Source organism: Marmota marmota, unplaced genomic scaffold (assembly GCF_001458135.2).
Source record: "Marmota marmota marmota unplaced genomic scaffold, marMar, whole genome shotgun sequence".
NCBI lineage: Eukaryota > Metazoa > Chordata > Mammalia > Rodentia > Sciuridae > Marmota > Marmota marmota.
In genome coordinates this window covers 28,523-100,611 of record NW_026000061.1, presented here as the reverse complement: position 1 = coordinate 100,611, position 72,089 = coordinate 28,523, and the positions used below count along the sequence as shown (strand labels likewise).

Here is a 72,089-nt window from a genome sequence, read left to right as displayed (position 1 = left end):
CATGCCTAGTTTGGTCATGGGACTAGTTTTGTCCCATCTTACAGCTCTAAAACAGGTGGCAGGAGGCCCTGGCTTTGTTCAGTCATGGGACCATATGCCTCCCATTTTAGAGCACTAATACAGATGGTACAAGAGGCTCTGGTTTATTTTGGTAATGGGAACAGGCTTGTGCCATCTTACTGCTCTCAAGCAGGTGGCACAAGAGGCCCTGGCCTTATTTGGTCATGGGACCAAGTTTGTCCCAACTTATAGCTCTGAAACAGTTGGCACAGGATGTCCTGGCCAAGATGGGTTATGTGACTAGATTTGTCTTAAGTTAGAGCTCTAAAACAGGTGGCACAGAAGGCCCTGGCCTGATTCATTTATGGGACCAGGTGTCTAAAACTTACAGCTCTAATACAGGTGGTACACAAGATTCTGGTCTATTTCGGTTATGGGTCCAGGCCTGTCCCATCTTATATCTCTAAAACAGTTGGCACAGTAGGTCTTGGTCTAGTTTGGTCATGGGACCAGACTTCTTCACTCTTACAGCTCTAAAACAGGTGGAACAGGAGGCCCTGGTCTGGTTTGTTCATGAGACCAGGTTTGTACCATTTTACATCTGTAAAACTGGTGTCAAAGAATGTCCTGACCTTGTTTGATCATGGAACCAGGTTTGTCTCATTTTACAGCTATAGGAGGCTCTGGCCTGGTTCAGTCATGAGACCAGGCTTGTCCCATCTTACAGCTCTAATACATGTAGCACAGTTGGCCCTGGTCTCGTTTGCTCATGGGACCATGTTTGTCCCATCTTACAGCTCTGAAACTGGTGGTATAGGAGGACCTGGTCTGGTTTGGTCTTTGGACTAGGTTTGTCCCATCTTACAACTCTAATACAGGTGGTATAGGAGGCCCTGGTCTGATTCGGTGATGATACCAGGCTTGTCCCCTCTTATAGCTCTAAAACAGGTGGTACAGTAGGCCATGGTCTGGTTTGGTCATGTTACAGGACTTTAGCATATCACAGCGCTAAATCAGGAAGGCCCTGTTCTGGTTTGGTCATGGCACCAGGCTTGTCTCATCCTACATCTCTAACACAAGTCATATAAGAAGTCCTGGTCTGGATTGGTCATGGTACCAGACTTGTCACAACTTACAGCTCTAAATCATGTGGCATGAAAAGACCCTGATCTGGTTTGGTCATGCAACCAGTTTTGTCTCATCTTACAGCTCTAAAACATGGGTACAGGAAGCCTTCATCTCCTGTGGTCATGGGAGGAGGCTTGTCACTTTCTATAGCTCTAAAATAGGTGGCACAGGAGGCCCTGGTCTGGTTCAGTCATAGGAACAGGCAAGTCTCAGTTTACACTTCTAAAGTGGTGTGACAGGACACCTTGGCCTGGTTTGGTCATGGGACAGGTTTGTTTCATTTTACAGCACTAAAACAGCAGGTACAGAAGGTTGTAGTCTGGTTTGGTGATGGGACCAGGTGTTTTCCCATCGTGCAGCTCTAAAGCAGGTGGTACAGCAGGCCCTGACCTGGTTTGGTCATGGGACAAGGCTTGTCCAAACTTACAGCTCTAAAACAGGTGGCCCAGAAGCTGCTGCTTTTTTGGCATTTGACCAGGCTTGTTCCATCTTACAGTGCTAAACAGGTTGCACAGGAGGCCCTGGACTTGTTCAGTCATGGAATCAGGGTTGTCACAACTTACAGCTCTAAATCAGGTGGCACAGAAGGCCCTAGTCTGGTTTGGTTATGGCACTGGGTTTTTCACATTATGCAGCTCTAAAACAGATGGCACAAAATGTCCATGCCTGGTTCAATCATGGGATCAGGTTTGTTCTATATGACAGCTCTAAAATGGTACAGGAGGCACTGGCCTGGTTCAGTCATGGGACCAGGCATGTCCTATAATACAGCTCTAAAACAAATGGCATAGGTGGTCCTAAACTGGTTTGGTCATGGGACAAGTTTTGTCCCATCTGATAGCTCTAAAACAGGTGGCACAAGAGGCCCTGACCTGGTTCTGTCATGAGACCAGGCTTGTCCCATCTTCAAGGTATAAAACAGGTGTCACAGAAGGCCCTGGTCTGGTTCAATCATGGGACCAAGCTTGTCCCATCTTACCACTCTAAAATAGGTAGCACAGATGTGCCTGCTCTTGTTTGTCATGGGAACAGACATATTCCATCTAGAATGTGTTCCTAGTTGCTTCTTGATCCATGGTCACTCGGCTACCTTGTCGTGGGAGTAGAGACGTGGAATCAACACACAGACTCCGGGTAAGAGAACTGGCTGGAGACCTGCTAGTAGTAGCTGCTAGCTGAGACTGAAACTTATTCCAACATTTCCTCCTTTTTTATTAAATTTGTGGCCAAAGGAAAACCATGATGAGAGAAGAAAGGAAAAGGAAAAGCATAGAAAAAGAGGGGAGAAGCAAGAAAGAGAAAAGAGAAAACATCCAGACACGGCCCTTTCCTGTAGCTGCAGTTGTTTCCTGCTGTTCTGAGAGGACAGCCACTGTTGACTAGATCTCTGTCATTTGGGTCCCAATCTGAGCTGGGCATAGGGAGCAAAGCAGACATGGGGGCAGGAGACCTCTCTCAGAAGGGGTGAAGATTTAGGCCTTTGCACAAGTGGGGGGGTTGAGGTTCTTTGCCTCACCTCTTTTGGTGCCCAAGCTTTCTCCTGATGGCCCCTCTGCAACTGTGCCTGTCTTAGGTGTTCCTCCCTTGAGGAATATTTCCTGTCATTTGACTAACCAGTCATCCTCTGGGGCTAAACAGGGTGATGTGGAGTGTGCAAGGCATTACTCCTGAGAGGACTGCTGCAAAAAAGGCCCTGGTTTGCTTAGGTCATGAGACCAGTCTTGTTCCATCTTACAGCACTAAAACATGAGGCCCTGGTCTGATTCAGTCATGGGACCAGGCTTGTCCCATATTACAGCTCTTTAATCCTTAAGATGTAAGAAAACTATAACTCAGGTAAGCTGCAATTCAAATGGTTTTCTGATAAGATTCATAAGCATCCATCACATACAACAGATGCACTTATCTTATGTACAGTTCAAAGAGATAATGCATCTGGGAGGTAAAGCATCTCTCAAGTCTTTCATGGAAGCATTACTCTCTGAAATTCTCCCCAGAGTGAAGAACCATTAAGAGTGCAGATTTGTGGCTGTCAGTCGATGCATGGTGTTTTCATTTGTGTATATTCTATGTGGTGCTAGTGTGACCACTATTCTAGTCTGTGACTCTTTCCCTACTCATGACTCTCTCATTTCCCTTTGCAGAGCATTATACTGCATGTAGGATCTAAGCTGATTGGAGAGGTGGACCACCAACCAGAGAAGCTGTCCTCTCTCAAAGCATTTGTATGTCCTTGAGATCTTTCCACTGAGATACAGTTGTCTATATTGGGGTCCATCCTCTGTTGTAGCCATGAACTGTGAACTATAATAAGAATGTTAAATATCCTGCTATAGTTTTCAGAGGCTTTGGGGATAGTGTTTAGCTTTTCTTCTCTACTTTATATAAAGGTTCATTGAATACCAAGCAGAAAACTGCCTTGTGTATAGACTTCAACTTAATTTTGTCAGTTGTGTTCTACTAAATAACACATTTCTGTTTTTTAAAAATTTTTCATTTTCTTTTTTTTACTTTATTTGTCACTAGTAGTTTTTTAACAGCTGCTGACAAGAATAATCAGTTTTCGTTTTACATGCATATTCAGGCAAATTCCCTCAGGGATACAGCAACTGAAGCTCTCAACATCCAAGTAGAAGAAAACTACATGTCCACAATGGGGCTAAGGCAAGATGACCACAGCATCCCTCTAAGTAGCCACCCACATAGGGAGAAATTATAATATACACTAGAGAGTCCCTAGAAAGCCAATATCAGAGCATTGATATAGTATTGATAGTGGAATATCACATAGTAATAAAGGGAAAAATACAAGATCACCCAATAATATGGAAGAATTTCAACAGCATTATGTTCAGTAGAAAGTGCAGGTGAAAAGTTACATACTATCTGATTTCACATGTAAGTAGTTTCAAGGCAATGGAAAAGTATGCATGGCATCCATCAAGTACCTGGAATGTGTGATGGTTTCAAGGCTCCAGTGAGGTGGCCTGCATGGTAGGGAGATTGACTACAAGAGGATTGCAGAAATTAGTATTGGTGAGCTAGTTTTCTTCCATTTGGAAAAAAATACATAAATAAGCAAAGGCAGAACCTGTATAAACCCTATGGATTGGGCTAGAAGTGAAGGTATCATTTAGTTTTACTATACAGAGATCTATTTAGTATATATAGATGTGATAATTAGTTGTCCATTGCTGAAAGAAAAGACCTGATAAAAACAACATCAAGGGGAAGGACTTAAACTGGCTCAGTCTCTAAGGTTTCAGTCCACAGTGATTTGGCTCTCGTGCTCTGGGCCTGTGGTGGGGCAAAACAGCTTGGTGGGAGGGCAATGCGGAGCTGGGCTGCCCACCTCATGAGGAGGGGAAAGGAGAGAGAGAGAAAGGGAAAGGGCTAGGTCTAGGGACAAGATGCTCTCTTTCAGGGCACTTACCCTGGGACAAACTTTCTCCAACTAGTCACACCTCCTACAGATTTCTCAAACACCTAGCAATTCCTTTAGGTATGACCCCATCAAGTTGTTAAGCCACTGATGTGGTCAGAACCTTACACCCATTCCTAAAGCCCCACCTCTAGCTATGGCTGCACATGGCACCAGCCTGCAACACCTGAGCTTTGGGAAGCATCCCAGATCCAATGATGGCCGTTGGTAAATGGGCAGAATGAGAAAGTGTATACATGTGGGTGTGGGGACAAGCACCAAGTGTCCCTAGACCTCTGTACATGGGTAGGGGAAGGAGACTAGCATGAATCCTCCCTGATCACATGCACGTGGGAAGGGGATGAGCACACATTATGCCTAAATTACAGATTCTAATTTTTATTCTCCAATGAAAGAAGCCAGTGTTCTTTGGAGAAGTAGCCATTTAAGGCACATATAACTGTGCTGAGATTGAGGAAACATTTATAGAACAAATGGGAGAAGATAAAAGGTTATAGGAGCCTGCTTGAAGGGAGTTTGTTGGCAAGTGAGGAAAACTGGAGTATCAGAAACAAAGACAGTAATCACTTATAAGCAACTGAAGGAAATGAGGACCCATGATTCCATACTGCTTTAAATTTGTGAACACAGAAGTTGGCTTTTGCCTTTGTGTTAAATGCCATATACAGAGAATGGCAACATTAAAAAACAAACAAACAAAACAAAAACACTAGTTCAAAGCCATCATTGTAGTGTTATAGTTAAAGCTTCTTCCTGGGTTTTCCTAAACTGACTTGCAGACCACTCACGTATAATCGAATCAAGCCTTTATTGAAGCACACTAGTGGCGACTGACTGACCTGATCATCCCGGAACAATTGAAAGGGCGCTCCTTATAAGCCTGAAAACTGCAAAAGGGATGTTCCGGGGTCTAGCCAATGCAAGCAAGCCAGGTTACAGAAGCCGGAGAGTGCAGTCAAGCGGAAGGAAGCCTAACCAATCACAGCCAAATCACCCCAGTTACAGAAACAGAGCCCTGTTACCCTAGTTACAGAAACAATGCCCCATTAGGTAGTTCTGTGTTCTTAAAGGTTTCTATAGCAAAAGGAAAAGAACATCATTCCCCAGTCATGACCCTTCTACTTGGCATGGTTGTTTTACAGGATGAAGTCATAAAACAAAATGGAGTCACATTTGCTTCTACTATTGCAGTAGTAATGGACCCAGATAAGAGAAAATAGAGGCTGCAACTAGGGGTGAAATTTGAACAAGATAAAGAGTGTCTACATAATTTCAAAGGAACTCTACAGATTCTACTTAGTTAATAAATGAAAAATACTTATGAGTTAATTTTAGACTGAAAAAAACTTATCAGACTCTTTATAAACCAATCATAAAAGACAAAAATCTCTAAAAATGAGACACACTGACATCAGTTGTTTCTACATATAAATATTAGAATATAACAGAATTTGTGTGGCATTCCTACCATTATTAGTTGGGGTTCTCTAGAGGAACAGATCCAACAGGAGGTATAATTATACAAAGGGGATTTTTTAGGTTGGCTTACAGGTCCAGAAGTTGGATCCTCCACAATAGCCATCTGCATGCTGGAGAGTTGCAGGAGCCAGGAGCTGCAACGACCAAGATGCTGAAGCCTCAGAACAAAAGGGATCAGTGACGCTACCCCAGTCTGAAACCAAGGGCTTCTGGAAACTTCCTGGAGAATACTTGGCAGAGTCTGCTTTGGAAGAGTGAGGATCTGATGTACTCAAATGATTGCAGCAGCAATCAAGAACCCATTCAAAATGAATTGAATCTTGCATCTGCACCTGCTGCTTTTTTATTGTTCCAATTTTTATTCCATCTAAGCCACCATCCTATTGGATGGTAATGCCCACTTTTAGGAAGGGTCTTGACTCAACACACATGCCAATCATTTCTAGGCACTCCCTCACTGACACACTCAGAAGCCTCTAAATATTTGACATCTCTTAATCAAATCATTTTGACAATTCAAATTAACTGTTATACAGCCTGAAATAAATAATGATTTAAAAATGTCCCAAAGTCCCATGTTGAGAGACCATGTGCTAAATGAGTGGCCTGTGTCTTAAAGAAGGTTGCATGATGGAAGGCAAGAAAAACTGAAGTGCTGCTCAGACACAGACAGATGAGAGACACTTGACCAGTGCAGGCAGCACAGCTCTGGACTGGACTTGATGGAAAGGGTGATTGAAAAGGGCATTATCAGGGACACTGACAGAATTTGTAATGGTTTGGATGTGAGGTATCCCCCAAAAGCTCAAGTGGTGTGAGATAATGAAAAAAGATTCAGGGGAGAAAAGAGTGGATTGAGAGTCCTAACCCAATTAGTGAGTTTATCCCCTAATATGGATTAATAAAATGTTACCTGAAGTGGAAATTTGTGGTTGCAGGATGTGGGCATTAGGGGCATGTATTGGAGTATTTATTTTTATCTGGTAAATGGAGACCTCTCGCTATGTTTCCTGATCATCATGTGAGCTGGTACCCTCCCCCCACACTACTCTCCAATGATGTTCTGCCTCAACTGGAGCCCCAAGGAATGGAACTGGCCTTCTATGGACTGAGGCATCTAAAACCATTAGCCCTCTAATAATCTATTTCTCCCCTACAATTGTTCTATTTGAGTCTTTTTGGTCACAGCAGGAAAAAAAACTGATTAAAACAAAATTCAAAACATTGTATAGCTGGGATGGTATTTTGGCATCAAGATTACTTTTCAACAGAAAAGGTTACAGTGTAAACATTCTTGTCCTTTGAAGAAGTTTGCTGGGATTGGGCATCATGTCCACATTTACAGATGCTTCAAAACTCCACAGATGCTCATGTTTGTGTAGGCATGTGTGCACACAAACAGTGGACATGCACAACACAGTATGTGGGGCACTGTAGTAAAGGCTTTGTTTGTTTGGTTTTTTTGTTTGTTTGTTGTGGGATTCAGTGAGAAAATCAGTTTATATTGCCCTTTTTTGGAGCAATTGCCTCACTTTCTTGGACCTTTGGAAGATTCCCTCTCCCCTGTACTAGTGCTAAGATTTAATTGTGCTAAGAGTTAGCCAGAGTTGGGAATGTTCTTCATCACCTCCACCTCTGGCAAAAGAAGCTGTGTCTCCAACGTCTCAAGCTATGACAGTATTCGTCTTACAGAAAACACTGCTCTCTCTTGACATTGCTATCACAAAATTTGGTTCTAGAAGTCAATACAATTTTCCTTTAAAAAATAAGTTGCTCAGAAAATATCATTCAAAATACGCTATTCCAGAATTTCTTGCCAAGTAAAAGAAGAGCTACACTAATGATTTCTGAAAAATCTTTTTTTTCTGAAAAAAAATATTTCTGAAAAATGAGTTTTAGCAGTAGTGAAGGAGGCACCTGGATCTTTTGGTGGCTGTGTAAAAGAAAAAATAAACAGAGTGGAATTTCCACATGATGCCCAATTTCCTAACACATTCTACTTAAAACTGCCTGCACCTCAGTTTCTACATCTGTGGAATGGAGACAGTGAGTGAGTCATCATTCTTCAGGTCACCTGGAAGGACTGAGTGACAATCTTCTCAAAGGACCCAGCATTAAGCTCCTGGCCATTCAGAGAAAGCTAAGATTTTCTCTCTTTCCAGGACCTGGGAAAGTGGGCAACACTTGGTAATTTCTAAGTTTAAGAAACTGAATTGGTTTCTACTTGTACATACTTGGTCACCCTGCAAAACAAATATTCATCTTTATATTTTCTTGCTTGGTTTTAATGTATGGTTTTGTTCAATGAAATTGCAACCTGTTTGAAAATATTATTAAAAAATTTTCACATGTGATACAATTTTTTCTTATCACCATTCCTGCTCTTACTGCTAATTTTCCCTCCAGAAGAAGCCTAAGTACATGTAAGAAGACAAGAAGGATGTGACTGTACTATGTGAACAAGCATAGATATAAAAAATAGTGCTCTATATGTGTAATATGGATTCTAATGTATTCTATTTTCATATGTAACAAATCAAAATATAAATTAATAAACAAATATAAGAAGAAGTCAATGATATACATTTTTAAAATATTTACATGTACCAAAAGCATTTTCTTTCTATGCCAGATTTGCTAAATCTCCCATTTGCCTCCCACCTCCTGCACTTCCTTACTGGGAAGAAATTGCTTCTGCCTTTTTCCAGGACATTCTCCTTAATTATCTAAATAGTGGTTTTTATTATTATTATTATTATTATTAAGAATAAAACTTGTATTTTCCCTAATATTCTTATATAGACATATAGAGAAAATAATATTTAGTATTCTTTATATCATTATTTTATAAAATTGGAACCATTTAATACATATATTTCTGCTTCTTCAGAAAAATAACAAATATTTTTTCTGTATTAGAACCGATTTTGTTCATTCAGCAAATTCTCAGGAAAATACCTGCAAGCCTGTTAAAACAATGTTTTTTTTTTCATTTTAGAAAGATGCATACTATTTCATTCACAGAGTATACAAATTATTTAGTAAATTTTTTACCATCAGACCATCTCTGGCCATTAATATATTTCTATCATGAATATTGCTTTCCCTTTGTTCTTCGTCATGGGATAGATTTCTAGGAATGAGAGTACTAGGCTGAAAGTATAAAACATTTTTATAGAAAATATTATCATATGTCTATCTAGGAAACCTGTAATGTTCCAAAATATGCTATTCATGGAGGGAGGTGCTTTTTCCTTCATTTTAATCAGCAAACACTTCAACTCTCATCTTGAAAATTGAGAGTCTGAAGCTTTCCCATCAATACTTTAACGTGTCTTATTTCTATTTGATAACTCAATCATATCTTCTCATCTCTAACAGTCATTTGGATTTGCCATTCTGTAGCTTTCTTGAATTATATAAGTTGTCACTTTTCTATTGGGATATTTCTGGGCTCTTTTTCTTTTTTCTAAAGTTTATAAAACTTGTTTTTTCTATTTAATGAAAAACATTTTTTTTCCAAATTTATCTATTTGGAAAATAAATTGAAATGAACCCTCATACTATCCAGTATAAAAATATATATTGTATTCTGGTTGAATTAAATATTATAAATAAATATTAAGATAATTGGAGACTCCTTCTGTTGTAGAAATCAAAGGCTTCCAGCCTCACCTCAGATGACACCTGAGAAAGTGAACCTGTGAAACAAAGAATTCCTTCCTCATGGAAGGAAGCAGCTACAGAGAACTCAATGAAGAGTTTACAAATCCCAATCCATATCACAACTACGGATTGGGTTTTTTGTTTGAAAAGGTATCTCAGTCCCATTGTCATTTATTTTGTATTAGAAGTTTAGGGTTCAGTCCCCGGAGAAGGCTTCCTTCATGCAAATTCGGGATGCCAGAGTAGTGTAGTGGTGGGAATGGCCTCTCCCCTGGGAGTGCCTAGCCAGTATAAAAGACGGGGATGGGACTCTGCAGTGCAGTGCCAAGAGTTCTGCCACACAATAGATGTTGACAGGGAAAGTACCTGTTCCATGCTGAAAAATAGTCTGGAAAAGTTCTGTAAGGTACTGGATGCCTAAATACTGAGTGAGTGATGCCATCACAGCACACTCCAGCACCTGCAGAGCTGCCATGAAACCTGCCAGCTCTGAAAGGGAATGCATTGCTTCTCACTGATGGGACCAGGTGGCTGTTTTTTCACAGAGTTTCTACACAACCAAGAAGCTCAGGAGGATGTCATTTATCTGTGCACATTAAGCGATCAGATTTCCCCCCCCACCCTTGTACCAAGGATTGAATCCTGGACATTCTGCATGCAAGGCAAGCATTCTACCAGCTGAACTATATCCCCAGCACTATCTGTGCAATTTAAATTAGTCCTATTAGAAGTAAGACTTCTTGAACATAAAATTAAATGGATCCATCACTAATGCAAAAATCACTGGTAAACATAATACACTTTTTAAGTTATTCAAAAAAATAACAGAGAAATTTCACTGTAATTTTCACATGTAAGAGAGTCGCTACTGTTCCACGGCCCATTTATATTATCTTTATTCACTCTTGTTTTCTTGATACTCCTCTTGGGGGACTGGAGCCCTTATATATTGTAGACTATTCCCTATATTTGATCCCTTTCTGTGTGTTCTACAGAAGAGCACCTTAAATTCAGCTCTTAAAAGATGCTAAACCTCAATACACAGAGAAAGAATGTATCCATATGCCTGAAAAAAAAAAAAACAATAGATTTCTATTCCTTTCTTCTTTGGATTTCTGACTGATATTGTGATGCTTCTTGCCTTGGTTTTCTTGCGCAGGATTACTTGGCTATTCTGGGTCTCTCATTCTTCCAAATGAATTCATGTACTGATTGGGGTTTCATGGGAAGTACACTGAATCGGTATATGGATTTTAGAAGTGTGGCCATGTGACATATTAACTATGCCTACCCAACCTAGGCTCTGCAAAGATGCCTCTGGCTAAGGGGCTCAGCGATGCGGGGGAGGGGGTGTCATGGCATCCACAGGCCTCCAGGTGGCACTCTGGTCACCACCACACTCCTCCTCCCAGGGAGGTTCAGGCAGCCCCTGTGCACCACACCACGCTGGCCGAGAACGTGTCTCCTGGTGCCACAGCCTCACGTGGGGAATGTATTGCATCAGTGGTGGCGACCTTACATGCCTGCTCCATCTAGGAGAGAACGTGCTGTGTAACTGCAGAGTGTCAGCACAGGTGTATACCAGGATCCGGGAGAAGGACACGGGCGCCACAGAGGAGTTAGGGCCTGGATGGCAGTCAACCAAGAAGGGACGTCCTCTCAGGTACTGCGCTGTCCCTGGGCCCGAGGATGGCAGGCCGGGCGTGGCAGCGGAGAGAGTCCAGGGAGGCGTAGTAGCTGCAGCACAAAAGGGGCTGCAGGGTGCTGGGAGCCATCCTGGCCCATGTTCCTCAGCTCCCGGGGGAGGGAAGGGAAGGCACTGCGTTGTTGCTGGTCAGAGCCTGCGATGCCCACAGGGATTTCCCTTGGGTGTGGGCCTCCCTCTGGAGGTGGGAGTGCCTTCTCCCCTGGGTGTGGAGGGGAGCTCCCCGCCTCTCACCCCGCCACCCAGGTCCCAGTGGCCTCTCCTCTGGGTTGGGGGGTGTTGGATGCAAGATCTATGGGAAGCCAGGTCACCCCGATCAAATTCCTTATATTGATGTCTGGATAGAAATTGCGACTGAAAAACCTAAGTACTTGAAGTGTCATATATCCTCTAAGGACACAAAGAAGGTTTCTTCTATCTTAGTGACTAAGAGTCAGAGTCAGAGTCAAAGAGTCAGAGTCCTCGGCTTCAGCGGCGCGATCTTGAGCCTCCTCCAGTTTTGCCTGAGGATCCCGAGGAACCCCTCTACCCCCGACCCCCTCCCTGTGTTCCTCAAGACCCTCCAGAGATCGCTTCCCCTTCTGATCCCCTGACCCTTAGCCCCACGAATCCTTTCAGTCCTTCTCATACCGGGTCTGGCCGGCACTTCAACCACCCTGAGCCTCCGGCAGCCATTCTTCCCCTGAGAGAGGTTAAATGATCTGGGACCGGGTGGAGCCCCTTTACGCACTTTTGTGCCATTCTCCACCTCGGACCTTTATAATTGGAAGAATCAGAACCCCCCCTTTTCAGAGAACCCACAAGGATTGATCAGTCTTCTCCAATCGGTATTTTATACTCATCAACCGACTCGGGATGACTGCCAGCAGCTATTGAACACTCTTTTTACTACAGAGGAGAGGAAGAGGATTAAGGCAGAGAGTCAGAAGCAGGTGTTGGGCCCCAATGAAGAACCCACTAATGAGAGACCCCTTATTGAGGCCACGTTTCCCTTTGGGGCGCCCAAATTGAAATCCTAATTCGGATGTTGGGCGAGAAGGTCTTAATCAGTATCTGCCAGGTTCTTGTACGAGGCTTAAAGGCAGCGGCCCGCAGACCTACCAACCTGTCAAAGATAACCAAGACCAGGCAAGGGACTAATGAGAGTCCCTCGGCATTCCTGGAAAGACTCTATGAGGCGTATTGCACCTATACCCCCATTGATCCTCATGCCCGGGGAAATCAGGCAGCCCTTGTCCTACAATTTGTGGGTCAGTCATCCTCTGATATTAGAAAAAAATTACAGAAGTTAGAAGGCTTTGAAGGGAAACCTCTGTCTGAGTTGCTAGCTGTTGCCCAAAAGGTCTTGGAGAACCTAGAAGACCCTTCACAGGCTCTAAACAGAAAAATGGCCAAGGTTCTCCTGGCCATGAGTGAAGGGAAGGAAAAAGGGGATCAACCTAACTGGATGAACCGGGCACCCCCACGCAGGAGAGTTCCCCTTGAGCGAGACCAATGTGCCTATTGTAAGCAGAGTGGACACTGGAAAAATGAATGCCCAGAAAGACTAAAAAACCAAGGAAAGAACTTCAAGCCTGCACCAATTCTAGTGGAGGAAGAAGACTGAGGGGGTCAGGGCTCTGAAGCCCCCAAAGAGCCCCGGCTAACTTTAACTGTGGGGGGTAAGCCTGTTGACTTTTTAGTTGACACTGGAGCCACTCATTTGATCTTACAACAGCCAGAGGGGCCACTCTCTAGAGACAGGATCCTTATAAGGGGGGCCACAGGAAAGATTAAAGTGTACCCCTGGTCTAAGGCTTGAATATCTAATCTGGGGCAAAAGACTGTAACCCATTCCTTCCTGATCATTCCTGAATGTCCAGACCCGCTAATCAGATGGGATCTTCTACGGAAGCTGAAGGCCACCATCACTTTCACCGACAACCCTCCCACGGTGAGTACTGGGGAAAGCAAAATTTTGACAATTACCTTCCCACAGGAGGAGAAATACAGGTTACTAGAGGATCATCCCATCATGGACCTGTCTGGAGGTACCAACCTCCTGGCCAAATGGGAAAAGGAGATTCCTGAGGTTTGGGCTGAAAATATTCCACCCGGATTGGCAAAACACCAAACCCCAATTGTGGTCCAACTGACTGCCACTGCCCAACCGGTCTGCATCTGACAATATCCGATTCCCTCCAAGGCCAGAATAGGGATAACCAAACATAACCAAAGATTAAGGGATGCCGGAATATTAGTCCCTTGCCAATCCCCATGGAATACCCCTCTTCTCCGCGTTCAGAAGCCAGGAATGACTGACTATAGGCCAGTTGAGGACCTCCGGGAGGTCAACAAATAGGTGGAAACCATCCATCCAATGATTCCAAAACTGTACACCCTCCTTAGTTGGCTCAAACCTACTCAGAGGTTCTATACGGTCTTAGATTTGAAAGATGCCTTTTTTTGCCTTCCACTGGCTCCTCAGAGCCAACCCATTTTTGCCTTTGAGTGGGTGGACCCAGTAAAAGGTGAATATGGCCAATTGACTTGGACCTGTTTACCCCAACATTCAAAAACTCTCCTACCCTATTCGATGAGGCCCTAAACTCAGATTTGAGAGACTTTCGAATTCAAAACCCACAGGTTACTTTGCTCCAATATGTGGATGATCTACTGCTAGCTGCAGAGTCCTGGGAGGATTGCTATCAGGCCTCCCAGAGTCTCTTAAAAACTCTGGGAACTTTGTGCTATCGGGTGTCAGCTAAGAAGGCCCAATTATGCCAAACAGAGGTCTCATACTTGGGCTACCAGATCAAAGAGGGAAACAGGACCCTATCCACCAACCAGGTTCAGGCAATTCTATAGATCCCTACTCCAAGTACTAAGAGACAAGTACAGGAGTTTCTTGGAACAATTAGGTATTGCAGGTTGTGGATTCTAGGATTCGCAGAGCTCGCCCAGCCCTTATATGCAGCTACTAGAGGAAAAGAAGAAAAACTTGTCTGGACTGAGACAGAAGAATCAGCTTTCCAGGCTCTTAAAAAGGCACTGGTGAGTACCCCCGCGCTGGCACTCCCAGACCTGGATAAGCCATTCCACCTGTTTGTGGACGAGGCCAGAGGTATAGCCAAAGGTGTGCTCACGCAGATGCTTGGGCCTTGGAAACCTCCAGTTGCATATCTGTCTAACCAACTGGATCTGGTAGCAGCCGGTTGGCCCAAATGCTTGAGAGCCATAGCTGCAACCGCCCTGTTGATAAAAGAAGCTTCAAAGCTGACTTTTGGGCAGACTCTTACTGTCACCGCCCCCCACAACATTGAAGGGCTTCTCCAATCTCCCCCTGAGAGATGGTTATCCAATGCTCTCATTACCCACTATCAGGTTCTCTTGCTAGACCCTCCAAGGATTACTTTCCATCAGACTACTGCCTTAAACCTTGCCACTGTAATGCCTGACCCATCAGAAGACCCCATTTTCCATCATTGTGAAGAGATACTAACAGCACTGACATCTCTCAGAGCAGATCTGACTGACCAGCCCCTCCAGGTGGTAGATGCCACCCTGTTTACAGATGGGAGCAGTTTCATGGACCAAGGTGTCAGGTATGCAGGGGCAGCTGTTGTTACTCTGGACTCAGTCATATGGGCTCAATCCCTCAGCCACTGGACCTCAGCACAAAAAGCCAAGTTGATTGCCCTGACCCAGGCCCTCTGCTGGAGCAAAGGAAAGACAGTAAACATTTACACTGACAGCCGGTATGCCTTTGCCACTGCCCATGTACATGGGGCCCTATACAAAGAAAGAGGTCTCTTAATGGCCGGTGGAAAGGACATAAAAAATGCCACAGAAATTTTAGATCTGCTGGCCTCAATCTGGGACCTTAAGGCTGTAGGCATCTTCACTGTAGAGGTCATCAAAGGGACAATTCTGATGCGGCCCGAGGAAATAAATTCCCTGACCAAACAGCGAGGGAAGCAGCAAGAAGACCAGTAGGGTCACTCCAAGTTTTGGCCCTCTGCAAGGAGACAGCCACTGAACCAACCCCTGTCCCTCATTACACTCAGGAGGACCTTAATCTCAGTCACAAACTGGAGGGAAAATTGGATGAGCAAGGATGGATAAAATTTCCCGATCGTCGGACTTTTCTTCCCCAGACGTTAGGAAGACAAATGATATCACAAACTCACCAGGAGACTCATCTGAGCGGAAACAAACTTGCTGATCTGCTGAAAAGGAACTAACATATCCACAACCTACACTTGTTGGCCCAGGATACAGCCCGGCGGTGCCAAACTTGTGCTCAAGTCAACCCTAACCCTATTAAGGTGATAGAAACAGGAATCCGGTTCCGAGGAGCTGCTCCTGGAGAACATTGGGAAGTTGATTTTACTGAATTGCCCCTCACCAAGGGGGGATATAAATATTTGTTAGTGTTTGTTGATACCTTCTCAGGTTGGCTGGAAGCCTATGCAACCAGACGAGAGACCGCATCAGAAGTAGCTAAATGTTTGGTGTCTGAAATTCTCCCCCGGTTTGGCCTACCAGTAATCTTGGGGTATGACAATGGTCCGGTGTTCATCGCCCAGGTTACCTGAAATCTGGCCTCATTCCTTAAGGTAGGTTGGAAATTACACTGTATCTATTGGCTGCAAAGCTCTGGACAGGTGGAGAGGATGAATCAGACTTTCAAAAGTTGCCTCACTAAATTAAAATTAGAAACTGGCGGTAGCTGGGTAAACCTGCTCCCTTTTGCTCTTCTCAGAACTAGGTGTACTCCTTACGTGAATTCTTTCACTCGCTATGAGATTGTGTTTGGAAGGCCACCTCCCCTCATCCCCCGACTTGGGGATGAAATATTAGAGGCCATTAATAATCAAAACCTCCTTGAGTCATTACAGGCCCTGAAAGCTATACAGCAGTCCATCCACGGGATAGTCTGGGAACATCACAAGATCAACCCATCTGATAATCCCCCGATTGCAAACCCAGGTGCAATCGGGGACAACTGGAACCCAAGTGGACTGGACCATTCACGGTGATCCTGAGCACACCAACCGCTGTGCGAGTGGCTGGTAAACAACACTGGATTCACCATTGCAGACTTAAGAAGGCAACAGACCAACAGCAGGTATGGAAGGTACAAAAGACTTTGGATCCACTCAAGGTAAAGCTTACCTGACAGCCCTCACCCGCATCATCCTCCTAGACTCTATACTCCTGACTCAACCTGTACTCCTGACTCACCATAACCCCCATCAACCTGTCCCTTCTCAATGGAAGTTAAGCCGTACGGAAGACAGTATTCAGATTGGCAATCTAACCACCTTCAGTCAGCCATTGTTTCATTTTGATTTATGTTGCCTTATGGGTAGCCGTTGGAACACTCCTAACCCAACCACAGCTCAGGGAGGATGAGCAGGAGTAAAAGGATATGGATGTGGCACTTTAAATTTAGAAAAAGGACTACAAGTAACTGAGTTCTATATATGCCCCAGAGAGGGCCCTCCTAAATATGGAGGAAAGGATGATTTCTTTTGTGCCTCTTGGAGATTTGAAACTATAGCAGGGTGGAAAAAGACAGACAGTTTGCTTGATTTTGAGCGACCTACCACGTCTGGGTGCTCACAACTGGGGCGATGCAACCCCGTAAAGGTCACTGTAAAACAATGGACTCAAGAACAATGGATAGGTGGGAAAACTTGGGGGCTCAGATTCTATGTGACAGGACATGACCCAGGAGTCCTGTTTACTATTCAGAAATATAAAATCCTACACAATCCCAGACCCATCGGCCTGCTTGCACCCATTCTACAGTTCTCTGCACTAGCTACTGAGCCACCACTCCCAACGGCTTCGGATACTCATCCAGGTACTACCTATGCTCCAGATGCTACTGATGTCCCTCCTCCCCTCCTCTTGTACCCTCTGCTTTGATTCCCACTTACGCCCCCATTCACTCTCCTGCCTCTGTACCACCAACCCCGCAACATCACCCTACTTTATTAGGGACCCTGGACGCCATGTTTAGGTTTCTTAATCGGACTTCACCCGATATGACTGGTGACTGTTGGCTTTGTTTAAACCCTGAGCCACCATATTATACAGGCTATTGCTGTCAACCGCACCATTGGATCCTCTTCGGACAGATTAAAAACATCACCCACCTATCTCAGCTCCACTGCTCATCAGGAGAACCTGTTCTAACTCTGGATGACCTCCAGGGACAAGGGACTTGTTTCTATTCAGAAGGATATTCTCTATAAAGATCTCCCTATGCAGACTTTGCCTGGAAAAAACACAGGTTCCCAGCAATGATGACTTCACATGGTTCTTGGTAGCACCGGCAGGAACTTGGTGGGCATGTATATCAGGCTAACTAAATGTATCTCCTCCACAGGTTTTGCTTATGGGCAACTAGAGTTTTGTGTTCTAAATGTTGTTCTCCCACAGGTTTATTGTTATTCAAGTGAGGGGTGACGTGAACACCTTGGCCTGTCTCCCAGACACCATCGGGTGGCCCGTGCCCCAATCCTTATTCCCCTTCTCCTAGGTTTAGGAATCGCTCGATCCACTGCCATGGGAACAGCTGCCCTCATAAAAGAGGATTTTGATCTCAAGGAATTAACTGCCCAAGTAGATCTTGATCTAAAAACTCTTGAGGGGACAATTCACCAGCTTGAGAGGTCCCTCGATTCCCTCGCAGAGGTTGTCCTCCAAAACCGGCGGGGTTAGACTTATTGTTTCTCAAACAAGGGGGATTATGTCTCACCCTGGGAGAAGCATGCTGTTTCTATACTAATTATTCTGGAGTTATAAGAGAAAGCCTAAGCCAGTTACGATGTAGGCTAGAAGACAGGGAAAAAGAGACAACAACAAGGCAATTGGTATCAAAATCTGTTTTCCTGGTCACTCTGGTTGACCACTTTGATCAGTGAAGTAGCAGGGCCTCTCCTGCTCCTACTCCTGGCCCTTATGGTCAGACCCTGCATCCTTAGGTGCCTGAGGGACCTGATTCAGAGCTGGGTCCAAAGCTTAAAAGTCCTCATGGTACCCTCCTAATATAGCAGCCTAGGATTAGAAGATGAAGAGATCTCACAGGTGAAAGATTCAATGATTTGAATCCCCTTAGAAGACCAGTAGGGAATGAAAGATAGGACATAGCCCATAAGTTTTGTTTTTCTCAGGTTAGCAGCTGAGCCCCAGGTGCAAAATGTGCAGCCCAAATCATGCATCCTGGAACATTTTACCGCATCCTGTTATGCAGCCTGTTATGCAGCTTTTTAGCAACCAAAAAGCAGCCCCCCCTTAGGGTAGAAATATAACCATATGTGACATGCTGTTTTTAGAAATCTAATAGGTCATTTAAACAAATAAGGTGTGTGTGGGGACAAGGGGGGAGGGAGTGGAAACAAGGGAGGAGGGAGGGGATCAGGAGGAATAAAAGGGAGTAAGAAACTAAAATCGGGGCTCATTTCCAAGCACTGCTGCGTCAGTGCAGGATTGGGACCGGATTCAAATCTGTACAATAAACTTTGTCAATTCGGTTCTATTGGCTTTGGAGTTCTTTCTGGGATCGAACTCCACTCCGTTTCACAAATATTAAGCCATGCTGTGTATCTGGAATAAATCTCACTTGATCAGGAGAGAGAGCTCTATAATTTCCATTTTGGTATTGCCTCTTTAATATCAAGGTAATGCTACTCTCATGAGTTTGGAAATGCCCTGGGTGCGCTGGGGAGCTCCCTGGACATCCAGGTCAGAGGGGGCCTCCCCCCCAGAGGGGGGAGTGCCCCTCTGCCCTGGATGTGCTAAGGAGCTCCCCCCACACCCAAACCAACACCCAGGTCCGAGGGGCCTCCCCTCCGGAGGGGTGAGTGCCCTCTCCCCTGGGTGTGGGGGCAGCTCCCCACCCCAAACCCAAGTTAGAGGGGCCTCCGAGCCAGACAGGGGAATGCCCACTCCCCTGGGTGCAGAGATGGAGCTCCCACCCCGTGACACCCAGGTCTAAGGGGCCTCACCCCCGGAGGGGGCAGTGCCCTCTCCCCTAGGTGCGGGGTAGGGAGCGGGAGCTCCCCCCAGGAACCGGACAACCAGGTTGGTGGGGCCTCCCCCCCAGAGGGGGGAGTGCCCTCTCCTGTGGGTGCGGGTTGGGGGTGGAGCTCACCTCCCCACTCCAACACCCAGGTTCGAGGTGCCTCCCCCCTGGAGGGTTAGGGTTAGGATTAGAGCGGGGAGTGCCCCTCTGCCCTGGGTGCACTGGGGAGCTCCCCCCCAACAGCCAGGTTACAGGGGCTTCAACCCTGGAGGGCAGAGTGCCCTCTCCCCTGGGTGTGGAGGGGGGATCTCCTCCCCAACCCAGGTTAGAGAGGCCTCCCCCCTGGAGGGGGGAGTGGCCTCTCCCTGGGGTGCGGATCCAGGGAGATCCTCACCCCTGTCACCCAGGTTAGAGGGGCTTCCCCACTGGAGTCAAGAGTACCCTCTGCCCTGGGTGCAGAGAGGGGAGGTCCCCCACACACCCAGGTTAGAGGGCCCTCCCCTGTGGAGGGGGGAGTGCCCTCTCCCCTGGGTGTGGAGGGGGGAGCTCCCTACCTGAAACCGAGGTTAGAGGGGCCTCCCTGCTGGAGGGGGTAGTGCCCTCTCCCCTGGGTGCAAGGGGGTGAGGAGGGAGCTCTCCTCCCAACCTGAAACCCAGGTCCCAGGGGCCTTCCCCCTGGAATGGGGAGTGCCCTCTCCCTTGAGTGTGGGCCTCCCCCTGGAGGTGGCAGTGCCTTCTCCCCTGGGTGTGAGGGGGAGCTCCCCGCCTCTCACCCAGCCACCCAGGTCCCAGTGGCCTCCCCCTGGGAGGAGGGAGTGCCCTCTCCTCTGGGTCAGGGGGTGTTGGAGCTAACCCCCCACCCCGACACCCAGGTCCCAAAGGCCTCTCCCCGGAGGGGAAAGTGCCCTCTCCCCTGGGTGCGGGGGGGAGCTCTCCCCCTCACCCTGAAACCCAGGTCTGAGGGGCCTCCTGTCTGGAGGGGGGAGTGCCCTATTCCCTGGGTGTAGGGGGGGAGCTCCCTCCCCACACGCAGGTCGTAGGAGCCTCCCCCACCCCGGAGGGGGGAGTGCCCTCTCCCCTGGGTGCAGGGGAGAGCGCCCTCCCTACCCAGACACACAGGTCTGAGGGCGCTGCAGAGGAATTAGGGCCTGGAGAGCAGTCAACCAAGAAGGGCCATTATCTCAGGCATTAGGCTGTCCCTGGGCCCCAGGATGGCAGGCTGGGCGTGGCAGGGGCGAGTGTCCTGGGGGGCATAGTAGCCTAGGCCTTCTTTGTAAGTCCTGAGGTAGACTCTGGGGCAGATCTCCAGCTCCTCCCGACGGTTGGCAGTGGCAGCTGAGGGGACTTATACAGGTGAGGCTTTCGGCCCAGTGTGGGCTGGGGAGTCCACGGATGTGAGGAATTCACTCTGCTGGAGGGACACAGGTTCCAGAGGGCAGGAAACTTTTCTTCCCCCTGTATTTTCTAAAGATGTGTTTGTTGAAATATCATTGACGTATAATAGACCTCACATATTTAGGAGTGTGCAGTTTGGTAAATTTGATATATGTATATACCCAGATTTATTTTGCCACAATCATAGTGATCCCCTCTCTTATTATCCCAAACATTTTCTCTAGCCCTTTCCTAATGCCTTGCTAACCCCCCACTCCCCTGCCACCCACCCCAAAGCAACAACCGGTCTCTTCTCTGTTGTCATACATTATTTTGTATTTTCTAGTGCTTTACCTAAATAAAAGCCTACAGCATGCAGACATTGTGTGTAACTTCTGTAACTTCACATGATAATTATGATATTTTCCCGAGTTGGCCAGCACCACACTGCACATGGTGTGTGGGGGGGAGCTCTGCTGATGGCTGTGTTTCGAGGAGGGGCCACAGTCTTCTGTCCCAAGGTAGTGAGAACCTGTGTGGTCCCCCTCCACCATCCTTTGCACCTGTGAGTTCCCAGGTGGTTTTCAGAGCCCTGATAGCCTCATTCTAGGTGGCAGGTGTTTTAATAAGGTGCCCTGCATTGCAGTCCCCCTAGTCCAAAGCTACATCATGGTTTTGTAGCTGGAAAAGCCCAGGATCAACCAGAGTGGAGTCCACTGCTTTGCCTGAACTGCTTCTAAATTTCAGAGCTCTTAGGGGTTTTCCTGTTCCCTGAGCTTGGAATCATCAGCACAATCACATAAGAAGTGTAGCTCCTGGGGGATGAATCTGAAGACCCCAGGGTAACAGCCGGTCTGCTTGGGGAGGCCTCCTTACATTCCCGGACACTCGTTACTGCTGCTGATGTACCCACCTTCTTTCCCTCTGAGGTTTTGGGAGATCCTGTTCCTGAGAGGGCTTCTTACTTGCCTGGTGTCATCATGATCATTGGAAAGCAATTCAGGGTCTTTCCATCTTTCCCTGACTGATCTGTGGCTCTGAGATATGTCTTTCAGCTCACTCCATAGGAGGACAGTGTTCCTGCTGTTGTTGCCCAGGATTTGTGCAGTGCTCTCATTTGTTTGTTTGCTTTGTTTATTTCGCACTGGGATCAAACCCAGGGCCGTGTGTGTGCCAAGGACATGCTCTACCACTGAGCCACACTCTCAGTAGCCCCCAATTCTTGAATTTGACTCTCCCTTACATCTCTTGCTTGTCCTAAAAAGGGGTTTGTGAGCTTGAGCCTCAGGTGGGTGTCCATTAGACATGACCAGCTTTGGTGGGCCCCACAGGCTCAGTGACATCTGGTTGGGCCATTTCTGCGGACCTGGGAATGGTATTCACAGGTGAGAGGCCAGAGCCAGCTGGAGGCCACCTGGCTCCCACTTTCTGCAAACTTGTGGAGAGGCAGCATTGTTGCAGAGTGTCCCCCTTCTGAACAAGAAGGGGACATGTGGCACTAACTTACAAAGGACAAGCATATGCCCCTAAAACTCCAAGCATGCTGTTTGTCTCCCCATTTTGAAAACCACATGCATTTGGCCTGGTGGCTCAGCAACCCAGGTGCCTACCTTTAGTGACTGGGGCCCTGGCTCTGGCCCCACCCAGCTTCCTAACTTGAGCCACCTGGTACTCTTCTTAACCCTCCAGGTGTGGCACCATGGCCAGCTACCAAAAGGCTTTGTAACTCCTTTGCTACTGGAACTGACATACCTGGTAGTTCATTGACCAACTGGTAGTTCAAGTGACCACCTGGTAGTTCAGTCTCATCTGTTCTGAGCTAAATGGCTGCTACCTCAGCAATGAACTTAAGGAGGAGGTGTGTATAGGGCTCCTACCCAGAAGAGCCAGCTGTGGTGGTGACAGAGGGCCCTGTCTCTTGGCCCTGATGTTTGTAGACATACTTTAGCACACTCATCATGGCAAATGAGGCTTACCCCAGGAGTGGTGGCCTTCTTCAGCCTGGCCTGCTGTGGTTAGACCTGTGCAGTCTGTACTGACAGGTTGGGCTGCTGCTCCATTCCACCATCTGCTGCATTCTGAGAGCCTGAGGAACCCTGGAGGGAGGTGATAGAGAGCAAGTGTCAGGGAATGCCGCAGGAAGGAACAAGGTTATTGCTAAAGTTTTCACACATAAGACACAAGGACACTCTTCTATAAAGAACAGCAGCTGGTTAACTAAAGGATCCTTGTAGTGGTGTCAGGTCACTGGCTCTGTTGGCAATGAAGTTGGGTCCTTGGACTGATGCAGGGACCCACCGAACACAGGGCTAACACTGCCCCAGCTGGCAGTGGTCACTGTCAGACCACAGTAGAGAGAGCAGCACCCTGCTCTGAAGCCTTCATCAGCATCTTCTGTGGCTTTCTCATTGCTCAAGGGCTCCGTGGTCTGGGGAACTGGATCCAGGGTTGTTATTAGCAACTGACCATGTTTACCATGAAAGGAAATAAAAGATTATGAATTGTGTCATCTTTCCTGTTTCTAGGTTTTCGGGTAAAGCAGGGGAAATGTCTACACCATCCACTTCCCAAGTGACTAGGACCTGAGATTGCTTTGCCACTCTGCTCTCATGGATGGATTATTTTATAAAATTAACTATAAAGGAATTATTAGAAAAGTGCTGTTTCTTGGACATGGAACAACCTCAGATTTACAGTGGTATCTAAGTGCTTACAAGAGTATTTTTTTGTTTTGTTTTGTTTTTGTTTGTTTGTTTGTTTTCTGGTCACAGACACATGCACCATTTTCTTACAGCAGGGCCCAGGGGCTACTCAGACTAGCATTGTTCACAGCTGCTGCTGCCCCATTTCTCCTCTTGGAAACAGTCAGGATGCTCATCCCTAATGATCCTTTCTTCCTGTCCACTGCAGGTGAACATGATCCATGCTGCCAACATGCCAGCCACATGGCTGCCCAACCACAGCTTGTTCACCCTATGCAATGTTTTTTTGTTTACCTGTCAGGCCACAACCTGCTCAGTCCTCAATCATTTACAGGAAGGACTTGGGAGGCACCTAGGTGCAAACACTAAGCATCACACAGAGCTTAGGCATATGTTCCTTTCCCACCTGGCTGAGAGCACGGAAGCACTGTTCCCTCTCCCCATCACACATGAGGAAATGATTGCCTGCCCAGAGCCACAGTGACCCAGCAAGTTTCAAGCCACGCAAAGCTGTTCCTGGTGATTTCTAGTCTCTGAAGTTCAGGTGGAGTGTGCCAACCTAGGATAGCCAATGACAGGTGGGAAGCCTCAATCTGGTTGACCTCTCTGCAGCCCTGTTTGTCCTTTTTCTCCCTTGATAGTCATCCTGAATCCTGCCACCATGGTGATTGTTGTTTGCATTTACTTCCTGGTGTTTATGATCATCCTGGGGGTGTTTCANTATATATATCCATATAAAATTAATATGCATATTAATTTACAAATACTCTATTAGATTACAAATTTCTTGATGGGAAGGCCTGCTCTCTTAATTTTTAATGGATTTTGCATAATAAAGGATTCAGTAAATAGCGTAACCCTCACTGTGTTACCTTCTACCACTGTCTAGACAGCATCTACACAGACTGCATGTGGATGGGCAGCCACACAACATACAGCCATCCTTAATACTAGCAGTGAGGTCACAGGGGCAGTGTGCAGGATGACCCCCAGGTTTACAGTCTAGCATCTGACATGTACATAAAGAGCAAAGTTCTGTGTGGCTCTAGCCCCAACTTCTTTTTCTCTTTCACCTTCCCATTGATCAGAGCAGCAGGACTCCTGGCTACTGGAGTGAGGATTTGACCTCAATGCAGGAGCATCCTGCAAGACATCCCACAGGTTCTGGGGTGGGGTAGATGCAGACTGTTTTGGAATATTCTAGCACTCTGTCTTTCTCCATTATGAGTGCAGATCCTTTAGGAAACCACTGTTATCTCCAAAACAAAGTGGTCAAGTGATGTGCACCACAGCTGTCGGTTTCCATGATCCACAGAGAACATCCCCAGCAGGAACATGTACATTTATGAAGCCTCAGTACAGGAACACAAGACCTGGGTGATATCAAAGGAAACTGCTGGTCCTGAGAGGCCAGGGACCCCACAGCTCCCATGCCAAACACAACGCTAGAAGTGGGAAGAATCCCAAAGACAAGACCCATTTCCAGACTTCAAACACAAAACACTGTTCTGGTCCCAAAAAGAACACCAAATGCGACATGGCCTCATGCCTGGACCAGAGTGGGAAGTCCTCCCCTCCTGGTTTCCCAAGGGGGAGGGAACAGGAGCATTGTCCCTGAACTTCACATCCTAGTCCTGAGTACACTAGCACAAAGGACACAGACAATTCCAATGTATTTAACAAGTAGTAAAAAGTCAGTTGATTATATACATATTAACCCCCTTCTAACCACTTATAAAAGCACTAGTTTGGAAAAAAAATGAAGACCTTCAAGAAAGAAAAAATGATTACCAATTTTTACTCTTTGTCACCTAGTCTAGTCATTCCAACTTTTCTGGAGGTGCAAGAGGTGGGCAACTCACTGGATGGCAGGAGCCTGGAGTGATGCAGACCCTGAGCTGGCAGGAGGTGGCAGGGAGGATGAGCCAGCTCCTGGCTTTGGGGAAAAGAGATCCAGCAGGGGTGGGCAAATGGGGGGAGCCTACAGTCCCACACACTGGGCATGGGAGGATAATTAGCAATGGGAGTCCACAGACCTGCTGGCTGAAGAGATTTTCTACATGGAGGACATACTGGCTGGGAGATGGGTAGCAGACATTCTGAGGTGGAGATGCAAGAGTCCAGATTGCACTCAGTAGCTGAGTGTGGAGTTTTCCCACTTCAGCTGCTGATGCTGGTTGGAGTTCTGACTGTCCCCAGGGCCAACCTCCTTCTCCTTGAAGCTCTCCCACTGGTCAGTAGTGATGTCTTCCTCCTCCTCCTCTCAAAACTCACGCTGTTCTTCCTCTTCCTCCTCCTTACCACTCTGCTGGTCCTGGTAGGTCTGCAAAGGGAGGGATGTGCGAGTCCAGCTCATGGCCAAGTCATCCAGTGTCCACCTCCTAGGAGCAGCAGCAGAAGGGAGATGCTCCCCAGTGAGGGAGACTGCCCAGGAAAGGGGCCTAGGCCTCACTGGGAGTGGCCTCTCCACGGACTCCAGGCATGCAGAGAGCTCCTGGATGGGGATGCTCAGTTCCCTCCTTGGAGCACTGTCACTGCATAGAGTGGGAGGAGCACCAGCCTGGAGCCAGCTCATCTCTGCACTTACACTTACTAGGTTGTATGAACTTCAGTAAGGCCTCACTGAGCCTCAGATCACCACCCTGGATTTGAAGTTCCTAGCTCACCAAGTTGTGTGGTTATAAGGTGCAGGCACATGGACATGGAGGAGCCTGGCCTACAGTGCTCTGCAGCCTGGGGCCCTGTCTGCTCCTACCTCCTTTTGGAGTTCATGGTGATGGTCAAGGCAGAGTCATAGCCATCCATCTCATTCTCCTTCCCCGTGTCCTGGTCCCACATGATTCACTGATGTGCAGCCCAGATCTGAAACAACCCCCAGGATGATCATAAACACCAGGAAGTAGATGCAAACAACAATCACCATGGTGGCAGGATTCAGGATGACTGTCAAGGGAGAAAAAAGTACAAACAGGGCTGCAGAGAGGTCACCCAGATTGAGGCTTCCCACCTGTCCTTGGCTATCCTAGGTTGGCATACTACATACACCTGAACTACAGAGAGTAGAAAGCACCAGGAACAGCTTTGCATGGTCTCAAACTTGTTGGGTCACTGTGGCTGTGGGCAGGCAATCATTTCTTCACATGTGATGGGGTGTGGGAACTGTGCTGCCATGCTCCTAGCCAGGTGGGACAGGGACATCTGCCTAAGACCTGTGGTGTTTCCACTTAGATGCCTCCCGTGACATTCCTGCAAATGGTTGAGGACTGAGCAGCTTGTGGCCTGACAGGTAAACAAAAAAGCATTGCTTAGGGTGAAGAAACTGTGCTTGGGCAGCCATGTGGCTGGCATGTTCCACAGGATTGGCGGCAAGGATCATGTTCACATGCAGTGGACAGGATGAAAGGACCACTAGGGATGAGCTCTTCTCTCCGTGGTCAGTGGCAGAGTGGCGACCCCTGAGCTGGTGGGCTGGCTGCGACCCTGGTGCCGACCCATGGGGCCCTGTGTGGCAGCCAAGACCCTCGTTGGTGGCTGCAGATGTTGGGCAAGGCTGGCGCTCCAGCACCACCTCTTCCAGGGCAAGGTAGGTGGCCTTGGAGATGGCACCGCTGGGGGGGTGCGGGCCTGCTCTGGGCCCAGATAGGGCGATCTCAGCTGGGAACAGGCATGGGGCGCCTCCTCATTGTGCTTGGATGGGCACAGAAGGGGTGCTGCCTGGGTGGCATACGGTGGGCACAGGTTGGAGTTCTGCTGGCCTGGCCTAGGGTGGTCGCAGGTCCAGGTGCTGCCGGGGTGGCCTATGGTGGGTGCAGGCTCAGATACTCTGCGGAGCAGGGAGGGCCCACATGGTGAGCTTTAATTGCGTGAGATTCTGGTCCCCAGGCATTAGCAGGTAGAGTTCTCTTGCCCTTTCTGCAGTGCCTCATTCTGTGGATATCCCTGAGTGATAAGTTGTTCACAGTATTGTGCTGTTCCACTTGTCTTTGAACAGTTGTACATAGGGATAGTTTCATTTTTGTCCACCTTTCTGGAAGTACAATTGTTGCAGCAAAGGTCTGCAGTCTTTTCAATATGAAATCCCTGAGACAAAATCATTTATCCTTGGTTTTTCTTTTACCACTTCCAATACAATTACCTTTATTCTTCTTGTAAGAATTGCTATAGAGTGCAGACTTCATGCTCACCCAGAACATTTACTGTCCCTGATAACTGGCAATTGAATATTTTACAGTGTTTAACACTGTATTTAACAATTAAATTCCATAATGGGAAACTCTAAATACAAGAGGTATGTGCCCATTCCAAATGATCTTTTATCTTCAATTGAAAATCTTAACATTTATGTGAGTAGTCAATGTGTTTAGATTTTCACATAAGGGAAAAGAGGTCCGCAGCTGGTTAAGGAAGAGTGCCTTCCTGCCTTCCACAACCACTTGCTGGTCTGCACACCTGCACATGGCCTTCTAAATTATCCCTTTCCTTCCTTTTTTTTAAATGAGTATAGTTGCAAGGATTGGCTTAAATAATTTAAAAACCCCATCACACTGTTACTGGTTATTGTTTACTCTTATTCTGTTATCATCTTTCCTTTGTTTACAACTTTTCTCCCTTTGAAGGATCAAGAAGATGTTTTCTCCTTCACAAGTTTTCACTATTTCATCCAGCTAGAATAACCTCTAATGTCTTATAGCATTTTTCTAAATCTTTGTTGTCGTACTTGGAAGCTTCTGACTAGTGTTAAACATAAATAAACTCCTTCATACCACAGATTGTATTTCTTAGAGACTTCAGGACATTGCATGCTCAACCAGTTAGAGCTGAGCTTTTCGAGCGAATTAATGTGTAAGATGACATTATCTAGCCAAGTTTGATTTTTCCTTTTCTTTTCTGCCACATATGTGTAGATGTTCTCCAGGTTCCACCTGTGACCCTTTTTCTACCTTGTAATTTCATCAGTTCTTTGGCGCTATCATTACTAAACAAATGGATTCACCAGTATTCCCATATTTAACCTTGGGTCTGATTCAACCTACCATAACTCAAATGCAATACTCCACAACTAAAGTTATCATTACATTATCTAGATCTGCATCTGACCTAGGGAAATGCTTTTGTGACTGTTTTTTTGGTGCTAGGGATTGAACCCAGAGTTGATTATACACTGAACCACCTCACCAGCCCTTTTTACATTTTTTTTTCAGAGACAGGGTCTCACTAAGTTGCTGAGGCTCATTTTGAGCTTGCAATCTGCCTGACTCAGCTTCCTAGGCTACTGGAATTACAGGTGTGTGCCACTGTGCCTAGCCTGGGACTAGTAGTTTTTGGTTTTGGAGTAAGTACATAAATGTTTGAAGAGTTTTTCATCCATATTTTTATCTTACTTTTAAGGTGATGTTACTCAGACCCTTTTGAAAGACTTGTCTGATCCGTTGCTGGCCCCATTGTTTCAATGTGGAAAAAATCTCCCTTTGTGAAAATAATCTCTTCAGCAGAGGATGTGTCCTATAGAGGGAAGACTGTCTACTAGAGAGGGGAGACACAGGGCAAAACACCTGACATGCAGAGGGGTGTTTTGAGTATTAAATTGACAATGCCCTTTCCAAACATGTAAGGAGGACTTTCAAATGGCAATCAGTATAAGAGTGAATCTTTACAGAAGATAAGAATGAGGTTTAACATTCAGGATACAGAGGAAGAAGTACAGCATCAGTACAGGGCAAAATAAAGTCTGAACTAGAAGGCAAGATAAATAATTATGTCATTTCTGAATTTAGGGAAAAAGGAGATTTTAAAACTATCTGTTGTGTCTAGTTATGTGTGTGAGTGATAAAGTGCCTACCTCGCATGTGCAAAATCCTGAATTAAATCCCCAGTACTGCAAAAAAAAAAATGTTGGTTCACACTGTTAAGTACTGCATGGAGGTCAAGGAGTGTGAGGCCTAGAAGGCAGTCAAAATCACTTTTTAGTCTTAGAAGATGAAATTTATTTACCTTTGGAGTGAAAAGCAATCAGTTTAAGTTTAATTATAAGGAATTGGAAACTTTCTTAAAATGCTTTACTTCTCATAATACTTTTAATTGAATTAGTAATAAAATTTGGAGCCTGGACTTATCCTTTGACTTTTCTTCCCATTTACAATTCATATGTTTTGCTAATTGAAAATTCTAATATTGAGTAATATGTGACATTTGTCTGTTCAGAGATCCTGTTGCAAACCTCGGATGTGTTATGTTTCTGTGATTCTTCTCAGCGGAACTTAAATGCAATAGACATGTTGCCATGAAGTGAAAAATGTGCTAATGCTCACCTGGAAAAGCTGTCTTTTAATGCAGTGCATTCTCTTGTTCAAATGATTCTTCTCATTTTTATTGCATACTTTATATCACATCTCTTCATATTTTAAAAAAAATTGTCACCTGGTTGGATTATCACTTGAGAACAACAAACTAGGAACTTTGAGACTAACTTGTTTAATTGCTATGAGGGCTATATAGTTAAGTAAAACAGTCCATAACGGACCTCATTTAATGCTATGTCAGTAGTCTAGGTTTCTTCTGTTGAAATTTTAATCAGGACAAGTTTATTTACATATATTTCCTATAATTCTGCCAGTCTTACCCCTAAGCTTTACGTGATATAGAACAAGTATTGCCTTTGAAAAAAGTAAAGACATCCACCCTTTTTGGTCTGGTGTCCAGCAACCTCTGTGCTACTCTTGATTTTGAAGTGTATCTCCTTCCCTTCCTTGCAGAAATACTCAGCAATAAGGCTTGCACAGGGCTTTGTGTGTGACAACTCTGCCTGTGGCTCTCCTGTTTCATTTCTGCACATCACCTGCAGGTTACAGTCTGTGAAAGTAGTGTTCTCTGAGACTCCTACATAAGAACTGAGCCTGTTATTGTTTGTTGGGTGCTGTGGGACTTATAACACTCATTTTCTCGCAGCTTTAGTGTTCTTGCTTGTGAGATTGGAGTGACAGTGGCCGTGTCAAAGGACTGCTGGGAAAATAAGAGAGAGAATGCATGTGCAGGCCACTGCCTGTCTCCTGGCACAGGGTGAGCACTCCAGAAATGTGCCCTATTCAAGATTACTGAGCACAGCACTGGGGCTCTTCCTGTATCCCAGGGCTTGTCAGCCAGGTTACTAATCTACTCTGCAGCACTTTCCAGCCACACCCAGCCATATGCCATTGTGAAATGCCCACCCAGGCATCTAGGTGGGTGTGGCATGGTGCTTGCTCCTTGCCCTTCTATCAAACATCTTCCAGTCTTGGTGCAGGTCATATTCCTCCATGGTATATTCTCTGTCCTTACCACCCCAGGCAAAATGAGGTCCTCCTTGCCCTTAATCCCCAGGCTTCCTGTGGGTCAGTGCTGCAGGAATTGTCCTAGTAAATTTTAGTCCTTTCTTGGGTTGTGGCTCCTTTGTTCACATTCTGATAACCACATACATTTTAAACTATTCAAATTAATTATTTTTTAAAAACTTCTAAGCACCAGATATTTCATACATGTAGGCATGCATGACATGACACCAAGTTAAACAATTATGAACATTTAAACAACTATAGTTTTTCCCACAGCCTGATGTTCTTCCAGCCCATTTTTCTTTCTCTTTTTCAGAGCTTATCCGACATTGGAGCTGCTCCTTCTCTTCCATGTTTTGTATATTCTAGTGCATATTCTCATTCCTGAGAGTCTACACAATGGAATGTCATTTGGCTATGTTTAAATGTATGCAAATATTTCTGTTCTTGGAGTGGTCACTCTCAAATATTTAGCACACATAATTGACTTTACAGAGTCTAACATTAACCAACATATCCTGAACTGAACCTACATCCTTTTCGTGGTGCTGTACATCTGTAATCCCAGTGACTGAGAAGGCTGAGCTAGGTGCAGAGTCAACGTGAACAGCATAGTGAGGCCATATCATAAAATAAAAAATTATAATGTAACAATAAATCACAAGGGGGACTCATCTGCTATCTCTTTCACATGGTAGCCTTTTGTTTTGTTTTGTTTTTGTACCAGGGATTCAACACGCTGGAGCCTATCCACAGAGCGAGTACCCAGACCAAGCGGGCTGCAGTATCCGTCACAGGTCCACAGGGGTCGCAGCCAGCGCTGGAGACCGCGAAATTGCAGGCGGGCTGGCCTGGTGAGTTTGAAAATAGCCTTGCACGAGGGGCGGGTCCAGCGCTAAGCCGCTTCTCTCTGCTAATCCTCCTCAGGCAGGCGAGGAGGCTTCACCTGAAGGCAGGCTTGTGAGCAGGATCTTTCTTTTCAGCCTAGGGTGAGAGCGGCTACCAGTGCAGGTGGCATGGGCTGAGCTAGGCATTTTCCCCAACTTCTCTAGGCCTTTTCTGAGGCCCAGGCCGCTGAACCTCAACCCGCGTCACTGCCTGGCTGAGATCTTTCCCACCAAGGGGCAGCTGCTGGGTCCCTGCCCACGTGGGCACCCAGGACCCCTGCTCCTGGTGTTCCAGCTGTACCTGTTCCAAGGCAAGGTATGTGGGAATGGGCATGGGCATGGACACGGGTACTGCAGGGGCCGGGTGGGCGCAGGCCTGGAGTGCCTCCTTGGTGGGCTTAGGTGTGCACAGACCAGGGTCCCCACCAGGTGGCCTAGGGTGGGTGCAGCCTGGGCGGACTCTGAGCTCACGCTTGTGGGCAGAGAACTGGCATCTTGAACTTTATGAGCATGAATTTCTGGGTCACTGACTTTGTCCCAAACCACTGTAGGCTTTTGGTAATTGTCAAAGCAGCACTGGAGAATTTCACAAAATAAATAAAAAGTACTGCTTTTCAATGTGAAATTGATAAACTCTTCTATTAAAGGTGAAGAGAAATGAAAACTGTAAGCCATGGATGTTATATTCTCAGAGTAAAACACATATGAGCCATATCGTTATCTAGAAACTGTAAAAGTGCTCTAAATTTAATGCCAAATATTTTGCTTGAATAGAATGTTGGAATTCCTATGTGGATTGTTATTGTTGGATGTTGCATAATATCACTGGCATACAATGTGGATGCCGATTAATCTCGTGTGTAAGTACACGCAGATATTTATGGTTCATTTGAAGCCAGGCTGTGCAGGATGAATCAGAACTTGGCCATCGGTGTGGTATGTAAGGGGGAAGGATGCTCGGTGAAGCTCTTATCCACGGAAATCTCAAACTGAAAAATATTTTCCTTACTAGTTCCTATTTTGTGATCTATGCCATGAATTCAAATAGAGGCATTCAGATGGTTGTGATAGTTGTCAGCTATGTTTGCAGCAAGGAAGGTTGCCATTCTGTTCTAATACGTTAATAAAATAGATCTACTGCTGCTGTGTTCATATGGAAAACACTGGTGGCTTATATATTTTTGGTGATGAAGATAAACATTATAAAAATAATCAAAATGAAGTAACTAGTTATATGACTTTCCATCATGCTAGGGGACAGGCAACAACTTGGGAAGCATGAGGAAGATGGGATTCTGTCCCCTGGGAATAGGTGACATTCAATGCCTCTGAATGAGCATGAAGAAGGGAAAATGCATCACGGTTACCTCCTTAACTTAGCCAGATTTGGTAACCAAGTTTCAGCGTCAAATAAATAATAAAAAAGTGGGTGAAGTACTGAATGCCTGCAATCCCAGACTCTCTGGAGACTGAGACAAGTTCAAGGCCAACCCCAGCAACTTAGTGTAACCCAGTCTAACATAAAATAAATGGGGATGTGGTTCAAAGAAACAAAAACCAAGAAAATAAATAATACAATGTGCTAGACATGAGGAATACCTCATCCAGTCCCCTAGGCACTGAAAGGGATAAAAGTTCAGATCAACCAAAACAGTTTGTAGCTTTCATGATAGTAGGAAATTGGAGAGAATGATTTTTTTGTCAGCAGGAAGGCATGATTTTGAGGACCCTGCATTAGAAGTCACTTGCTATAAATTATTCTTCTAAGAGAAGAGGAGGGATAACTAATCCAAATCAAATAAGGTGTTCTGGAAAAGATGCTCCTAATATTGAAAAAGGACAACATAGCACAATGTGATGATATATAGATACAAGGCAATTCTGGCAAATAAAACAATGTGAATAAAAGGCACAAAAGCATAAAAGGAGACAAAGAGTGACAGGAATTATAGGCAGTTGATTGTTGCAGTACAGAGATTAAGATAGGCAGTGTTAAAAGATGAAACTGGAAGGTACTGAGAATTATGCACAAAGAATTAACATAACTTTTTGGCCATTAGGAGATTCCTGGTATTGCCAGAAGAGGAAAATTAAAGACAAACTGGCAGGATTATGAATGAACCCTCTTCATGAATACAGTTGGTTCTATGACTTATATGATGTGTGAGTATGTGTGTATAATCTAAATGTACAACTTTCCATAAAATAAGAGTAGAAAAATGTCTAATAGCATTTTAAAAAAGATAGTTTCATGGAGAAACCTAACAAGTATTTAAGAAACAGATAATTCCAGTAATTTTTAAGTTTTTAAAGAGTATTTAAAAAGAAGGAAAACATCCATTTTTTTTTTCAAAACAGATATTACATTGATTATAAATCCTGCCAGGATTGCATTATAAAAATCAGATCAGACACTAATATTACATAGTGTGTATGGTAGGTGTCCCAAAATGATTTTTGAATGAGTTAAAATATCAACTTCAAGAAGGCTGAAATGAGATAACATAGTTGACTTCAAGCATTTGAAGGGTTTCCACATGAAAGACACTTGTTCTCTTTACTTCATTAGGTAGTATTAGGATCATTAATGGCTAGAGTTGTTCAGATTTAGACAACTACTTCATGAAGCACTGACCTTTCCTTGTTTCTTTTTGTAGCACTAGGGATGGAACTCAGGACCTTGAGCATGCTAGGCAAGTAATCTATTACAGAGCTATATGCCCAGCCCCTTCTTACTCTATAATAATTTAAAGCAGAATATGAACATATTGTAGGATGCTATAAAAATATTGTGGAATTGAGTTTTCAAATGATTTTTAGGCTGTAATCCTTACAGGATTTTATTATGGTTTGATCTCCATTGTCCTTAAAAGGTGTCATATACTGAAGGCTTGGTCCCAGCTGATGGCACTACTTCCAAGAGGTGGACCCTGTAGTAGGTAGGGCCTAGTTGAAGGAAGTGAAGTCATTGGGTTTGTGCCCTTGAAGGTTATACTTGGACCCAACTCCAACCCTTCCCTTTCTCTCTCTTTCCTGACAGCCATGAAGTGAGCAGTTTTGTTCTACTACATTCTCTTTGCCATGATATTCTGTCTTGCCACAAGCCCCAAACAACAGATCCAAGCCACCATGGGCTGAAACCAAGCTGAAACAAATCTTTCCTCCTTTTAAGGTGATTTTCTCAGAAAATCTGATTAATGCCAAATGTCTTCTTTGATAAAATGAGAGCAACTAAGAACAGAGCAGGGAGGAAGAGCAGGAGGAAAAGATTAACATTGAACAGAGACATGAGGTGGGAGGGAAAGGGAGAGAAAAGGGAAATTGCATGGAAATGGAAGGAGACCCTCATTGTTATACAAAATTACATGTAAGAGGTTGTGAGGGGAAAGGGAAAAAAACAAGGGAGAGAATTAAATTACAGCAGATGGGATAGAGAAAGAAGATGGGAGGGGAGGGGAGGGGGGATAGTAGAGGATAGGAAAGGTAGCAGAATACAACAGTTACTAATATGGCATTATGTATAAATGTGGATGTGTAACCGATGTGATTCTGCAATGTGTATATGGGGTAAAAATGGGAGTTCATAACCCACTTGAATCTAAAGTATGAAATGTGATATGTCAAGAGCTATGTCATGTTTTGAACAACCAATAAAAAAATAAAAAATAAATAAAATAAAATTAAAAAAGAGGAAATTCTTCCTGCCTAACCATCTCGGGGGAAAGAAAAAAAAAAAAAAACATAGATTCTAAAGAGTCACTTGAGAACTAGGAGAGGGGTGAAGGTAAAGGAATAGAAAAGCTAATCAAATAAATTTTTAATTCCCCATTTTTCCTCTGTAATAATATTTTTGACATTCTGGGGTTTTGGCTATAATATAGCATGAATAAAGAGTCTTTTAGGGCTGGGGATGTGGCTCAAGCGGTAGCACGCTGGCCTGGCATGCACGGGGCACTGGGTTCGATCCTCAGCACCACATACAAATAAATCAAAGATGTTGTGTACACCAAAAACTAAAAGATAAATATTAAAAATTTCTCTTTCTCTCTCTCTCTTTAAAAAAATTAAACAAGAGTCTTTTACATTCAGATTTGATGAGGACATACATAGCATGTGTGCTTGCTCTCTCTCGTGCTCTCTCCTCCACTCTCTCTCTCCCTGTGCACACACATACTCACACATTGCTTGCTTCAACCTTGGGTAGTAACAGCTATGTCTCTGCTCCACACCTCCCATGGTGGTGCCACTCCCAACCCCTAAGGGGAGAAAAGGGTGCGACTGCAGGGTGGCACACCTGTCCCAGAAATACTGTAAGACTCCAGACCCAGAGGGCAGAGGCAGAAGCAACAGGGCTGGATCAGAGTCCCTGAGTCTTCCAATTGTCCAAGTCCACTCTGGCCTGGAGGATACTGGAGGTTGGCCGCTGCCGGGTGCAAGGGATGTGTCAGAATTGATTTGGGGGAGACTGGAGGGGCCTAGCAGGACACTGCTCAGCCCCAGGTGGAGATTTCTCTTATTCTGTGCTCTTGCCCTTGTCTGGGACCATTCTCATTGGACTGCACCAGGGCCACAGTGTGCATGCCCTGGAGGGAAAGGGAGGGCAGGCCAGAAAAGCATCCCAGGTGTGAGAGAGTGGCACATGGGTTAAAATCCTAGTGCAGGCTATCGAAGGCTCAGGGTCCTTCATTTCTTTGGGCTCTAGGATTTAATGCTGTCCCTGCCAAGTACCCAGGCTGTGCCAGTAGGGCAGAGAATTGCCACAGCCACCTCCAACAGCATTCTTGGGTTTCCATGCCTGTGGGGCTCCTCTACTTCCAGTGACTATGAGAGCAGATGAGATTTGGGGGAGAAATAGCACCTTAAACTAAGTCAAACTGCAAATGTGTTTCATTTTAAGGAAATGGGAAGGAAGAAGCAGGGCTGCTGCCAGGGGCCTCTGCACTGGAGCCCTGTGAAAGAGCAGGGGCAGCATCCATCTGGGTTCACAGGTGCAGGGTGAGGGTCTGCGCAGACACTTTGTGTCCTAGGGGAGGTGGCAGGAGTATCTTCAGGGCAGCTTGGGGCTGGCTGGATAAACCGAGGCCAGTCTGGGAGGCCAGAAAGCCATCTTCTGGCATCATCCTCTACAGCCTTGTTCGGCAGATATCCTTTGGGAATCCTTGAAGCTGTCTTAGGACAGGACATCTGCTGATGAGGGTTTGTTTGTCCTGATTCCATGTTGCCCCCTGTGAGTGGCCTCCTGTGCCTGAATGTCAGCTTCCAAACACTGGGGTTCACTGGGCTGTGGGGACTTCCTGGCTGCTGGGCCAGTGACCCGGTTGTAGAGCAGAGGGTATACTACCCTGGGATGCTCAGGCCTTCTATCTGCACATGGAGCCTGGGTATCCTACAACCACCTCCATCCCCTACCTCCCACAGAGGGAGCTGCCAGGCCTCCCACAGTCACCCTGGTTGGGATTCAGGAGTGGGCCACCTGTTAAGTTTTGAGGCTGTGGAGGTAGGCAGCAGGTGTCCTCCATAGTTAGGGACTGTTCCATGCTTTCCTAAGGAGGACCTGATTCAGCTGCATGTCCTCTGTGGGCTCCTGGGCCCTCTTTGGGGGTGGATGTTACGCAACAGTAAAAGCCAGTTTCCCAAGTGGAGAAGAGCCAAGATGAGGTTTTGCATTTCTGCTAAAGAGGAGAAGCTGATTGCTTCTCCTGGACAGTTGCAGGTGACAGGTCATTGAGTAATATGTATCCCCCTACATATTTGGGGATAGGCCCTTTGTCCCTAAGGTAATGCTGAGGTGGGTGAAGCTGTCCTAGTGCAGCAGACACAGTCAGGATAACCAATACATCTTATGTTGGACACTATTGGGTGGAGGAGCCATAATTCCAACCTTGGAATGTTCCTGCTTTGGTTTCTGAAACAGTTGGCAAGGCCACCTGGCACACACTGAATCTTGTCCTGGATCCTGCAGAAGTTGCTATGTGTAACATGGAGTCACTTTGAGTAACCCATGGTAGCCTAAATCTTGGCTAGTCACCACCTGTGGCAAGTGACAGAACTGCCACCTACATAGATGGGACAAGTCAAGACTGGTGTCCCTGTCTATCACTCCCCACAGCATGCAGTGAGGTTTGAGGGGGTACCACATCCTGGAAGGACTTTAGGGCTGTCAAGGTACACAAGGACACTCGAGGACAGCTCCTGACAGCTCTCACAGAATCTGAGGAAAGTCACTCTAGAAGCGAGGCTACCTTTGGCCGAACCCTTACTGGCTATGAGAAGCTGACCTGGAGCTTGCTGGCTGTGAGGAGCTGACCATGGAGCTTGCTGGCCTAAGGTAGGGTTAGCAGGTAGAAGCTGGCAGACCATCATCCCTCCAGAAAGGCAGTAGGCAGTGACCTCTGTGCTTTGGGTCTAGGCACACATTGTTCCTGAAGCAGTTGAATAAAGAAAGAAATGGAAAACTATGCAAAGGCCAGGGCCTGAGGCAGCTGGTTGGTTGCCCCAAGCTGATATGGCACAGCCAGCCCCCAGCCTGTGGTTTTGGAGTGCATTTGGGCTATGGGGCATCGAACACATGCTGGCCAAGCTCCAAGTGGCCTCATGGGTTAAGTGAAGTTGCTAATGATCTAGGTTTGCACATGAGGTTTCCAGAAAGGTTATAAGTGCTAAGTCATGTTTTAAATGCAAATTGTGTTGATGATTTTAAATACTCTCATCCAGACACTGAAGTGGCATGCTTATAATTCAGCATTCCAGGGGTAGACCAACCTGCCATTCTTGGGGGAATCATGATTCCCTGTTGAGAAGGAGCAGGCCTCCAGCCAGGCTCAGCAGCCTGATGTTTCTTTGGCCCTGTACCATGTTGATTTCACACTCTGGGCACAGCCAGGATGATGGTGTCTGGAGAAGACAGCCAATGAAAGATAGAAACCCAACATTGTGTCTGTCTTTGGACACTGTGTCAACGAGACTCTGGCTGTTTGTTTATGTGACACAGTTCTCGTGTGATTGATTTCTTTTCTCCTTTCTTTGTGAGACACCTCAGAACTTGGGCAAAACTGCTGGGCCTTATTAGGACCCCAGAAAAGTGTTTTGACTGGAAGTCGAGGTTCCCTGATGAGTGATTTCTCTCTCCCATCTCTCAGGGTTGCTGTAGGTCCTTCTCACTCCCCCTACTATGGATTTGCATCTCTTTGACTACACAGAGCCAGGAAACTTCTCTGACATCAGCTGGCCATGCAACAGCAGCTACTGCATCCTGATCGACACAGTGCAGTGCCCCACCATGCCCCACAAAAGCATCCTGCTCTACACACTTTCCTTCATTTACATTTTCATCTTTGTGATTGGCATGATTGCCAACCCTGTGGTGGTCTGGGTGAACATCCAGGCCAAGACCACAGGCTATGACACCCACTGCTACATCTTGAACCTGGCCATCACGGACCTGTGGGTGGTCATCACCATCCCCGTCTGGGTGGTCAGCCTGGTGCAGGACAACCAGTGGCACATGGGCGAGCTTACCTGCAGGGTCACGCACCTCGTCTTCTCTGTCAACCTCTTTGGCAGCACCTTCTTCCTCACATGCATGAGCATGGACCGCTACCTCTCCATCACCTACTTCACCAGCACCTCCAGCCACAGGAAGAAGATGGTGCGCCACATCGTGTGCGTTCTGGTGTGGCTGCTGGCCTTGTGCATGTCTCTGCCCAGCACCTACTACCTGAAGTCCGTGGTGTCTGCTTCCAACAACGAGACCTACTGCTGGTCGTTCTACCCTGAGCACAGCATCAAGGAGTGGCTGATCGGCATGGAGCTGGTCTCTGTTGTCTTGGGCTTCATTGTCCCCTTCTCCATCATCGCTGTCGTCTACTTCCTGCTCTCCAGGGCCATCTCAGCCTCTGGTGATCAGGAGAATCAGAGTATCCGGAAGATCATCTTTTCCTGTGTGGTGGTCTTCCTTGTGTGCTGGCTCCCCTACCACGTGGCAGTGCTGCTGGACATCTTCTCCATCCTGCACGACCTCCCCTTCACCTGCCAGCTGGAGAACGCGCTCTTCACAGCACTGCATGTCACACAGTGCCTGTCCCTGGTGCACTGCTGCACCAATCCTGTGCTCTACGGCTTCATCAACCACAAGCACAGGTACAAGCTGATGAAGGCCTTCACCTTCCAGTATTCTGCCCAAACGGGCCTCACCCAGCTCACCAACACCTCCAGAGTGTCAGAGACAGAGTACTTGGTGCTGGAGCAAAACTCCAAATGACCTGCTGTGCAGAGGCCACGTCATGGAGCTTGTGAACATGGCTTATGGTCTTCATAAGAGAGCAAGGGAGCTTTGGGTCTTGATGCCCAAGTGACATGAAGAGGAGAAGGCGTGGTATTGTGCATCTTCCTCTCTGTCCAGTTCTGTGTGTCAAAGTCAGCTTCAGGAAACAATTGACTGGACATCTATACAATAGAACCTTCTGTTTTTCCTGAAATTTTTATATGTTGAATTGTATATTTAAGTCTTCATTTTCTCACTATTGGCATACTGCATAAAAAGTATTGGAAAGTTAAATGTATTTTAAATATTGCATTGGGAGGTATAATCCTGACATACTCAGATTGCCGTAGTTTTAAGGTTAGTTTGACTTTAGTTTTCACTAAGGGTGTCATTTTTAACTAATTTAAAATTATGTATTTATATACATGTATATGCATGTATATAAATGTATACCATTCTTAACTGAAATGTTTTCTTTATAAAAGTTTTATATCTCTGTGGTGGGTTGTATTTGCACAGGATATGGAACAAAAATGGCTTCATAATGCTGTTTGGGACATTAATCGTTTTGCAGAGTTACATTTAAAACAAAAGAAGACTGTTACAGGCTACAAACTTCTGCATACAATGAACAGAGTTCTCTTCATCTGTAAGTTATTTCTTTAATAAAGAACTTCGTTTCCTAAAAGTTCATTCCTGAAATTGTGGAAGTGTGCCCAGCATTGAGGTAGCATTCATGATGTTGCTATGTGGACACACCTGGCACACACAGTCAAGCTGAGCAAGAATAAAGAGAGAACTGCCACAGAGCAAACTGGAGGGTTAGTGTGGGTGAGTGGCATGGAAGGCACAGCATTCAAAGTGCTGAGTGTGTTTTAGAAGCTCTTCACATGGTGGTGTGTTGGGGAGGGAAGTGGTGGGCCGTGAGATGTCTGGAGGCAGAAATGCAGGAAATGTGAGCCTGCATCAGCCAGTGCTCCTCTGCTCCCAGCACCAGTGTGACATCCCCTCACGCAATCCCTGCTGAGGGTTGAAGGCAGTGCTGCTTTCACATTCTTAGCAGACCTAAGAAAAAGCTGCACAGGAAATGCATATTTTCTGTTTACCATAGACCAACTAATTACATTTGTTCTCTGTCATCTGTCCCAAGATCCCCTGAAACCTGGAAAGTACCTGACTCATTATATATATTTTATGTATTTACTATGCATTCTCCTAGACATACACATCTATAGTACAGTTTAATTTATAAAGTAGACACAGAGATCAACAATTATGAAAATTAAAATGACTATATAATTTTCTGTAATAAAAGTTATTTAAAACTTAGGAATTATGTACTTCTAGAGTATCCCATTTAGCATTTTTTTGGGCTGCATGTAACTGAACTGCAGAAAGTAAGCCTATAACTAAGGGAAGGCTATTGACTGTGCTTGAGACAGTAACCAAACTCTGGCTTCTGCATTTCCACATGAACCTTCACTGGGAGGACTCTTTGGAGGAGCACTCTCAGAGCCACAGGAGCCACAGACTTCTACAGACCTGGCTTTTGGGTGGGAGCTCCGGAAAGTGTCCTTCCCACATTAGCCCGGGTGAGGCCATCCACAGGTGGGTCTTCTGGAGATCCAGGGGCTACTGCCCTTTTGTAAAGTCCCTAAACATGTGGGCTCACCCAGACTCACAGCCCAGGGGTCCCTGGGGGCTACAGATAGCACCACTTGAAAAAGCTGCACAGACTGAGTTCCAAGGCCAGGCAGTGTGGCATGCTGACTCCAATACGATTGACACATGTCCACAGGTGCATGCACACTGTCATGAATGCTGTAATAATAGCAGATCAATAAGTGAAAATGCAAGAGAAAGGAAAAATAACACAAGGAGCACACAAAGTTGGGGAAAATCATGATGTGATAAACAGTTATTACCATGAAAATGGGGCCACTTTTGCCCTGAGGCTTCTAGAGGTCAAGTTCAAACAGAAAACTCCCAACCAATGAATTGAGGAGGAGAATGGAGAACAAAAAAGCTGAACTTAAGTTGAATGTTCAGGCCCCTACCACTCATTGTGGACCCCTCCTAGCCCAGGAGTTCAGGCATGTAGATGAATAGTGCTGGGTTCAGGTGGAGTTCCTTATCCATTCATAGAAGTCTCCTGTGCCACCCAACTTTAGTGACTTCTATTGCCCTTGCTGAGTGGGACCATGGACCACTTTCTTACCACTCTGTACAGCCAGGTGACCACTCAGTTGCTTACACCCACTCTGAGGTGCAGAGCAGTTAGGAGGTTTGTGGAGAGCAGGCTGTGCTGGCTCCAAGCCATTCCACACTATGCAAAAGAGCACTGCACAGACATGAGCTACCATCTTTTATAAAGCAGCAGATTTCCATGGGCTACACACTTCTGAGTGCAAGTGATGAGGCAAAATGACTCATGCCTTGACAGACCAAGTGGATAACCACCAGATGCTGGGCATACAGAACTTACTGGAAAGAATTAACCCAACTGGGCACAATGATGCATGTCTGTAATCCTAGCCTCACAGGAAGCTGAGGCAGGAGGATCACTGGTTTCAGGCCAGCCTAGGCAACTTAGTGAGTTCCTGTCTCAACATAGAAAATAAAACTCTGACAGGTAGCTCAGTGGAAACATGCCATGCTACGAGGTTCAATCCCCAGAACCACACACAAAGAAATAAGAAAGAAGGCAATGACCCAGCTGTGCAGCAGCAGCATAAGGCACAAATGGATACATAAGTGAATCAGGTTAGTAAAAAATTACTCCCCGTGCATTCACTAAATTAAATCAGATACACATGGACTCCTGGGCACATCAGAACCTCATCCAGGAAACCAGGACCATGAGCTTACAAGACACTGCAGACTCGTCACTGGAACACCATGAGAGGCACCTGGGACTGTGGCAGTGATATTTCCTTCTTCATCATGTGTTTTAGTAATCTGACTTTTTTCTCATTTTCCCTTCATTAGCATGGGCAGAGGTTTATCTATTTTATTTTTCAAAGAACATCTTTTTGTCTTGTCATTTATTTCACTTGTTTCTTTTGTTTGAATTCCATTGGTTTCAGCTCTGATTTTATTTATTTCCTGTCTTTACTGCTTTTGGTGTTGATTTGCTCTTTCTGGGGTCTTTGAGGTGTAGTGTTAGAGATTTTGATATGTTGTATGCGTGTTCCCATTTACCTCTAAGAAGTTTTTTGTACTTCACCCTTGATTTCTTCAACTGTCCATTCATCAATCAATAGTGTATTATTTAGTCTCAATTTGTTAGATATTTTACTTTATCACTGATTTCTAATTTCATTCCATTTTGATCTGAGAGAATGCAGAGTATTATCTGTTATTTTGTATTTATTAGGACTTCCTTTGTTGTGTAAGATATGGTCGATTTTAGACAATGAGCCTTGCTGTGGAGAAAAAAAGTATATTTGCTCATTGATGGATGAAATATTATATATATAATGATATATATAATTATATATATATATATATATAATATATATATATATAATATATTATATATATATATAATATCTTTCAATTATAAATTATTGATTGCATTATTTAGTTCTTTGGTATATTTAATTAGATTTTTGGGGAAAAAGACTCTGCTAAGTGGAAAAAAGATGAGCAACTGAATTGGAAAAATATTTAGAAAGGTCATACCTGACATAGGATTTGTATCTGGAATGTATAAATGCATATAGAGATGTATACACAATTAAAGTTATTGAGGTGTACGTGTGTGTGTGTGAGTGTGTGAGTTTATGGATAGAATTTTATTTTCAAAATTAACCTTTAAATTATGTTTAATTGCAGGTGAATATTTATGTTGTTTGAAACTTTTTGATTGTTTTGTGGTCCTGATAGTTGTACACAGGGACATGTGTGTTCTTGGCAAGAACAACAGCACTTACGTCACATCCCAAGCCTTTTCATGTTTGGAGACAGGATGTCTATATATTCCCTGGCTACATGGCAAAATGACATCAGCCTGCCTCAGCATCCCAAAGATCTGCAAAGACAGATGTGGCCCTCTTCAGCCAGGGCATATTGAGTCATTTAGGGAGTAATTGGACTGAACTAATACTTCACAGACACTAGATGTTATCATGGTAAATGCATATGGAAATTTTTCTGCTGAAGGAAATATTAAAATTACAATGGAAACAAGGAACTTCACACAGTTTACTATGTTATGTTGTAATAGTAATTTTCCAAGGAACACTACACATCATTTTTTGTGTTCACACACACACATACAAAAAAAAAAAGGAATCACACATATACCTTTACCAGTGATCTCCATGCTCCTATATTTTCCTTCCTCTTCATTTCTTGTATTGGGATGCACACTGTTTTTTGAAGCCTCCCTCCTTGTGCCTATTATACCTGACATATACTGTCTTTGCTTCCCTCGTGCTACCTCAGATATTGATCTGCTTTTGTACTGGGTAGTAACTTCTTTCCCTGTAACTTATGCCTTTCCCTCTCTAGTCCCTTAGGGTATAGACTTCAGAGGTCGGCTTTTCCATCACAATGCTGTCAACAGTTTATATATTTCCACCCAAAATTGGGTGTGAGATAAGAGTCTGATCCAGTATCAGGTGCCATGGAGTGTGACTGTTCTAGACGTAGGGATGTACAGAAACTTGATGAGTGATGGGATCAGCCAGAGGCAGGGAATGGTGAAAGTGCAAAAGGCTCGATCATAACACAGAGACAAGGATTAGCTCTATATATTTGACTGATGGTAACACAGGTATGATGTTGCTCATGGCTGGCCTGTTGAACCACGTCCCCAGCCTTCCTTAGCATGTAAATATTCTTGCAAGGAAACATGGACCATTTTGGGTCAGCACCTCATTTATCTTCTGGTTCCTTTCTTATTTTCTGGAACCTAGTCTGAAGCTTAATGCAGCTTTGTCTGAGCAGATATCAACAGTGGTCAAAGGGATTAGGGAACAAAAAATACAAAGAAAACCAAGAATGTCCACGAATCACCCCAAACTGGCCTAATCACACTGGGCCATTATTCAATAATACAATGAATGTATTTGTTCTTTAAGTCATTGTACTATTGGATTCCTTGCTATAAGAGCTTGCTTCTTACCCTAAAACATGCACTCCATATGCTATTCATAAAAGAAAGTTGTGTTTATTAGCGTTCTGCTGAAAAAAATGAGAGCAATAATGAAGTTTAACTGTATAATAAAGAACTAGGATGGCATATAACTTTAAACAGAATATGTGCATGTTTGTGTGACACACACATCAGTTATTTATTCTTCTAATATCCTTTAACCAGAACTTCCATGGGGTACTTTTCATTGATATACTTTACTTAGTCCACAGTCCCCTTAATAAATGATAGTCTCCTTCCCAAGTTCAATACTGCATTGCTCATATTCTGTGTCTCATTATAGTGTGTGACCCAGTGTCAAACTTTCCTTTATGAGAAATTTCATTCTCAACCCTTAGTTTGCCTTTTAAGTACATAACAGTTACTTTTCTGGCCTTTCCAGCTACCTTTTCAAAGAGAATCTTTCTCAGAGTCCATTTTTGAATTTCTCCTTTTCATATTACATAATTTCCCTGGTGATTCAAGTTCATTTTCCCATTCCTCAGATTATGAGTTATATGAGGACAGTTCCCAAATCTCATTTCTATGTCTAACTTTTATGTCTTGCATTTCCAACTGCCTAGCATATATTTCCAAGTAAGTGTTCAGCCAGTAGAGCAAACATAGATATTCATATATTGGAAAGATTTTTAAGGCACTTAATAGCAGACATTGTGCTAGGCATTATAATGACCAGTAAAAAGCATAAGGCTCCTGCCCCGTGAAGCTTATATACTATGGGTCAGAAATTACCTAAAGGCCCCATGGGAAGGGGAACAGAAAGTCCAAGGACGTAAAGATCAGGATATTTCTAGCTGAAGGGGGAAGTAATGGAACACATAAGAAGCAGGCACAGGATAGATTTGCATGACTTGTAAGCCAGGAATGTTTAAGCAACCTTGGTCATCTTTGCCTTGAAAAGATTACTGTGGATCTGGCAATGTATCACATGTTTGGAGAGCAATGGTGAGTTAAAAATAAAGGTTATTTGGAATGTTTTGTAGGCAAAATGGACATGATTGGGTTATAAGGGAATATGGGGTGGCAGGTAAGAGATAATATGAATCATTTCAAGGCTTCTGGGTGTGGACAACTGGAAGGATTGTGGTACCATTCACTGAGGTGTGGACTGTTGGACAAGGACCAGGGGTAAAAGCTAAGATAGGTGCTAAATAGGCAGCTGGATATCTTGACTGATACTTCATAGTATCTGGTGTGGAGATGTGATTTTTAAGTTTTATATGATGATGATAACAAGGCTTGGGTGTGATATCCTAGGAAAAGAGTATATAGTGAAAAGGAGCAAAGTCAAGACAAAAACTCCAGAAACCAAGGCCTAAGTGTTAGAGATTGTGCCAGAAGATATGGCTGAGAAGGAGGGGCCAGATTAGCAGGAGAAAAACCAGTGGTGGAAGACAATGCGTTCAGAAGGAGGAAATACTCAACATTGTACATGCAGCTCAATTAATTAAGGAAGAATTCCAAAATAGTCAAAGGACCTAGTGGAGTAGAGGCCTTGAGACATTAATACTACAGATGGAATGATGGGTGGAAGCCAGTTCAAAGATACCTGAAAAGGGAGGGAGAGAGAATAAAAGGAGAGGGCCAGCATATGTAGCTCTGGAAAGAAGATGATTTAGGAAAGATGCGAGGAGGAGACATGGGATCCATGGTGGTGTGTCTTAATGGGAGCTTCTGGGGCATGTTTAAATGTGCATGGGAAGGGTCCAGTTAGGAGCAAAATGGAGATTCATACGTTTTCTGAGAGGACTTTGCTTTGAATTCCCATCTCTCCACTCTTCCATAGTCCTCTCAGATTACCCCAAATGGAGATTTCAATTCCAGTACAAGTGTGAATACAGTTGTAATCAATATTTTAATGTAATTCTTTCAGATTTACCCAAATAGACATTAAATGTATTTACTGAGAGTGATAAAAATTCTGTGAATGTTTATGTGTGAATATGTGCACATTCAGGCGTGTTTGGGAAGGGGTGTTTGTAAAAGTTTCAAGACTCTAGGGAAGTAGTGTAGTCATTGTCACTAATTTGAAGTTTTGAAAACAATTCCAAAATCAGTTTTATTATTCATTTATCTTTCACATAAAAAAGAGCACACTCTGAAAACCTTAAATTGTTATCACAACTTGAAGCAAAACAATTTGCAGGGAAAAAGGGACTCTTTTCCATTTAAATCAGTCTTGGTATTTGCAGGTAAGACAGCAGATGTCATAAAACTCAAATGTCTAAACTTTTGTTTATCAAATGTAAATACAAAAATACTTAAGGAAAGCAGCTTATATCAAGGAAGAGGTCTAGCATACTGTCATCCTCTGCTTCCAAAACAAAACCATAGTGTATAGAAGCTTAACTTCCAAGCAGTAGGCTTACCAAAAAAAAAAAAACATGATACTTAATAGTCCACATGCAACTCCTTCTTAACAGAATCTTGGAGGAAGGGATGTGAAAGAATGCTAAGGAAATCCATCTACCCTCAGAGGTATATGGGGTTTAGTCACGGTCCACCATTCTGTCCTGCCACACCGAAGTTTGTTTCCACAGTGCTGACAGGATGCCTCTGGAGCAAGACAGGCACAGAGTCAAGAGAAGAATTGCTGAGAAGACTGGATCATGAAGAAATTTCACTGTGACCAGAATCTGAAAAATTATATACAGTACCACTGGGAGCCAAAGGATGACCTGCATGAGAAATAAAACGACATAAGTTAGACATTCTGGGTTCACAACATCAGAATGAAGTCCACCAAATACAAGCAACAAAGAAAGTAGCCATGGATTATCACCATTGAAGTAGGGTTTCATTAACAAAGTGAATACAACATTAAAGTAAGTGTTTAATCTGATGGAGCTAAATCATGTAATTAAATGTTAAAAAGGGACACATACATCTGTGTTTGTATGTGTGTGTGTGTGTGTGTGTGTATGTATACTGTCATAAGTGTATGTATACTGTCATAAAAGCTATGAAATGATGCAGAAACCACAGCATAACTTGAGTATTTTTAGCTTCCTTGGCTTTGAATTACACTACTATTATAACCCATAAAGGGACACTTTGTCTGGGGACAGTGACACACGCCTGCAATCCCAGCAGCTCTGAAGGCTGAGGCTTGAGGAATCATGAGTTCAAAGTCAGCCTCAGAAAAAGTGATGTGCTAAGCCACTCAGTGAATCTCTAAATAAAATACCACATAGTACTGTGGATGTGACTCAGTGGTTGAAAGCCCCTAAGTTCAATCCACATCACCCTCCCTACCAAAAGTAGAAATTGGGCTGGAGACAAAACACAGTAGTGCTTGCCTAGCATATACCCATGGCCTGGTTTGAATTCCAATATTGGGAAAAAATAAAAACAACTGAGTAGACTTGAAAGTGAGATTTTTTTCAAATTTCAAAGTCATTAATCTTGTTTTTAATTTTTAGAGTGATAAGTACAGCAAAGAAAAATTCAACTGAAGATTGTCTTCAAAAACAATAAGAAATAACACCTGAAGAGTGTCTCTTTGGAATTTCGCTACTCATTTTTCAACATTAAGGATGTATTAGCAGGATGGGGTTGTGGCTCAGTGGTAGAGTGCTCACCTAGTACGTGTGAGTCCCTGGGTTCAATCCTCAGCACAAATAAAAATAAATAAATAAAAGAAATGTATTCTTTCCAATCACAACTAAATAAACAAATACATAAATAAGTGAAGTATGTGTTAGCTGAATCACATGAAAAGCTAATTGTTGAGGATACAATGTGTACTTTCCCCAAGACCATCATTGTAAAATGCCTCAACACATCTCCATTTCCTGTCCTAAACAGATCATACAACGTTAATGCAGAAGAGCTCTTTGAAAACATAAAATGTGATAAACATACTGATACTCCAGATTTATTTTTTCTTTATGTTTTTTTTATTATTTTTTTAGAGAGAGAGAGAGAGAGAGAGAGAGAGAGAAAGAGAGAGAATTTTTTAACATTTTTTTTTTAGTTTTTTTTGGCGGGCACAACATCTTTGTTTGTATGTGGTGCTGAGGATCGAACTCGGGTCGCACTCATGCCAGGCGAGCGCGCTACTGCTTGAGCCACATCCCCAGCCCTTCTTTATGTTAATATGAGTCTTGATTATCTTTTTGTTGTTATTTTTAAAGAGACTACATTTTAGGCAATCAAAATCTTTTCCTTCTATGGATTCATTCTTATATTAAAATAGTTAATTTTCTTCCACATAATTCTCCAGGTTCACCATGTCCTTAAATCTCCTTTGTTACTAAAATAATTCTGAAAATCTCAAGGAAGAGTCTTGTCTTTATGTGTTTAATAGAAAAGAAAAGCAAACTTTCGCAGGATTTACTTTTTTCTTTTCTATAATGTATTAAGGACACCACAGTAGATATATATCCTAAATATAATATTTTTTATGTATAAATATTTAGAATATATATATATATATATATATATATGTATTGTAAGTGCTCCTAACTGAAGTATGTTTCCAACTATATAATAAATAGGTACTTACTCATTTAGAGTTTACACCTGGGTTTAAAAGATTTAACATTCTTATATGAAATATCTTTTTATAAACAAAAACTACAAATTCTAATAAGCAAGATTTAAATCCCTCCCTGAAATTTTGGTTAAAAAAAAAACAAACCCAAACCCAAACCAAAAGCAAAACAAAAAACAATAAGAAAGAAAACACTGCTTAGAAAAATCATCACTCAGATGGAGCACCTGGCATTGGAGGAATACTCCCATTTCCTTCATCTATTGAGATGAAGCAAAACTGGGGTGGGAAAGAGAGGAATCATCCTATGGGTCAGTGGTGCCTTGGTTTTCTAATTACTGTTTTCACTCTCAAGAGAAGAGGAGGTACTGGTTAAAACCAGAGCCAGAACATCTTAGGTGACTTCCACTACCACCTAACAACTGGATGAGAAATGAATTGAGACATATCCACCATTTAACAAGGGCCTAGAACTGACACCCACACAAAATGCACAGATGCCTGAAATGTATACAAAGAAAAGAAGTCATTTGTTGAGTGAGTGAAATCTAATAATTGATTGACCTTTTAGATCTTCCTCAAAAGAAAACTAATTCTTAGCTCTTTTACTAATGATTGACACCCACCCTTTCAATTAAAGGGCAGGAGGAGGAAGGAACATGGAGAGTTATGGGGAAGAGAATTATCATCTATTTTAACATAAGAAAGTATCCATATAAGGAGAATATTTAGATTGCCTAAAACACAAGACCCATATTAACACAGTGGAAATATAAATTAGGAACATCAGTATTTTTTTGTTTTCCAAGGAGCTCTTTTTCTGTATTAATGTTTTTTGATCAAAATTAGTTATAAGTAATTTTCACATAAAGAGTATCTTTTATACACAGGGCCAATATAAACCTTAAATTTTAGAATGATTTTATATTTATTAATTTAATTCTATTAAGTATAAGAATAATAAAAAGAAATACAAAAAAATTCCAAGTCTATTCACAGAGGGCAAAAAACCCATTGAGCATCATAAAAGAGATAATTAAAAATTATTATAATGTTAAAATTCTATAATACAATACAATATAATAATTCTAAAATTTACTAAAACTGAAAAGTATAGATTTTGATAAAGGAAAAGAACAACTCATTTAGTTCTCCCTTTCCTTGGAGAACTCTGTGGGGAAGTTGGAGGGGGAGACAGCTGCGAAGGTGCCTTTGGTATTTTATCATCAGCTGGATTCTTGTGACATTTCAAAGTTCCTTCCTCAGTCAGGGAAAGAATTTTCTTTAAAGCCTGTGGAGAGCCAATGCCTATAAAAGAAAAAAAAATAACTTAGGTATGCATTTTGAAGACAAAAATAAATAGTAATGACTAAATACATTTTTGTATTAAGATGTACTTTTACAGTCTGATTCAACTTATCTACAATCTAAATGTTCTTTGTGTTACTACTCATGGTACAAACAGATCACCAAAGGCACGAGCTACCTGGAATTTTTTTCATAAACATGTATTTTTAGTTGTATGTGTACACAATATCTTTATTTTATTTTCATGTGGTGCTGAGGATTGAACCTATTGCCTCATGCACACCAGGTGAGTGTTCTACCTCTGAACCACAACCCCAGTCCTGGGGTTTGAGTTTAGACTGATATCTACAAGACTACTATAAACAGATTGTTTTTGGTATTTTACTTTGTATTTCAAACCTGAAAGTTGTCACTTTTATTCAACAATGAAGAATAAACATACAATTATAAAACATCTGAATTTAGGATGACAATGTCACAGCCAATTTCAACTCCAGTTGTTTCAGCTTTAGGATGGAAACACATTGTGGTGTGGCTGGAAATGTGAGCTGTGGAGAAGTGGGAATGATGGAGAAAAGCAAAGGGGCAAGGGTTAAGAGGAACTGTCTCAAAGAGTGAATGAAAGAGCTGTAGGAATTCTGTGCCCTGATACTGAAACAAGCACATGAAAGAGGAGCAGGAGACACCATGTAAAACACTGTGTCAGAGAGACAATGACAGAAGACCTCAGCAGAGGGGTGGGCCACTGCAGGATCCAGTAGCATGAGGATTTAAAGTGGCTCAACATTATTTTTCAGAAATAAAGAAGTCAAATTTTATTTTGAAATAAAATTATTTCATTAATTAGAATGGGGAAAAATCCCTCTTAGTACCTTTAAGTTACTATTTTATATAACATTGCTTTAAATATATTATACTAAACATAATAAGATGTCAAGTAATATTTCAAGCACATTTATGTTCATAAATCCAAAATGAGCTAAAATATATTGAGATATTCTGTATAGAAAGTGGGAGACAGCTTCATATGTAGGCACACATGCATTATATAAAATATGGCTAAAAAGTTGTTTTTAGCTAAAAGGAAGATTGATCATCTTCCAAATAAAAATGTCAGCACAGGAGACAGAAGTCAGCCTTCAGGGAATTTAGGAATACATATCTGTTGAGAGGAACAGCAATCAAGACACGTGTAGTTTGATTTTTTCAGATAGGAAGAATGACACAAAATATTTAAAAGACGACTGATGTCAAGTAAAAGTGTTCTTTTCTCACGTTCCGATAAAACTCAACAAGACACTTGCTGGTCAAGAGGAAGAGGGCAAGGATAGAGTCCGTGAGTGCTCCGACACATTAATAATGTCCAACTCACAGAATGCAGGAAATACATTACTGCCAAATAATTTTATCTAAACAAACTCTTTGCTATCCATCCCCCTTTTAAAATTTCTTTAGTTTTATTAACATTGTTTCTTTCTACATATATGTAGAAAAAGAGAGCCAATCCATTTCATAAAACTTACTTGTTTTACATTCATATAAAGTGCCTAAGCCAGTAGATAAGTTACTTTTTTAACATTTTTTTAGTTATAGGTAGACACAATATCTTTATTTTTTATTTTTGTGGTGCTCAGGATTGAACCTAGCACCCGCACATGCTAGGTGAGTGCTCTACCCCTGAGCCACAACCCCAGCCCTAGATGAGTTACTTTCAATGGGAAAAATTAAAAATGTTTTTTTGCTGTTTAACATTCAGGCATTAGATGTATTCTCACTGCTCCCAAGTTGCAGAATCAGCGATTCAATAAAAAGAAGTCACCTTCATGCCTACCATGCACAAGGACCAGACTTCCATTCCCAGTACCATAGTACAATAAAAAAGAAACATAATCACTTCCATACAGACACATAGCTGAAAATATTGCGACTATATTTCTACAATTTATTGATCATAAGGCAAAACTAGTTGAAAAATCATATAAACATAAACACTTCATTACTAGAAAAATTAAGTTACTAAATGTGTAACTTGTACATTTATTTCCTTATTTTGCCAAGACCAAAAAAATGTTATTTAATAATATATTATGTTTAAAAACTGTCTGATCACTGGTCAAAATAAAGTGTAACTTGCTGAGTATTTGTTTAGTTTGGAGATAATAGTCACAAAGAAATTCAAGCGTGATAGACAAGTTAGTCCAGATAAACATTTTTTTTAACTAATCTGAAAAGCACAGCAAAGCATAACACCAAAAAATAAAACAAAGTTGGAATGAACCCAACTACAGGGTGTAAGTATAAAAAACAAATTTTCAGAAACAATCATAAAACTCAATTTGAGGAAAAGGAGGGGGGAAATGAGTGTCATCACTTACCAAAAGGTGGGAGATCCTTCTCAGACACCTTGTTCTTTAAAGTATAGAGGACCACAGTGGGAACCTGCAGTCTGTGGTTGGCCTTATGTGGTTGGGGATGTCCCTTCTGCTGTGACTCTGTCCTAAGAGCCACTTGTGAGGTCTTAGATACAACAGGCTTTTTGTTACCAGGATTCATAGGCACTGGAAATTGTTTGGTTTGAAATTATTACAAAAAATTTAAAATGTTAGTAGCTATGTAGAAGATAATTGTAGAATTACAGGAGTCTTTTCTTATGTCAGAATACTAAAATATCCATCTCTCCCACCTATTGCTTATAAAGGCCAGAAATTGGGAGGGGGCCCCTAGTTACAGAAAATGAGAGAGCACTGGCAGGATAAAGGTATTTAATTAAGGAAATTAGTAATCTTGAGGAAGATTACATAGGAAAACACCAAAATAAAAAAAATAGAAAGGTGTATGGTTTGTGCTCCCTGAATGGGATAAAAGCTGCAACAGGAAAATCACCAGGAATAATTTTGTAAAATGACATCCAAAACTATTGGACACATCTGAGCTAACTTTTAATTTAATAAATTCTACAAACTATAACCTATTGACTATCAACTTCTTCTATAGAGAATTATATATGTAAGCAATAATGAACAATTGCTTATGTATTACACTATGCAAAAAATTCCATGGTAGAAAAAGGGCAAACCAGTTTACTGGGACAATTAAATGTTGTGCATGTAGAATCTTAATATATAAACAATTCAATGTCATGTTCTTCCCTCATGTGACACACTCAGAAGCTTGGTATAAGGAAAGAAAATTACTCTTTCAAGGTCACATTGTTAGTGTTGTAAGCAGGATTTGAAATCAGAGCGCTCTCCCTGAATAGAGCAAGCTCTTCACCATGACATAAAGTTCCTAACTGTGAATCTTCTAAATTAATCTATTTAACATTTAAATTCTGTACAACATTATTTTTTACACCTTTATATACAAGGCACAAAATTGTTCTAAATGAAAAATGCCTTTGTTTAGTGTGCATTGATTGGGACTGAGCCCAAGGAATTCTACATGCTAGTCAAGCGCTCTACCACTGAGCTATATTCTGAGGTCCTTATTTTTATTTAAATATCTATTTTTTAGTTTTAGGTGGACACAATATCTTTTATTTTTATGTGGTGTTGAGGATCGAACCCAGTGCCCTGTGCATACCAGGTGAGTGTGCAACCACTTGAGCCACATCCCCAGCCCTGAGGTCCCTATTTTTTATTTTTAAGAAATGCATCTCTCTTTGATATCCAGACTGGCTTAGGACTCCTGGGCTCATGATCTTCTCCCCTAGTCCTCCTGTGTAGCCAGGACTAACTATACATGTGATCTATGAAGCCTGCTTATAGTTAGGCCAGCCTTTTAAAATGCTGAGGACCTACACCTCAGGATAAGTTGTGGCCCACTGGGTGGTAGAATTGTTGTTTTAAATAGCAGCTGAATATGTGGCTGGGAACCATATGGGCTGTGGATATACATGACACAGTACAACATCCAGTCCTGTGTCCTCTGACCTGTGAGGCCCCAACCCCTCAGGTTGCACATTGCTTTGTGAGTATTTTGGTAAGAAAACAAGCAATGCAAATTTGAACTGCATCTGCCCATGTGTCCTGTAAATGAGTACTGGCTGCAGTGGAATGAAACCAAACAACTTGAGTATGTCCATCGTCTTGTCCTCCATACACTAACTCAGCTGGACACAAAGGATTCATCAAGGACAGGGGAAAGGTTAGTGCACTTGAAGACTAGAAACCTACTTGTCTACACTGGGCCTTATCCTGTCACCATGCATGTCACTGCACAGGAAACAAACACACATGGCAGTCAGAGTCTGCAACCATTTCCAGAAAAACTCACGTGTGTTGGTTGCTGGCTCACACTGCAGAGACATCACGTGAAGACTCTCCTCATCCATCTCCAGCTCCAGATTGGACAGGTACTGCTTCACTTTTAGAGCTATCTGCCCATCTTCATAAAGCTTTTTGGTGTTGATTAAGGAACTTCGGCATGCCCACATTTTAGGACCACCTGTCTGAGCCACCTCCAGCACTGTTGCATTTTTTCTACCCTGGCTGAGAGATCTGAAGGATGGAAAGGTCCATATGCAACTCACTTGAGCATGGAGTGATTTTTATCTATTGGAAACTTCCAGAAACTATATATGTATTCTACATTTGAAAGGTCACATGCCTCATTCCCTAAGCAAACTGTTACATGGATCAAAGAATACTGCAGATGATAAATATTTTTTTTGTTTAAAAAGAATTATACACAATACATACAGAACAATGTGTTTGGCACTCATTCTGATTCAATTAGGAAATTCTAATATTCTCCTCTACAGAGCATTCAAATGTTTATATAGAAGACAGTAAACAATTATGTAATAAAGCTTATGCAAGAATTCAAGGCTATAATCATTAAGCCTTGTATTATATTTACATCTCCTAAAAATGGTGTTTTAAAGATTCAAATAAAATTAGCTCCACTATTCTCAATTGTTTTCATATTCCTTGTGTTGAATGTGATGAGTTTTTATAATAATATAATAAATCTGTTAATATAACAATCATGCAAATGTCATCATCTACATACATAAACTATTTAGCACATGAATTGTTAAAAATTATTTTTTTTAAATATTGTTTTTTATACAATGGAAACTGTATTTCATTAACCTGTAAACATGATTTTAACTCTGCGGGCACCTGTTATTTTATTCATATGTACTAAAATATCTGTGCAATAGTATTTAAATTGCACAATTTTTCTTTCTAATATTCTTCTTCCCTTCCCTCCTTTGGGCTCTCCTCATTTCAAGGCACAGATTATATTAATTTTTTTTTCTGAGAGCCTGGAAATATGTCTGACCATAGTTCCCCAAATAATCATCAATCATTTCACAGATCTCATGGATCATGACTTCAAAAGCACAGGCCCCAACAGATTAAACTTGAAGTCAGTTTGACATCTAAAATTCTGTTAGGGAAAGAGATTTCAAACAATGCAAATTGTCAAAAAATATAGCAGGTAGGAAAATAATGCAATGAACTGAGCAAGAACTATGTGTGGCTATGCAAGTCCTCCACCACTCATCCCAAACTCTTCTCCCATTTCTTCTTCCTTTACATGAGAGCCACGGAGATTGAAGCACAAGGGCAGAAATAGACACGGAGATAACATGTTCAGAAATAAAGGTCTAAACTTCTGCATAAGCCCTTCTACAAGTCCACAAACATTAAACTGCATAATCATCCCACACACACCACCTTACTAGACACAATTTTTCTGGTTCAAAAGACAAACATATTTATTTTTGTTCTAGAAAAATATTGACTTATTTTGTCTCCTAGTCATTTTTTACTAAGGTGACATCTAAATCTATCATGTGAATAAGGAGACAATACTGTTTGGGATATTTACATATTTATAAGAAAGTGTTCTAATAAATAAGGAATAACTATCTGTGATTCATGTTTACTTAAAAATAGTTGAAGGACAAACTTTTTACGAATAGTCAAAATTACACATGATGCCAAGTAAGACATCTACTCCAAATGAATTTTTTGATGGTGATTCTTGATACATCCTAATATAATATCTGCAATTCTGCAGATATAAATATGTAAAATTTCTTCATTAGTATGAAAACTCTAAGCTTAAGCCCTTTAGTCCTGCAAGTGCCACTGGAGGTGAATCTCTCACGGAGTCCTGAACATGAGATCTGGGTCAACGTTAACTGAAGCCATTCAGCCAACTTGCCGGATCTCTTTTGCAATCACCCTTAGCTTCTCAAAGTTGACCAGCCCATCTAGGTTTGAATCATTTCCTGTAGTTGGCAATAAGAAAATGGAAATCACATGGCATCTATTATATACTGCTACAAGTGAAGGTGGAACTCCCATACCTTGCATTTACCTTCATGAAGGAATGTGAGAACCTCCTTGATAACTGGGAATAGGGGAATTATGGGAGGTTGCAGGTTTTGACTTTTGAGAACATCACAGTATTTTGCTATGTTCCTGGAAGGGTCAAATAGGTCTTGGAGATCCTGAAATAGCTTTTCATATTTATTGGGAAGTTTTTCCCAGGTTGCTCACAGTCTTGCCACTGGTGCCAGGTTTAGGCCACTGAGAGAGGAAGAAAGAAAAGGGGGATTCATGTAAATGTTTTCTTCTGAAATGGATGAAGCAAAACACTGCACTGCTTATTTACTGACAAATACATCTGCATGGATGCTTTCCATGTCTGGCAATGTATAGAGTGGTGCAGAGGAAACTTGGGTAATCCTGGGTGATGAGAATGCCAGATAGAAGCAGAGTCAGGGCCAAGACTGTGGGTTGGATTCTTCAACCCTTTATACTCCCCTGATCTGTTTATTATCTGCTAGAGTGTAGGTCCCACATGTCCTCAAAGGGCTGTGAGTATGAGCTCAGTCCCTCCTCCATAGTGCTATTGGAAGTTGATAGAGGGTGTCTTTAAGAGGAGGGATTAGAGAGATGTCTTAGGTCACTGAAGTGTAATTAAAAGTTGATGCTGGGACCCTGAATTCTTTCTTTATCTCTTTTTCCTGTCCGAGGCATGAAGTAAGTAGCTTTGCTCCACCACATGCACTTGTTTCCTCAACACAGGCTAAAAAACAACAGAGGCAAATGACCACCACCTGAAACCTCCCAAACTGTGAGGCAATATAAACCTTTCCTCTTTATAAAAAGCTTCTTAGCAACATTGTTACAGCAATGAAAGCTGACTAGCAGACCATCAGCAAAACCGCTAGAATACAAGTATTGTTGCTTTTCCTCCAAATAGAACAGTGTTTGGCTCACAGCAAGCATTTAATAAAACAGAGTAGGAAAATGTTCTCCAGTAAGAAATTAAAACAAAAGACACAATAGTCATGACACCATGATCAAACTCCCAGCAGATAAAAATGAATAACTTTACAGTCACATTTAATATTAAAATAACTATTTTTTTTCATTTGCACTTTCTACTAGGTTCAATCTAAGCACTTAAAGGGGAGGAAACTTAACATTTATTGTTATGCAGCTTCATGCTCTCCAATGAAATTCCACATACATCATATCAATTAATCTTGATAATTCCTTGTGTTATTATTATTTTAAAAGGAGGTTAATTGATGTTTCCAGAAGCTCAAATAGTTAGCACACAGTCCAAGTTACTAAAGAATAAAATGTGATGGATTTCAAATGTCCAATCTCCAAATCAACATATTAGAGGTTCTTGAAGGTAAGGATTAAGAATCCGATAAAATAACTGTTCACTGAGAGTCAATGACAATCTAGCAAGAGTTTGATTACCCGCATGGTATTAAAAACCTCAGTCATTTATAAACTACCACATTTTATAAAATTATATGATATCCCTAGAAGGAGATGATTTCTAATCTGTAAAACACTGAATCTCAAGACTGATATGTGCTCTTCCCTGATGATTGCAAGCATTGAGTTAAAATTCTTGCATTCCCTAAGGTGCAATGCTATCTTGATAAAATGCTTAATGAGCTTCATCCTCTTCAGCTGGTTTGTCTCTCGAAGAATTTCAGATGCCACCCAAAATGTCTCCTGGTTAATGACTTCCTCAAATTTCTTCAGGTTGTGACAGCTGGATTGTGACTTAAGTCTAAATAAATCATCTATATATTCAGTAGGCTCAATGTTGCAGAAGAGCTCAAAACTCTGCATGGAGAGCTGGGTGGCAACTTCCACAATACTGAGCTGAAGGAGGGAAACTTGACCCTCTCACAACAACTCCTGAGCATCCTCATCTGAACAAAGCACTTCTGTCTCCATGTTGTTTTCCAGATAATACCTGTGAAAGCAGAAGTATTTTAGATGTAGTCCAGCCTAAGCAGAAGCCTCATGATATCTGTAAAACGTAATCCTACTTCCTAGGGAAGCTTGACAGAATACAGAATTGAATCCTGGAAGAGCTCTGTTTACCCATGATAGACAGTGCAGTTGCTGAATTCATTGGTAGAAAACAGAACCCAGAATTCAGAAAAAAAAGAACAAGTCACTGGGGATTTCATTATTACTGACTGAGATACTTTTTCACTGTTCCTGTTCTGCTGTCTAAACCATTCCACCCTTTCTTCTACGGATGAGAGAAAATAGTTATTTCTAAGTTTAACAAAAGGTACAGGCTCTATGTGTGAGCAGAAAAAGTCAGATCAGGGACATTACTCCATTTTCCAAGAATAAAAAGAAAATCTGACCATTGAGGGGCCCAAATTAGATCAGTTCAAGATCATTTAATTAAGAAAAATCCCCAAGAAAACTAACAGCTATTCCTTCATGTGATCTTATACAACCCTAAAGCAGAACTCAGAGCTAGTCCATCCATTTTAAGCAACTTATTGAAAACAGCATTTAGTTATTTGCTATTTCCTATTTTCTCCCTTCATTCCAAACTCCTTCCTTCCTCCCTTTTTGGGAGGGCAGATGTTTTCTCTAATTAAAATTATGAAAATGAAGAAAGAGTGGAGGTCCCATTAAGCTGGTCTTTTGCAAATTTCATAAAATATCTATGGCAGAAAACAATGCATACTGGGCTTTTGACATTCACAGATAGAATGTTCTCCATTTTGATTATGCATTAAGCCTATGACAGAGATCCACACATATATTTTTTGAATAATGAATGTGAATAATGAACTTGCAGCTCACTGGCGATCTGAAGAATTCCATCTGATTACAAATATATCAGTGTACATTCAAATGATAATTGAAAAAAACCAACTTCCTAAAATAAAAATATTTACTACTGTTGAGGGTGGAAATAAAACTGAAGATTACGAACATTATAGTTGATAGCAATAAAACAAATTTTGACCAAAGTCAATGGTAGTTTAGATCTATAACAAGGAAAATTTGAGCACAACAGAACCCTCCAGAATAAAAATAGAATAATGTTATTTTTGTGAAAACTCAATTTTCAGTCTGTATTCAATATAGTAATTATTTGAGATCCAAAACTAAACTACTTCTTTCCAACTTCTAGTTAGTTGTGATTTGAAACTAAAATGACATATCCCCAACAACAGAAATGTCACTGAAAAGAATGACAAAATCAGCACTGCCTTCTTCCATGTACCATGGGGTACAGGCACTTATACAGCAAGCAACCAAGCTCTGTAGCAACTGGAATTTGGTTCCAGCATTCAGAGGTGGTTTTTGTAGTGTAATGCACAATGACTGACTGGACAGAGTTATTCTGCCAAATACACTGTCATAGATATCTCAGCCTAAAATAATGAAGTTCCTTGAAAATCAGGTCTGTGGGAGCATATGATGATTGAAAATGATTAGAAGCACTGTTTTTGAATGCATACATATAAATAGGAGGAAGCAGCAGGCTCAACTCTGCGACTGCACCTCAAGCTCTCTCTGTTTTATCAGCAGGTATTCTAGAGGGCAAGCCAGAAGAGTTAGTGCATGTATGTTGGCTGTTAATAATACCTTTCAGGTCACAGTGCCCTTGTGTAAGTGCTTAAGAATTCCCCCAGCAGTCTGTTGTATACATTTACTATGATAGAACAATCCATGGTGTGGTTCTTGGTTTTTAATATGTAGGGATGTTTAGTCACTTAAAAACCCTTAAGGTATTCATGTATTAGACTTTGATGTGGTTTTAAGGAGGGGAAAGAAATCCATGAGACAGTGTATACCTTCCACTCAGTTGCATCCTATTGGCAAGTTTGGAAAGCTGATCTGGAAGTCTTCTCTGTTTGATGACTCTCTCGGGTGTGACTGAGACCTCACACAGTGAGTACTGATCAGGGGTGGCAGTAATCACAAACTCCCTGATGGCCTGAATGACCACTTCATTTGCCGTGGTATCCTTACTGATCATGATGTATCGGTTTTGCTGATCAGCCTTAAAAACTCTTAGCACTTGATACACCAGATCTGGAGGAAAGAAAACCACACACAAGTAAAGATTTCAACATAAGGTGATGCCCAGCAACCTGGAAAGAATCTCCCTAGAAAAGATGGTGAGAAACTTTGACCTCTTCCTACTAGAGTTGTAAGAACACATCTTTCTATAGATAACTAAAAGAATAGACAAACAGAAACAAATCTGTACATGGTAGGATATACACAATAACACCATGTGGGTATCAAAGAAAGAGAAATTTAAATAGAGATTTGATCTTTATTTTTCTGAAAAGCCCACAGTGACCTCAAATATACTTCCTATTCTTATTTATTTGATATGAATTAGTAATAACTTCATATTATGGATTTTTATTTATGTTATCAATTAGGAAACAAGTTGAAAGAGATTAGATTTCCTACAGCCATATGAAAATAGTTTTCAAAGTAGAATGAGAACTGGTTCTAGACATTTGGAATTTAAGGCTCATCCTCACTCTATGCATCTCGGTATCAAAGAAAGAAAAATATGGAAAAAGATGACAATGTGAAAACAAAATAAGTAGTGGAGGTGCTCACCGGGAGTAGTACTGATGTCTAAAATGGAATGATGTGACTGCAGCAAGTCAGGATTGCTAGAGGACAAGGTTCCTCTGACAGGCAATGTGGGTGGGATGTGCCTTGTCTGCCTTAGCCCTACTACGCAGTCATCTGGAGACTGACCAGTCCCAATATCACTGAGGAAAGAATTAAAAGTGGATTATCAACAAGATAAAAATCTGTAAGCTATAAAGCCAATAATAAACCATAACCCATTAAATGTGCAATTTGTGTAAGAATGTCATTAATTTACTTGAAAATTGCAAAAGCCATGGTTGCTTAAGAGTATTAAGTTTGTTCACTTTGTTGTTTCTGAAGAATATAATGTGTCTCTACAGCCTGTCTTTTTCACTAGAAAAACACATTTACAATAATAGTAGTTTCTCAGTCTAAAACTAGATTCAAGCAAGTATTAGCTCTAGTTTCTGGTGGGAATGAACTTCAGAAAATCCATACTAAAAAGAATAAATTTTGTCTCACTCATTTAATGGTTCTGCATCAAAATGATGAAGTTCCATGGTCGTATTTGCAGGAACTAAAGAAAGTGAGTAAAATGAGCAGGAAAAAATCTAAACTATCCTAATTTTATCCTGTTAATATTTTAAGGGAGAATTGGATTATTATGCAGTTGAATGTAAGGAAACCCTGAAAGACATTATTTCTTAAATACACAGAGCATATAAAAGGAGACTGGTGCATGGTGGCATTTTCTAGATAACAGAAAGGCAATGGAACTCCAATGACTCACTTTGATTTTTACTCTGCTAAAATTCTCTAATTGCACATTTAAGATTCCAGACAATCACCAATTATTATTGATGTCTATAAACTCCTTTCTATGTATAAAAAACTATCACAGTGGGGAAGTCTTAAACATGATTTAATAATATATAAAAGTTATTTATAAAGGATCTCTTTCTTAAAGTATCAGTGCTTCCAAATCAAAAGATCAAACAAAATAAACATACCAATAAAAAACTAGATTATAAGCAAATTTGCTTTCTAAGTAGATTTTATAAACAAGTTGAAAAAATACCAAGGCATCATAAAGAAGAAAACTGTAGTGTAAGTTCTTCCAAATACACAGGAAAATCTATGACAAAATTCAATCTCTATTTAAGCACATATGGGTGTGTGCATGTACATGCAGACACTCTTAATTAACATTCTCTGAAAGATAGAAATCTTCACATTCTTGGGTGTTGTTTGTTTGTGGTATTGGGGATTGAACACAGACATGCTCTTCCATTGAGCCACTCCAAGGCCCTTTTTAAATTTTATTCTGAGACAAAATCTACATCAATTAATGAGGCTGGCCTCAAAATTGCAATCCTCCTGCCTCAGCCTCCCAAGTTGCTTAAATTAAATGTACGTACCACCATACCCAGTTACATCAGTGGGACTTTATTTTTCAATCATATAAAAGCACAATTTGCCAAAATTATTAGATGTAATATATGATATCAAATGATGACTATGCCTTTAGGCCAAGGCATGGCTGACTGGGACACTCCTGGCACAAATGGCCATGATTATTAGTATATTCCAGGTACATCCTATAAGATTTGTCTTCTTAGGAAATGTTTCTCAGCCACATTTTAACATCTAGCATGATGGTCTAACTTTGCACTCTCATGGTTTCTTGATTACTTACTCATATCAGATGACTCTAGGACTAAAACAACTGTACATGTGAGATCCAAGTTTGAAATGTCCCTCTAAAAATTGAGAGAAAAGAAAGGAAAAGGCCCTCTTTAGCACACCCTCTTTTTGTTTCACCTCACTAACTCTCATTTTTTCCAAAACCCTTTGGAGTCTTTGAAGACTTTAAAGTCTGTTGACTCTTCCTGTTTCCATTGCGGTCCATATATTTCCTCTCTACCCACCTGAAAACCAAATCTGAATCCCATAATGCTTATTCCATACCCTTTCCTCCCCTCTTTATGCACATTACAATTCCATGTTCATCCTAACTAATTTATTAATATTCAGCATCTTAGCTTCTGTAATAATGATTAAGAACAACATATCCACATGATTGTTTCAATATTACTTCTAAAACAGCTCAGCCATAAATTCCTGATATATTAGAATAATGTGAAAAATTTACATCACAAGCTTAGCATATTGTTTTATCACAGTAAAGTAATAAAATAATGCACAGAAAATTTGTAGACACTTACTTATAAGGTTTGTGAGGGAAGATACTCATCTGAGTCTTGTCATGCATCTTCTTTAGCTTGTTCCTTCCTCCAACAGTGTTAGCTTTACTTTTTTTATTTACTTTTTCAAGTCCTATCACCTGTTTTCCATCTACAGCAAGATCAGGAATGGAGGAGCCACTGGCCTCCTTCATATCACCAATATTGGGAAGGTGGGGGGCACCATTTCTCTTCTCTTCTGACAGTCTTGTTAGAAGTTCTTTAAACACTAAAATATATACAAAGAGAAACATCACATGCTGCCAATTATAAGATATCTGGACAAGGACAAGGCAGCTGTAGAACTTGGGGGTACCTGAGAAGTACAGACTTCAGCTATGAAAATCCTGCACAAAAACATTACTCCAGTGACTGATACCAGGAATCTACTTTGTATATTGTTCTATCCAAGTAAATGTAAGAATAACAGTAAACATTTTAAATTTTCTCCTTTACCAGGGATTGAACCCAGAAGCACTTAACCACTGAGATACATCTCCTGTCCTTTTATTCTATTTTACTTAGACACAGGGTCTCTCTGAGTTGCCAGGACCTTGCTAAGTTGCTGAGGCTGGCTTTGAACTCATGAACCTCCTTCCCCAGCCACCTTAGCTGCTGGGATACAGGTGCCAGGCAGCAGTAAACCTTTAATCTATAGTATTTTAGATTTTATCAACATACATGCATTTCATTTTATCAATAAACACAGATAAAAAATGGTCTAATTATATATTTATAAATGGATTCTATATTTATAAAATATATTCTATATTTATAAAATACTACTTATAAAAGTTACTTCTTTCATGATTAAGATTTAAATGTTTAAAACAAGCAAAGGATAAAAATGAAAGTCTGCAAAAATACTTACCAAATAAATTGTTTTTCACAGTGATAGATAGATGTGTTATCCCTTAGAAATTCCACGACTTTTGACAGCTGAATATTTTCAAAGTTTTGACCATTTAATTCTAGTATCTAAAAGTGAAATTATAAAATTACAATATCACTGACTGAAGAACAAAAATACCAAACTCCCCCTTATATCTAGACTGAGAAATATCATACCTGATCCCCCTGTTTCAAGCCTGCTCCAGGTGCTGTGCTACCTAAATCAACACTGTCAATGAAGATTCCAGATCCTCTCTCGGAGCCTCAAAGTAAGAGAAAATGCAGAGGAGCATCCCGGGATGGTTTTGTTAACGTTATCAATCTTCTTTTTGCCTTAGCTTCACATGCAATGTTTAACAACCTTAGATGTCCGCCCATTTTCTATAAGGGTTCAAAAGAGTGGTGTCAATTCTAGACAGGAGGAATGAATGAACTGAAAGCTGATCTTAAAAAGATCACAACTACTACCTCTCTTTCCAGCTTATTTTCAAATTCTGCTAGAAACCGAGTCATTGCAAGATCTCCTTCAAAGTCACTGAAGTGATTATTCACCCACAATAACACTACTCTGAGTAACCTGAAAAAAGCAATTTGTTTCACTGAGTTTTCTTGAGTGCTGAAGATTGGTGATTAGATTAATTTCAAATGAGATATTTAAGTTTCAATTTACCTCAAAATACTAAAAAATAAACTAATAAAAATCAAACCTCAACAAGAATTTTATTAATAAAAATGATCTTCTGAACTACATATATCTACTTTATAAACAGACTATTTATATGTTGTTTGCCAGGAGACACCATGGATTTGTGAAGATATTCAATGATCATCTGACTTCACTTTCAAAACACATTTGAAATAACTCAAAATGAAAGCAAATGCAAAGTGCTGGAAACCTTCAGGGACACTATACGTCTACAGAGTAGAATTTTTCCTGTCTTAGATCCATACTTTTAGATGGAAAATCACACTAACAACTGCAAAAAAAACAAAAAAAAACAAAAAAACCACACACACAAAGAAATAAAGTGCCCCAAACAAACAAAGATGTTTCAACAACAGAAGCCACTGATATCAGAGTTCAAGAAATGTCCAAGAAGGAGTTCATAGTTGAACTGATGTATGAAGTAAAGGATAGTATAAGGAGTGAAATGAAACAAAAATACAGAAAGTGAAAGACCATTTCAATAGAGAGTTAGAGATCATGAACAAAATTTAAAAAACAACAAGCAGAAATCCTCTAAATGAAGAAATCAGTAAACCAAATTATAAATTCAATAGAAAGCATCACCAACAGATTAGACCAGTAGGAAGAGAGAACCTCAGACAATGAAGACAAAATGTATGACCTAGAAAGTAGAGTTGAACATGCAGAGAAGATGGTAAGAAACCATGAGCAGAACATCCAAAAATTATGGAGTAACATGAAAAGACCAAATTTAAGATTTATCAGAATAGATGAAAGAGCAGAAATACAAACCAAAGGAATGCACAATCTTTTCAATGATATAATAATAGAAAATTTCCCAATCCTAAAGAATGGTATGGAAAATCAAATACAAGAGACTTACAGGAACCCAAATGTACAAAATTACAGAAGACCCACACCAAAACACGTTATGACTAATTAAGAGAATAAAGATAAAATTTTAAAAATATTTTCTTATATTCCATTAACTTGAATGACAACTGGTGTGAGAAATGTATCTTTAAGCTTATATTTAAAAAGTACTACATATTTAGGAGCTGAAATAAACTGTATTTGCAACCTTATCTCTGAGGTTAGGATCATTAAACCACTCCAATAACTTTTTACCACTTCCATTGGACTAGAAAGAAAAGTCCGGTAGGTCAACAGGAAGTCTTCTATGAAGGTTGGATCTACTACTTAATTCTCTTCCACCAATTGCTTGGTTAACCCTTCTGAGGTTCCTTGTAACAAATAAAAGGTTTAATCATGATCCTGATTAAATAGGATTTATTTAATGCCTTGATCTCTACCCTTCTACAAAAAAGCAATCAGGTAAGTAATAAGGATGATAATTCATGCTGTAAACAAATCATGACATGCAAAGGTTTTTAGTTACAAGTGATGACTTTCAAAAGATATTACGCTTGACAATGAAAAATGAAACAAACCTGAAGTTGCCATACCTTATACTATTTGAGTTTTCCTTTCCATTAGAAGGAGAGTGGTTCTGGGTCTTACCTTGATGACAATGTGACCCTTCCTTATTCCAGTTCCATCAAGGTCTTGATGTTCTTTGACTATAAGGATCTCTCTTTCCTCTTCAACTTTTTGCATATTCATTTCTGCTTGGTTGAGGACATGAAAGTAATCTTGCTGGGTGACGTAGGCAAACTAGAATAAAAATCAGTCACTACATATATGATGTTGTAATGAGAAAAAGAAAAAAAAGTGTGTCATGTTAGATTCAATAGAGAGAAAGGATGGGAGAGGAGGGGAGGAGTAGGGAGAATAGGATATTCTGTAGGTGACTTTATTTTATGTATAGATAATTTTTCCCATTTTAGTTAAGCACAATGTTTAAAATGAAAATTTAAATGGATAAAACAACTGTACATTGATCTGACACTATAAAAATTCAATATGACTCAGGTACAGTGGCATATGTCTGTAATTCTTACTCAGGGAGGAAGAGTCTAAGTTCAAGATTAGCCTGGGCAACTTAGCAAGGCTCTGCCTCAAAGTGAAAAAAATGCAGAGGCATTCAGCAAAGACATTCAAATATCTTCTTTCAGAATAAACTACATTTAAATGTCATGCAAAATGCAGTCTAATAAATATAATGAGGTCTTAACATTAAATCAAATATTGTCAAATCAAGTATTGTTTTATTCACAAATTTTTAGAAGACAATACATAAATTATAAACATTTTAGAGTGAAAGCATTTTAAATTTTTCCTAACACAAAGGTTCTTTTAAATTATCTAATTAAATTTCGTGTTTGTTCACATATTTTCTCTAGCTTATTTTTAAATGCTTTTGAATAAAGAATATTAACATACTATAAATATGGATACCATTTATCTTTTGCTACCAAGTATTTTCTTTGTACTAGCAATTATTTTTACTAGCAAGATGTTCTACTGATTTATACTGTGATTAACTTCCATATCTTTTCTGAATTCAATGTTTTATATGAATTTAAATATCATTGCATAGCTGTACAATGTTAACTTTAATTATCTACTTATGATTTTTTCCCCAATATGATTTTACTGCCATGTTTGCAATGAACAGATGATTAACTAATAATTTCTGATGAAACACTTAAAGTATCATATTTACAGAACACCCTTTGCAATACAAAATAAATAGTTCTATGCATTCCAAGTAAGTGTGAGAGAGATTTACAATAAATTTCTAGGAGCAAAAGACTAATAGTTCTATATTAAAATGTTATTTAAAGATAACATATTAATATAGGCAGAAAATATCAAACTGAATCAAGTGTTCTCGGGGGTTGTAGCTTAGTGGTAGAGTACTTGTGAGGCACTGGGTTAGGTTCACCACCACATATAAATAAATAAATAAGCAGAATTCTATCAACAACTAAAAATATATCTTTATAAATAATCATGAAATAGTGACTTTATGTCTTTTGCCAGTAAGTGGATGAATCTGGAAATTATTATGCTCCGTGAAGTAAGCCAATCCACCCAACATGGTCAATCTATAATCGTCTCAATAATATGTGTCTGGGTCGAGTACAAACATGCATTGTATTTGATCTTATTGATATTATATACATACAATCCATTAAATGCTTACACGTAGTGAGAATCTCACTGGCCCTTTTACTGAAGGAGGCTCCTGACCTTCCATGGAGGGAGACTGAGCCCTCTCAGGACCCCATTTTCCTCCCCTACTGCACCATCAGCTGTGGGGAAGGACAGGTTAGGTGGAGTTCAGATGGGACCCTTAAGCAAGGAAAGAAAAGAGCTACTTGTTATAAGCTGGCCTGGGGTGAAGGGGGCGCTGGGCAGACAGGTGGGTTATTGGGCTTCCAGACTGTAGTGGACCCCACCTGGTTCTCCTACCTTTCAGGGCACGCAGCTCCAGGGTGAGGCTCTAGCCGCACGTTCACTTCCTGGAAGGTTTTGCTCTCTGCTTTTCAAGTCTGACCTCTAAGCCCCTGGAGACCCCCACCCAGTTGCCCTTCTGAGGCTCCAAGGTCCTGTCCCTATTACCCCACCCCTGGCGCCTGAATGCCGCTCAACCATGTTGCCTTGAGACCCCCCCCCCACCTGCTTCCACTGGTGGGCCCAAACCAGACCCACCAAGGAAGAGATGCCAGATTGACAGCACAGTGCTACAAAGTATCCAAGCTACAGCTAATCCAGTAGGCACTGGAAACCCAGGGCCAGGATGGGGTGAGAAGAAGGAGGAAGCTGTGATCTGAACGACCTCTGCCCTGGGCGCCACAAGTATAGTCAAAGCTGGACTGGTCCTTCTGCCCTCCTGCAGGCCATCAGTGGATTCCCCACTCCATGCAGACCTGAGAACCGCCCTGCAGGGGGTGTATAGGGGACTGCATGCCCCAGAGCTGTTGGATGGGGTGGCTCAGAAGCCTGAGGCCTGGGCACCTGGAGCTGGGCTTCAAAGGGAGGAGGCCAAATGTGCACTTTTTTACCTGCCCATTCTCTGTCTCACCAATATGGAAGCACTTTTCCAGAGGCCTTCCACCACTTTGCTTGCCTATGGGATCCAAAGGCTGCATTCATTTTTTTGCCTTTAGGTAGAGTGGTGGTTGCTGTGTTCTTTAGTCTGAACCTAGAATCCGGGCTCAGAGGATCCTCCTTCCTCTGTTACTGAAGGGTCCATTTTCTCCCCTCTGTGGAGAATTGAAGAACAGGACACAAATAATTAAACAAACAAATAAACAAAACCCAGCATGTTTATTGCAAGAGCAAAAGGTAACAAAGTAATAACTGTCTCCCAAGAGAAGGGGAGTCAACAGGAAATACTTACTGGTTCTTTTTGTAAATATCTTTTAGCTGTAATTGGACAAAATAACTTTATTTTATTTATTTATTTTTGTGGTTCTGAGGGCTAAACCCAGGGCCCCACATGTGATAGGCACCACTGAACCACAACCCCAGACCCCTGACTGGTTCTTTCCATAAGCTTTGGATCTTCCTCCTCCTTCTATCTCCTCCCCCTCCACACCCCCCTTATAACTCACTGGATTACCCCATGTCTATGCCTCTTAGTCTTTCTGTTGGACCCCCAATCATTGGAGTCTGCAGTGGGAGTGGGACTGATATAGGCTGGGACAACCCCTCCTTTCTCCTAGAGGCTACAATTTGTCCCATGGCTGCATTACAGCCCCATCCACAATAGCAGCCAGCACAGCCATCTTGGGTTAGGCATGGGCAGCAGGGGCTGTGTGGGAGGGGGTGAGGACAGTGGTGAAGTAAGGAGGTTGACTGAGTTTCCTGGAGGCTGAGGGCCTTGCTCAGTTTGGTCACTCCATGCCAAAGAGGCTTTCCCCTCAGCCTTTCTAATTCTCTGTAACCACCCCAATAGGCTCTCCTGCTGGCCACATCCATGCTATCTGGTGGCACCTTGATGGGTATGCATAAGTGCACATGCTGACATTTCAGGGAGGGCAGGGCAGTCATGGCAGCCTCCTTGTGCACACACACCTGTGTGAAGAGGTGATGTCAGGTGTCTGTATCATCCCTTCATTTCTGGGGACCTGGGATCAGCTCACCTTCCACAGTGTGAATTCTGCTGCTAAGAAGCCTTCTGTACCTACATGTGTTGGCCAAAGTCTCAGGCTGGATTAGGAGGACCTTGCAGGCAGATGGGCAGCAATTTAGGGGACAGCTATAGCAGTCATGTGACTGTATAAAAGGCAACCTGCCTTGTGCATGCTGTATGGAAGCAAAGGTTCCCAGGTTATCAATCCTCATTACCATCTCTGGCCTCTCAGCTCCCAGTCCTTCCCCTTCCCCTCCAGCGAGGCCAGCCTGTCACAGGCCAGCTGTGCTTGTGTCTCTGGTAGTCTGGATTTGGGTCCTGCTGGAGTGAAGGGTTTCCTGAGACATAGCTCACAACTCTTCTGTACCTCCTTTTCTGCTGGACTGGCCTCTGGGCCTGGCTGGACCTTGATGCAGGCATCAGAGTATAGGAGGAGGCAGAAGCTCTATAGCTGGAGGTGCCAAAGACCATGACAGTGAGAGCCGTGTGATGGCTTCCTCTGGTCAAAATCTGTGTCTGAGATATCCTTCCTTCCTCCTTTCCACCATAGATTTGCCTCCTCCTGGGCTCAAGGAGGCCCAGGAGGCATGGGTGGACCTGTCAAAGCCAAAGGCTTCTCCGAAAATACCCTTTATTGCTACTCTGGCGTGAGGTTGCCATCTGCATGGGTGAAGTTGGTGATTGAACTCAGTGCCTCGTACATGCTAGGCAAGCACTCTACCACTGAGACAAAATTTTGGCCCAATTTTCTTTCAGAAGCTTATAACATTTAACAATTTTCATCATTGGCACTCAGGTCATCCACACACCCAAATATAATATGTGAACACTTCCTTGTCTGAAATCCACATTCCCATTCTCTGATGTTTCATGGTACTGCCAATACTTAGATGTCCTATCTTGGCCTCAATTAAAACAAACTTGTGCTGCATACCTCTATAGTCCATGTCCCTCTTTGTTTTAAAAGCATAGGACTTGGTGGTCCTTAACATCCCTATAGATCAGCCTGTTTCATAATCAGTAACCCCTGATTAAACTTACCACATATTCAATATCAACCTGTATATTAATAGGGAAAGGAGTGTTGAGTTAAATTCTAGCTGGTGTTTGCCTTTGATGTAAACTGAAACAAGGTTCCTTGGATCCTGAAATGGAAACCCTGAGATGACACAGATATATGAGCATGTTCTGTTTGTGTTATACTATGTAATAGATAGGGCTGGATTTTATATGCATACACTACAATTCCTGCATTTTAAAATAATTGTTACTTCCCAAGTGTGATAAGCATAAGGAATATTGTAAGAGTCATGTGATCTTGTGCAGGTGTTTTGGATTTGGAGTCAGATACAGCTCATCTTTAGTCCCAGTCCACCTGCATATGAGTTGTGAGAATTTGTCCACAGGAGAAAACA

General features: G+C 42.2%; 2 protein-coding genes across 2 annotated transcripts; one reads left to right on the top strand and one right to left on the bottom strand.

The window, feature by feature from the left end:
• The first annotated feature begins 38,852 nt into the window (after positions 1 to 38,852).
• Positions 38,853 to 40,556, top strand: LOC107133613 (atypical chemokine receptor 3-like). Its single transcript, XM_015475900.2, has one exon. The coding sequence runs from the start codon at positions 38,879 to 38,881 to the stop codon at positions 39,965 to 39,967; it is 1,089 nt and encodes a 362-aa protein (XP_015331386.1). The 5' UTR covers positions 38,853 to 38,878; the 3' UTR covers positions 39,968 to 40,556.
• A 6,608-nt stretch (positions 40,557 to 47,164) lies between these two features.
• On the bottom strand, positions 47,165 to 71,145 carry LOC125619942 (rap guanine nucleotide exchange factor 2-like). The gene is given in 16 exon segments (XM_048813936.1): positions 47,165 to 47,809; positions 50,782 to 50,934; positions 53,310 to 53,492; positions 55,210 to 55,434; positions 56,450 to 56,475; positions 57,058 to 57,181; positions 57,271 to 57,486; positions 58,805 to 59,184; positions 61,043 to 61,283; positions 61,830 to 61,987; positions 64,034 to 64,280; positions 64,923 to 64,957; positions 64,959 to 65,029; positions 65,120 to 65,323; positions 65,411 to 65,519; positions 71,042 to 71,145. Coding segments are annotated over 16 exon segments (2,547 nt in total). The 3' UTR covers positions 47,165 to 47,738.
• Between the last annotated feature and the right edge of the window lie 944 nt (positions 71,146 to 72,089).

Coding starts and splice junctions, on each gene's coding strand:
- LOC107133613 (XM_015475900.2), top strand. CDS start 38,879: ATGGATTTGCATCTCTTTGACTACACAGAGCCAGGAAACTTCTCTGAC.